We start from the raw sequence: 72,089 nt of genomic DNA, 5'->3' as shown, positions 1-72,089 counted from the left end.
GCCGTCGGGAAGGGATGTACGGAACTCCTTGGCCGTCATGGTGTCTTGCACGAGCTCCACTGGACCCATGGATTTCCACGTGAATGTTTCCCAAAAGACAATGGAGACGCCGCACCTCGTCTCCGTCCTGCAGTACAGGTATCAAGGTGCTGCTCCCCTGGGAGAAGACGGATTCGCACCCTCCCATTGGCATGATGGAGGAGGTATCAAACCATGCAACGCTCTCCCACTGTGCCACGGTCCAGCACTGATGGTCGCGTATCCATTTTAGTCGGTATATTATGAAAACTGGGTGACGTGAAATACAGTTTCTGACTTGAAATGTCCAGAAAAATAAAATACTATTATACTCAGAAGAAAAATATCTGAAATTACCTACAATGTAAATTAATTTGCTTGCTTAGCACACTACCTGATAATTTTGACTACGAACTGTTTTCTCACTGAATGTACGTGAGATCTGTCGCGAAATAAAAGTAACTTATCTCACACTCGACATGCTGTTTTGTGACTGGTCTACTGACGTTCTTGAAAACAAATAGAACTCAGGAGACGCAGCAGCTAAAGAATAAACTAACCACTAAAATGTTTGTTTTTTGCTTGTCAGAAACAATCTCTGGCTTCGTGTAGCGTGAGGTGCAATGCACACACGACATGTTAAAAACTTTATTAAGAATGATGAAGGATATTTCAGTTCAAAGAAAGACGTTCTTGAAAAATTAAGACCTGCCGGTTTTCGGAAAGGATTGTATAACATAAGAAGACCCTAACAATTACGAAATTTTCTCAATACAGAAATTACAGACGTTGCAACCAATTGCGTTATTTGTAACATAATGAAAACAAAGAACTCAAATTAATACTAATCATTAATGTTATTAGTTTTCTGAGGGACAAATATTTCCTTTAATTAATAGTTCTGACAAACGAACGTTTCATTTTTGTGCATGCGTTGGTTACCTTGACAATTTCCTCCAAAAAATCTTCGCTGTCAAGAGAATTAATAAGATACATTTAGAAACAGGCTTTCATTTCCGTAATAAAGTATTCCAGATAATGTCTCCCAGATTCACAAATATCAAACCGCCTTCTCAAAGTGCTCGTTACTGTGCCTAAATAAGAATGCCCCATCGCTAGACAACAGAGAGGCGAGTAAGCGAACCACAGATAAACTTAAACACAGAGTCAAGGATATTATTCAGTTCTCATGCGGCGCGCTCATTTCTCTTTGTCCCAGTACAGTGAACGTGAATTATTTACAACGGCAGGAAAAATACGAAAACTTTACAATACTTCCAACACATCTCACACCACCTAACTTATTACTGCATTGTCAATCACTAACCCAAGCAGCACTATTGTTGTCGGGGAATTTGGAACTGAGCGGAAACCTAATAACATGTGGTGTCCGATAAGGTTCCATCTTAGTGCCCTTACGTTTTCTTGTGTATATTAACGACATTTACTAGCAATATTACCAGATGATAGTTCGTTTTGTGCGCAGATGATACAAATATTGCAATAAATAGCGCATCAAGCATAGTTTTAGAAGGCTCAGTCGATTAAATTTTCATAGACATTAGTAAATGGTTCACAGCCAATTTTTTATCACTAAACTCTCAAAAGACATACCCTACGCGCAGTTCAAAATTTATAAGAGGTTCTCTTCCAGTACATCTCTAAAATATAAGGACATATAGATAGAAGAGGTTGACAGTGACAAATCTTGACATTACAACTTAAAATTCAATTGGGAGGAGCATCCAACAGAAGTGCTGAAGCGCCTTAACTGTAATCGTCTAACAACAGTGACATATTCTGCGTTGACTGTAAACTAATGTTGTGGTCGTATATTGTTTATAGAATGGCGCGCCCTAATGCCAAAATGAATTTTATTTGCATCCACCTTTCCTTGCTTTGATTCGTTTTTCCTACCGATATACAAACTCAGTCTACGCTGTCTAAAAACACAATACCCCATAAACCGCTTTAAAGTGCGTGTCAGAGTGTATTTTATATTTTACTACCTCTTGCTTTATTTAGAGGAATGCAAGTAGGTGAATGAAAGGTAACATCATATCCGAGTAGACCCTACTTTAGGTCGCTTTTCTGTCATGATAATAATAATTCACTTACATTTATTATAAAGTGGAAAAACTTTTACATCTAAAGAGAATAACTGGTTGTTTCCCTGATCCAGCTTTCTCCAGTTTCTGTCTTACTGCACACTATTATGGTTTTCAAAATAACGTAAATTTTGTTGTTGTATCTCTAATACTATATTACAGCCTTTTTATATCAATTATGAAATTTAGTAATTTTTATATAAGTTCTGGATGTGTTATGCTCTTCACTATGGTCTTAAATCACACACATAGAATGACTAAATAAATAAATATAAATTTTCTATCTCTCCATAAAGATGAGGACAGAGGAAAGAATCCTTATATTGTTCACTGCGATATACCAGTTTCGTTTCTCTTAGTGGATTCTGTGGAAGCGATATGGAAGGTGTTAAAAATACTTGTTGATTTCCTAGTTGAATTTTTTTTCGAAACAAACATTCCCAAAATATTGGTCGCCTTACTTAACATTTCAGATCTACGGTATTTTCAGTATTTCTGTCGAACAAGCCTACAATGGTCGCACATTAAGGAAATATCTGATTATGTTCACATCCCTCAGTCCAACTGTGACTTCCTTACATCAATGTGGACGAATATTGGCACCCTTCCGTGAAAAATGCTCCCCAAGGCCATGTCCAACGATGGTAGAATTCCTTCTTTAATGACCCAGATGTCGACAGGGCAAACTGCAGCTGACATTCATCTTGAAACAAACCGATAAACCAGAAAAAAGTGATAATTCTTGCTGTCGTTCCTCGCATCTGCTCTATTTCCGCTGCTGGTATCTCTAACATGGTTTCACAAACGTGAGCAGTATTCCGATACGACGTGCATAACTATTTTATAACCGAAATATCCAGTCGGCAACTACTTTATTTATGAATTTAATGACATACTGTGCTCATTCCACTTAATATCCTGCACACTGTTCCTCACAGCTATCCGCTTTACATAAAAGACGCTAAATGAGATTTATTAATCGTTTTAACAAATCATGTTGTAACTATACTGCACTTACAATTACGTGACGAAACAAATCTTCTTTTTTTTACATTAGTAACTAGCGGTTTGTCACTGAATCTAACTGGAGGTAATCGAAATCTGAATGAATATTATAAGAAATTTTATCATATAAAATTTGCTCATGTACAATCGTGACTAAAAAAAAATTTCGACGACAAGGAGCTACGAGATTCCTCAACGAGCTGTTTGAAGGCCGCCGTGGCTCTCAAGAACGTCCGCTCGATTTAACATAAGTAGATTTCTGTTTGTGAGAAAAATATAAGCCTGTTTATGGCACCGATCCACGAACCCCAGATGACTTCAAACAGCGCATCGAGGAATTCTCTCGCTCCGTGACACCAACTACTTCACATCTCGGTACAAGTTGTTTAGAACACGCGTGCAGTTGTGCATTCAGGAAAATGGGCATTCGTTTGAACAACTCATTTAAATGAACATTTCGCCTCAGAACACTCACCTGAACGCAGCTGAATGTGTATAGCATGTTGCATTCACTCTTAAAACTTTGAAAGTTTCTAGCACCCATTCTAAAATTGATAGAAATTTTATTTAAACTGATTTGTACACAGTTGGTTTAAATACATCTGCTACATCTGAGAGAAAAGTAATATCACAATTTAAAAAATTATAATGCTACGAATTAACTAAATAAACTATTTAAAGAAAATCACTGCAGGTGGTGTTGAGAAGTTTATTGAGCAAGCTATTGGTTTCAGCCTGTACACTAATCTGACTATTGTCAAGTGGTTCTGAAAACTGCCCCAAATATGAGAGATACATAAATATTGTATATAATAGAAGATAAAAAACAAAGCTTGCACTTGTACAGTCTAGGTATAGACAGTGTATAAAACGTACATTGTACTGCAGAGGAGCAACCTCAAAGGATAACAAAAGTACAAGTAACGTAGATTTAAAAGTTATGTGCTGAATGACACTGTGAGAAAAACCGGGGGTATGAAACTGTACAATTCTGTACATTAAAATTATGACATGCTTAAGAGGATTTATGTCCTAACAAATTCTAAGCCTCCAAATTACGAGGGTCATTCAATAATTAGAGACAATTGGTCTGGAGAAAAAAGCGCTTATTTTTATGAAACAATACTTTTTCTACTTTTCAACATAATCCCCTTGAACATTTATGCACTTGTTCCAACGGGCTACAAGATTTTTTATTCCGGCTGCAAAGAGCTTTTTACCTTGCTGTTTGAACCTATTTCCCACTAACTTTTTCACGTCCTCGTTGTCCTGGGACCTCTTCCCAATTAATGCCTCCTTCAGTGCACCAAACAAATGGAAATCACTAGCTGCCAAATCAGGACTGTAAGGGGGATGAAGCAGTACTTCCCAGCCCATTTTGTCGATGGGTTAACGGGTTAGTTGAGCCGTATGAGGACGTGCGTTGTCTTGCTGGAGAATCACACCTCTCCTCTGAGATCCGCGACGACTCTCTCTCATGGCTGACTTTACCTTGTTTAAAAAGCAAATCCGAGTAGTATTGGCTATTCATCATACGCTGCTCTTCGAGATAATCACAAAAAACTGGACTTTCAGTATCCCATAACACCGTCAATATGTCTTTTCTTGTGACTGCTTGGGTTTTGAGTTTTTTCTTGACAGGTGAGCTGGTGTGCTTCCACTCCATGCTTTGTCTTTTAGATTCTGGCTCATAATAGTGAACCCAAGTTTCATCACAAGTAAGAAATTTTGTTGTGGAAGTGCTCACCTTCTCTTTCATAACGTTCCTTAACCTTGTTTCCTTGTGTAGCCGCGTGAACTTCTTTAGGAACTATCTTGCATGTTTTGCGGACTTCACCTTGTTACAGATAATGTTATGAACTGTACCAGTACTAACCTGAACCTTATGAGCTAACATTTCCACAGTCACAAGGCGGTCAGCACGAATAATGTCATCTTTCGACTTTCAAGTGAGGGACCTGAAACTGGAACTGGTCGGTCGGAACGGTATTCGCCAGTCACTGAGTCGCGACCATTTTCGAACTGCTCTACTCGTAAAAATTTGCACCATTCGTACAATCTTCACCACAGACTTAAGACATTCTACAGTACATATACGCTGGTTTCTCGCTTTCAGAAAAAAAACCAGAACGTTGTTCAACTAATGTGGACGTTTCAAGAGGACTCGACATCTTGAAATGTATTTTTGAAGTTTTAAACATCAGCTGATCAGGGTTCATCCCAGTGATGCCAAATTAAAGCCATAAAAGTACCAAACTTGCACTGATAACAGTCTTTTTCCCAGACCAATTTGTCTCTTTAATTATTGAATGACTACAAAGATTATGCGAAAGAACTTAATCTCCTTGTAGCAGCAGTTTACCGTAGTTCGCTGGAGCAAAGAAGGGTACCTAGCGACTGGAAAAAAAGCACAGGCCATTCCCGTTTTCAAGAAGGGTCGTAGGACAGATGGTCATAATTATAAAGCTATATTGTTGTCGTCGATCTGTTGTAAAATTATAGAACATATTTTATACTCAAGAATTGCCTCTATAAAAAATCAACATGGATTCCATAAACAGAGATCTTGCGAAACTCATCTCGCTCTGTTCCTCCACGAGATCCACAAAACTGTACATATCGGCGCTCATGCCATGATCCTGGACTTCAGGAAGGCGTTTGACACCGTCGCGGACTGCCATTTAGTGGAAAAATACGATCTTACCGAGTATCGGACCGGATTTGTTACGGGCTTCAAGACTGCCTTGCAGACAGGACTCAACACTTCGCTCTTAACGTAACAAAATCGACAGATGTAGAGGTAATATCTAGAGTAACCTAAGGACGTTTGGTGGGACAGTTATTGTTTACAATGTATATAAATGGTATAGTATAAATCGTCGGAAGCTCCTGAAGACTGTTTACAGATGATACGGTTGTCTATAAGAAAGCAGTAACGCCAGAAGACAGTATCGACTTCCAGAATGTCCTACAGAGTACTGATGAATGGTGCAGGCTCTCGCTGTTGACTCTGAACGCAAATAAACGCAGCGTACTGCACATACATAGGAAAAGATATCCACTGCTGCACAACCACTGTTGATGACAAACTGCTAGAAGCAGTATGTGCCGTAAAATATCTAGGAGTAGCTATCTAGAGCGACCACATAACACAAATAGCAGGAAAATCAGATGCCAGACTGAGATTCATAGGAAAAATCGAAAGGAAATATAACTCATTCACGAAGGAAGTGGCTTACAATTCCATTGTTCGGCCGATTCTTGAATATTCTTCATCTGTCTGGAATCCTTACCAGGTAGGACTAATCGAAGAGGCAGAGAAGATCCAGCGGAGAGCGCCGCGTTTCGTCACGGCATCGTTTACCCGGCGCTTGAGGATTAACAAAGAAACTAAACAAAGTCGAATGGCAGAGTTACAATAGAGGCGATGAGCATCACGGAGAGCTTTACTATTGAAATTTCGAGATAGTGCTTCGTAGGAAGAGTAGAAATGACTTACCGACAATCATTTTTTCCTGCGCGCCACTTCCCAATGGAAGAGGAAGAGGGGATCAGTTAGCGTTACCAGATATACCTTGCATCACACGCTCTTACATGGTTGGAGGAGTATGGAGTGTATGTAGACCTAAAGGGTTAAAATAATTTTTACATTTAATAAAAGCGTAAAAAAGTTGCACTGGATAGTACATTCAAGTTGAATGCAAAATTACGTCCTCTAAGCGTGAAAAAGATGAACCACAGGTAACTGTAGAGTCCGTCAGCGTTCCTCGCACGGACTACTTACGGAGTATGTCTAGGAACGTCTTGTTACAGTTACTAAATTGTGGCTTAACATGAGAGAAAATTCTCAATTAAGGAGTGGCACAAGTCAGAGAAACTGCCGTTTCTAACGCCTCGAATCTACAGTGACAGGATCGTTTATTCAGTAAAGCCAGTACAGTTAGCAGATGTATGATAGATGGCAGCGAAGCCAACAAACACAATGCCGAACAAATATGTGGCACAGTATGGGATGTGCAGCTCTCGGCTTCGCTGTCGTAGGCTGCATGTAAGAAATCTTTTTTAAGTTTCGGCCTTAACCGTGAGGCGATCGTTGGGCGGTGACGTTGAGGCCGGTAAGAGCAGGCCAGGGTTGCAGGGTGCAGGGTGGCGCTCTATTCCTGCCATCGCCTTCCCCGCAGTCTGAAGGGGCTGTTAGCGAGAGACCCTTCTCCCCTTGGGCTAAACTTAGTCCACAAAGTAAGAAACCAGGCACGGAGATGGAAGCGAGGAGTTGGCCACTCGCCGAGAAGTCTGTCTAACTTTACGACCTGTTGCCGCAGCGTTACACTTGCTTCAGAGAAATTATCTCTTCACTGCCAGACGCGCTAACAATCCGAAGGCAGAAAAAACGGACGGTATGGATTATTAAATAAAATTCCAATACACATTTCAAATACCGTAAAGACCGATCCTATTGCATTTTAAAGTTGGTATTCTTCCGACTATTTCGATGTTGTGCTTCATCTTCCTGTTTTGTGCTAATTTTTCATCTCTACGTAACAGTCACATGCAACATTCTGCATCATCTATTATAACTGAGGCGTGGCGAGCTGGAGCCAGTCTTATTTTGTTCATGTATCAATGAGATCGACTGTGGTTGAGGTACGCTAAATTTGCTCTTCGCGTGTCTTATCTTGCGGCTTCGCGGGCGAAGCGAGTTGGTTGTTAGCCTTCGACGGGGGAGACGAGTGTCAGTGGCTGCTGAAAGAGTGTGATGACCGTTACACGTTGTGGTGTGAAATTGGTCGGACGTTTTGTCGACATGGGCAGCTTGGAGATACAAGTTCTGTGACTTCGCTGGGAACAAAACCTGAAGGGAAGAGGTGAACTGTGGAACCCGCTCCCTCGTATTGTGTACCCCATATGGAGTAAGTCGTCGTAATTGTTTGTTCACCGACGCACTCAGAGATTTCAAACTTTATTGTTATTATTATGGGAGACTTCCTTGGCCTAGATAAATGGTGGCCGTTATTTGAAAATTTTCTCAGAAGATTTTTGTGTCTCTTGCAATCAAATGATTTTATGTTGCTGTTTTTAAAGCCTGTCCTCTATTACTACAGTTGTCCATGTGTGAGTCAAAGGTTCTGCCCAGTGTTTCTATGTTTCAGAGTTATTGGAATGTCTTTGTGATTCGGGCAGAAACTTTTAATTGTACCAGCGCCTTGGCGGGGAGTGAAATGTCATCCGAGGTCTAGTCCTGGCAGTGTTTAAGAACCTGGCCACTACCGAAGTTGGTCACATTTCCCCTTCTAAAGTTTAGTATTTATCTTCCTTCCGTCAAGGCGGGTTAAGCTGGTACATACATATTTTGTATGAAACCTGTTTCTTAAATATTACGGACTGGCAACCGGCTAACCTTAAACTAAATAGCATCTGCTGAGTTCCTTGTGCAGCTTTTTCTAGTAATTTTTACTAACACGTCTGATTAAGTAAACATTTATTTTTTTAAGATCAGTGTCTCTGTTGTAGCTTTTTAATTAAGTGATTCTATCATGTTATGTAATGCATCTTAGTTTGGCACTAGTGCTCAACTGTTATTAAGTCACCCTTCACCTGTAATTGTTTCATTACATCTAGTTTGAGGGAAGTCCTATATGGGAGTTTGAAGTTCTCAGGTTTGTCAGTAACCCCCTTTTCTTAATTTTGAATTGTTTTTTAGAGTACTGAGTACGTTGGGTTTCTAATTGTATTTGCAAAGTTTTATCTAGTGGCTCGTCCACAATTTGTAATTCTCAAATTATTTTTTTAAGGCGTAATGCCAATAAAGTGTCTTAGTTATAAAGTGTGACTACCCGTCGTGATTCCATCCCGCTTCCTCTTTTATGGTGTTTAAGATACGCTGTGCAAGTGTGGTACGACTAAGGAATCACGTATCAAGAATACTGAATTATTGGTCTGCCTCTCCTATTTTTCCCTCCTATTGCCCCTTCCACCGCCAAGTTAAATGTTCATGGAAGCCGTAGCAAATGACGCACAAACTTGTACCGTCTGATTAGGTTCGTCCACAGACTTCTTTCCTCACCTTTCCTTTTTCATTATTTCTCCAACTCGTACTTAACACATTCACTTAGTTTTCAAATCGTTCAATAGTATAACACCTCTAATGCTTCTAATTTCTTTTTCACTGAATTTCAGGTGGTCTAAGTACCACTTCCCTACAATTCTGCATGCCAGACGTACTCTTTCAGAAGCTACTGACTCAAAGGCACATCAATTTCTGATACCAGTAGAGTTCTTTTATTAGTCATTATTTAAAGGTCTGGTAGCCGTCATGTTAGCAGATAAAATTTATAGTATTTCGGGTGTGACTATAACGGAAACGACTGTTTTTTAATATAAAAGCCCAAACATATGTCATTATATTTTTGCCATCCTCAGTGTGTACTTTTATTCAATTTTGTGAAACGTAAACGTATTTTAACTAATAATAATTCTAATGTAATTAGGCCTAAAAACACTGTTTGTCTCTCCTTATTACCTACATTTTTCTATATTGCGGGTTCCGTAGGATCCCCTTTTCATTACTGTAGCTATATTGGCAGCTTGTCATCTGCCATCAAATTATGTTACTGTGAGTTTGGATGGAGAATTGACAAATCACTTCACCGATAAGCGAAATTTTGTTGCATGAAAAAAATTTGCTGCTACAGTTTGCGGTTACTTGCAGTTAGTTTAGAAACATCCGTTGGCATCTGCCTTTCTTCTGTTGTGAAAATGCACACACAAACACAATAGATGTTTTTGTGGAATTTCACTCGCAAGTTACGCTTTCTCACTTCGCAAAACACAGTGTTTATACTGCTGCTGTGTGTCCAGTCACTGTGGATGTTCACTTGTTTTCGTATCAGTTTGGTGCCAAGTGAGAAACTTGGCTTTCTCTCTCTCTCTCTCTCTCTCTCTCTCTCTCTCTCTTTTTCTTCAAGTGGTCCAAATGGCTCTGAGCACTATGAGACTTAAATCTGAGGTCGTAAGTACCCTAGACTTAGAACTACGTAAAACTAACTAACCTAAGGACATCACACACATCCATGCCCGAGGCAGGATTCGAACCTGCGACCGTAGCAGCCGCGTGGTTCCTGACTGAAGCGCCTAGAACCGCTCGGCCACAGCGGCCGGCTTCTGGAACAATAATTGTCACACGGTAGTCTGATCACCGTTTCTGAACGTGACTGGCGTCTAAAACATTCATGGACCCCCTAACGGGGAAACGTAATGGAATTGTTTTTTAGTCTCCTTAAACACTAAAATTTAGTATTCGTAGTTTTTTTATCACCTGTACATCATACCGGTGATTCGCAACTGAAATGGATATTACTGGAACAGTGGATATAGTTTCATGAATTGAATATGTAATTTGTTCAAATGGTTCAAATGGCTCTGAGCACTATGGGACTTAACATCTATGGTCATCAGTCCCCTAGAACTTAGAACTACTTAAACCTAACTAACCTAAGGACATCACACAACACCCAGTCATCACGTGTAATTTGTTGTTCGTTTGTGCAGCAAAGTGGTGGCCCACCGTGAACTCCAGGTATAAGTGGAAAACTAGCTGTTATATGTTGTTGTATCTGCACAAATTTAAATGAAATATTAGTACTGACTTATAAACAGCAGTCTAGGCTATAGGTGATAAACGACAAGGTGATAAGGAGAGTGCTGTTCATTTTCAGCTCTACACGAGACTTTTGCGGTGAAGAAATTAATTGCCTATGAAGTTCCTACGAGTATCAATAAAAGTTTCAGTACAGCACTGCAGCTGTTGACAAAAAATTCTGTGGAATTTATCTTATTAAATGGAGCTGCCGACACTGGGATTTAACTAATGATGGTTTGAACCTCCAGTTCTTGAGCGTACCATCAATAAAATGATTGTGACTCAGGTGACACGTTCATCAAACGGGGGCCTAATACCCAACATCCCCGATGATGCACCACGGATAAGTGTTTAAAACTCTATCTGTGGCCCAGCGTGTTCATCTGACTATGTACTGTACGAAACTCATCCTGCTGTAAATGTTTAAAGTCAGAGAGCAAACATATTTTACATGGAGTAAATATTTCTGTCCACCACGTAACATTCATTGCACTGCATATTGGTAAATTAATCATAACATTTCAACGTCACCACTCAAAATTCCCAGTCTTTGAACAAACTTGTAGCGTATTCTGAAAATTGAGAGGGTCCCCACGAAAAAACGAGTGATTATAGGGCAATGCAACTTCGTGGAAATATTTGTAAGGTCATGCGGAAAAGAAGTAACGAATTCGCTATTGAAAGACAAATATTTTAATTTCCACCTAAGAGGGTAACATTTGTTAATTGCGTACCATGTCTTTCCAGGTCACAAGTATTCCTCAATGTGACGACCATCTGCATCCACAACAAGCTGGGAATTTGTACGGACACCAATTCACAATTGTTCGCAACACTCTTCGACCGGTGGACCATGCAGTGTTCAGCTATCGTGACAGAGGTCGCGCACTGCTTGAATATAGCACGTTTTGTGTTGCATTTTCAGCCATTCCAAAACAAACTTCTTCAAAAATTTGTAGCGCAATTGACCGTCATCCTCTCCCAGGAGCAATTCCCAAATCGCCAGCTAATTCTAACTTCCGAATCATCTTCTTCAACCACAGTGCGCAATTAGGACCCCTGCGGGTTCCTTCAGTGCGTCAATACTTGTGAAGAACAGCACTACTGTTTCTGTTGTTTGGATAAAGTAGCTTTACGAGGAAAGCCCGGCTCATATTGTCCAGACTCACGTTGGCTGTCAACAACCGTAATGCACACTCATACTTGTGCTTCAGTCCTAGGCCGCCGTATCAGTACAGACGCCTGACGGCAACTCATGACGCTAACACCATTAACAACGCAAAATGCGCAGCGCTCAGTCTGAACATCATTCCTATAAAACTGGGTACCCATATGGTACACAAACTGCGCAAGAGAATTAAAGGATTACTTTTTCTAAACCACATTGCGGCGCTGAAGTTGGAAATTTCGCTCAAAGCTACATTCCCCTGTAATGGTGTAAAAGTGCGGCGCCCTGCGACGTCACCCTTGGGGGCGGTTACGCTTCAGACAGCAAAGTGTCGACACATGTGAAAAAAAGGCCACAGATCAGATGTTCACCTCTGTTGTAAGGTGGATTACTGATGCCACATTGGTCGACCGGTGTGGCCGAGTGGTTCTAGGCGCTTCAGTCTGGAACCACGCGACCGCTACGGTCGCAGGTTCGAATCCTGCCTCGGACATGGATGTGTGTGCTGTCCTTAGGTTAGTTAGGTTTAAGTGGTTCTAAGTTCTAGGAGACTGGTGACCTCAGATGTTAAGTCCCATAGTGCTCAGAGCCATTTGAACCATTTGATGCCACATTGGCAACAAATTTCACCATAATTCTCCAAAACGCCGCCGTGGACGTGTCACATGATGAGAAGGTTGCCACATCCCCTCTTACCCATCTTTCACCCCATCTTTTGACGTCTCTGCAATGGAGGTCAGAACCGCGACACCCAGCCTTGAAATCTTATAGTTGGCCGAGGAAAACATTTCAGACACACCACTGCTAAAAATCGACACTTAAAGGCCTCAGGGCATAAATGAAACCACCCCTTTCCCCGAGGCGTTGATTCCCACGCCTTCTGGGGGTCGAAAACGACAGATCGCAGTGCGATCATCACCGTTGAACGTTGGAGTATTATGTGAAAAGTACTTCAACTATCACGGGATTCTGACCATCTAACGTGCCAGTTGGACAGAATTTGGCACGATGTACCTCAGGAGGACAATCCACAACTCTGTAAATCAACACCAAGCCGAATAACTACTTGCATAAGCGCCAGAGGTGGACCAATGCGTTAAGGACTTGCTCAATTTGTGAAGCTCTTACTCTTAAATAAATCATTCAATTTTACTGAAACTGTAATCACTTGTTTTTCTTCACTTGTACGTCAGACCTACCGATTTCTGTCCCATTCGGATAATTCCTTCGTGGCGCGCCGTGGTTTTTCGGTTTACGATCTATTTTGAACAAAGTTAAATGATGAGTCGTGCTTCGGTTGCTCAGATGGTAGAGCACTTGCCCGCGAAAGGCAAAGGTCCCGAGTTCGAGTCTCGGTCGGGCACACAGTTTTAATCTGTCAGGAAGTTTCATATCAGCGCACACTCCGCTGCAGAGTGAAAAAATCTCATTCTGGAAACATCCCCCAGGCTGTGGCTAAGCCATGTCTCCGCTATATCCTTTCTTTCAGGAGTGCTAGTTCTGCAAGGTTCGCAGGAGAGCTTCTGTAAAGTTTGGAAGGTAGGAGACGAGATACTGGCAGAAGTAAAGCTGTGAGTACCGGGCGTGAGTCGTGCTTCGGTAGCTTAGATGGTAGAGCACTTGCCCGCGAAAGGCAAAGGTCCCGAGTTCGAGTCTCGGTCGGGCACACAGTTTTAATCTGCCAGGAAGTTTCAAAGTTAAATGATGATTGTAGAAAAAACTAAACTTGCTCTAGGACCCGAGGCAATTCCTTGAAGAATTATACGATCTTGTTTTATTCGACAGAAATCTTCCTGAATGAACCATATAGCGTGCATTTCCTATGAGGACGGCTGCCTGCGTTTAAGAAGAAAGCTGAGGTCGTAATTATCTGAAGAGGGCAGGACAAGGAGCCAATGATACCCCCAGTCCTACAGGCCTAGTTGCCTTAGTACGTTCTGGGTAATATGTTCAAGAAATCATTATACAAAAGACTGCCAGACCATAGAATACTGCGCAGTATGAGCCCTCACCATTACGTATTTAGCCGCGCGGGATTAGCCGAGCGGTCTGAGGCGCTGCAGTCATGTACTGTGCGGTTGGTCCCGGCGGAGATTCGAGTCCTCCCTCGGGCATGGGTGTGTGTGTTTGTACTTAGGATAATTTAGGTTAAGTAGTGTGTAAGCTTAGGGACTGATGCCCTTAGCCGTTAAGTCTCATAAGACTTCACACACATTTGAACATTACGTTTATAGCCGGCCGCTGTGGTCGAGCGGTTCAGATGTAAAGTCCCTTAGTGCTTACAGCCATTTGAACCATTATGTATTTAGGGGAGATGTAATAAAAAACCTGATGTCGCCTGCCACGGCACCCATCTCATAATGGTGAGAATTATTATCGGCGATTTCGACAGGCTTTCGTGGTCTTCGTTCTTTAGTCGCCTGTGAGTGTTAACGGGGATAGAAGAGTAATATTTAAGAGAATATTGCGAGGATAGACAAAAATTCTTAATGTCCGCAGAACTTAACAGAAGATAGGTCTTCACGAAAGGCTATCCCCGGTGGTCAATATGTGGTCCAAAGTTTTGGGTTGTAGCCCTGGATAAGATACTACATACGTTACATGAGAATGGAAGCATAAGTGAGCTGGAAATATTGGCAGATTACATTATATTAATTGTGCGTGAAGACTCGAGAAGAAGTGTGGTAAGATAGGTGTAATGTTGCGACTCATGGAATCCGAGGGCGATGTCAACGCATTAAACTCAGACCTGTGCCTCAGTGGGAAACTTACTCTTTGCTGAAAGGTAACCTGCCTAGCAATCCAAAAATAACATTACGTGACACAACGACTATACAAAACGTAGTGCCGACGTATCTAGGTTTATATCTAAATGAACGCCTTGCCTACACACATCGTATTGAGAAGGCAGGCAGAAAAGAAAAAGTAATGCACGAGGTGTCACAAAACAAAATCGACTTTCCTTGAAGGCAGAGTATGCCAACATTATTCATGATACCTGCTGTGGCGTACGGTTAGAATTTGAGAGGAAGTAGGCTGTAGCTTGTAAAGCCCATTAAAACACACACATGATGCTATTGAGGTTAAGAGCTGCCTATTCTAAAACACAGACCGATGCATTGCTTGATCATTCCGCAATACGCGAGTTTGAAGCTGGAAATCAGGGAAAGAGGAGCCCTGTATTTGCTGAAGAATTGCGATTAAACGGAAGTACAGTGCGTACCTGGAAATGAGTTCAATACAAAGAAAGAAAAGCAAAAAGTTATGTTAAAACTAGGAATCGATCCCTGACATCAAATCAGATTAAGACTGACAAGTTAAACTCCTTAATCTGTCTGATTATTAACAGACGGGTCATGGCCTATATGCAGCGTACCTGTATGAAATCAAAATCACACTTGTAGCGGTTGTGCCAGTATGGGTACTACCTTGCACACGGTGTGGCTGGCTATGTGCACTCTACGCAAAAACGTGTCACCCATTTGACACGCGTAGTTGTTGCATCCCAAACCAGCACTGAGGAGTGAACCAACCTGCAGCCAATTGGACGATACTGCAGCCGCAGTGGTTTATTAGTTCCGCATATACACTACCCCACACTGCACTCCGACCATGCCGCACCATTTGGCTCAAACTATCTAGTCTCTAGGTTGGGGCGGATCTAAAATCCTTTCGGACAGAAAACTAAACGTATAAAAAGAGAGTGACTCGTTGTCTGAACTGTCTACACATAATCAGACACACTAGGCCTTCACGTATATGTTTGGGACATATTGTCCAGAAATAAAGTAGGAACAGCTCTAGTCCTTCAGATTCGACTGAGGTTTTCCGTAAAGTATCCCTAACTGCAAGTCAAATGGAGGAATTGTTGTTGAAGACCTCATCTGTTCCACTGCAAGATTGCCTGGTAAATGGTGGAACAGAGCCACCACACAATACTGGGCCGGGCTAAGACTGGCAGTCTGTCCTTAGGGGTAGAGTACGAAAAGTATTAAAAAAGAAAAAAATAAAGATTCCCTTAAGTTCCACAACCAGAAGGTTCGGACACCGGTCAGCTCACACGACACTATAATATTTTTCGTCGAATATCGGAGTAGATGTTCAAATGCGTGTGAAATCTTATGGGACTTAACTGCTAAGGTCATCAGTCCCTAAGCTTACACACTACTTAACCTAAAAGTATCCTAAGGACAAACACACACACCCATGCACGAGGGAGGACTCGAACCTCCGCTGGGACCAGCCGCACAGTATATGACTGCACGCCTGAGACCACTCGGCTAACCCCGCGCGGCTCGGAGTAGATGATCTTGGAAACAATTCCAGCAGGCCCACCCATAGTACGTCGTTCCGGTTTCACATACAACCTGAGATTTTTCATTGTGACATGAGTTGGACTTTACAAGGAAGTTATGGGCAACATGTTACCAGACTTTTGCCAAACCTTAAAAATTTGAATAGCGCGCAGAACGAAAAGTGGGAAGAAACGACAAGGATATAATGCTCAGTCGACGTCGAAGTCATCAGTGACAGAACAAGCTCTGTCTCGACAAGAATCGCCATGGTGTGGGGAATGAGCAGAAAGCTTAAATTTGCACAGCAGAATCTTAACATCTGCACCACGTCTCTCCATTAAAAAAGACGACTGGCTCACTTGCCAAAACATACTGCAGAGAAATGAAAGCGTTTGTCTAGCGAGGCAGGAAATACTTCACTTGCGTACAAAGATTCAGAGAAACGCTGTTGACAGTATAAATGGGTAGACCGTTCGCAATGTGTTGAAATAAAACCAAAAGCGTCTCCTGTAAGAAAACAGAGGTGAGCAGACGTAAAGAGTAACTCAACCGAGAATTTTAACCCACCAAGATAGAAGTGCAAATTAAAATTCTTTTATGTATACCTGAGAAGTAAGTCATCATTGTAGCAGATAAAGGATATAGGATTACTTCTTAATTTCGTACCTGTATTTGCGTTTAAACGAATGAGTCTCTATTTAAATAGATTAATTATATTGTATAAGTGTAATCACCAAAGAAAAATGCAAGACAAGTACCTTCAAAGAAAGTTTTTTGAGAGTGATGACAGTTATTTGTGTTGAGATAAATTATCCGACAAAGAAAGGAACGAAAAAAGTACAAACGTCCAAAGAATGTTAGGTACATGCAGTGCCTGACAAAGGCTTTACACTCAGACGAGTGCCAAGCTTTGCATTTCTTGAAACGTAAAAAAATCTTTTAGCGTCAGACTACGTTGTTAATGAGCCTCAGTTGAAGTCGACTATACTAAATAAATTTCTTGAGATAATTGTGCAGGAACGTGAAGGTCCCTCACGTTAGGTAATACTTCACATAAATTGTTGGTTCTTATTCGTTGGTAGGATACTACATAGCGTAACTTTCTGTAAGAAGTAGGTTGTTTAAAAATAGCTTTACAATTCCGTTACAGATCTTTTGGAGGATATCCAAAGCAGGTTACAGTAACAGAGGAGATCCAGCACATACACTGTGGGATAGAGGGAGACATTAGTCTGTTCTTTGGAAAAGTGTCAAAAGACGGGATGTAGGTTCAAATGGTTCAAATGGCTCTGAGCACTGTGGGACTTAACATCTTAGGTCATCAGTCCCCTAGAACTTAGAACTACTTAAACCTAACTAACCTAAGGACATCACACACATCCATGCCCGAGGCAGGATTCGAACCTGCGACCGTAGCAGTCCCGCGGTTCCGGACTGCAGCGCCTAGAACCGGGATGTAGGTGATAGGATTGCAGTTATGTGGGAAAAGTATGGATGGGAACCTTCACTTGGTATGGAAAGGAGTGGTAAAGTTATAGGACATAACATGGACAGATCTCAGGAATGATACCACGGTTTGAGAGGGAAGGCTGTTGAACTCACCCCAACAAATGACACTGTAGAGATGTAAATCAGGAAGAACTGGTGGCAGAGGCTTAGTAGTAGGACAGGGTTCTCAAGCATGGGAGATAGAATGTTCTGGGATTAGATTTTTTGGTAAACATATATTCGTCAGGGTATTACGTGTGGGAGAATTGGAACTTTATCAGTTGGTACAAAATCGAGTGAGAAAGTATAAAAGGTTAAGAAAAGAGAAGCGTAGTTCATGACGTACAGTGCTTCACAGGTAAAGGTATGTCTAGGACCACAGGTTTTTTTTTCTTTATTGAATTTCGTTCCCCCCCATGGGGGGGGGGGGCGGGGGGCGGGCTGGCAGCAGTTTAATACGCTGTTCATTATGTTCATTAGTCTACAGAATTGAGAACTGCAGGCTAGAATGTGAGGGGTCAATCCACTGCGCATTTTTCTCGGTGTGAGAGTAAAACGTTTTGCGGTGTCGAATGCGCTTAATTTTATATTGAGAGTGAGTTTTACTCTATTCTGTTGAAAATTATTAGTCAGACCCACGACGAAGAAATAAAAAAGAGAGCCAGTCCGTAATAACCGCATTAAAGCAACGCGGGAGCTGTTAAGAGTGAGCTAAAGGCACGTCAGCCGCTAGTTCGGCCTTCTGCCGCCAGGTGTCTCTTGATGCCGGCGCCGCGACAGCCGGCCGCTATTGGCGCACGAGCGCTCCGCAGAACACACAGGTTAGCAGCTGCGGCCGCCGCGAACCAAAATAAACGGCGCACGTGGGGGGACCACTTGCCGGCTGGCACCCTCTTCCTCCTCACCTCTCAGGAGGGACGCCCAGGAAGGAGCGCTGCGGGCCCTCAGGGTGCCGAAATAACCTGTCCAGCGCGGGGCTGTGTTTACAATCGCCCCCTTCAGCATCGGGCGGGGCTGCAGCTTCGCTAACGTGACGTCATGTTGTGCAACTGGTTTGTGCAAAAATGCGGCTTCCAATCTAACGGCCTACGCATAATACTAATCAAGACGAACTGCAGCTTCGATGTCCTCAGGTGATGTCATGTGACTTGTGCCTCCAAAATAAAACTTTTATCCATTATTAATGTGGAACACTGCCACTGTGGCCCCCATAAATAACTGCAACCTGTCGCCTTTTGTGATGCTTAAATTTTTTATTTACCGTGACCGGTTTCGAATCATTAGGCGATTCGCCATGAGATTGTACACATTTTCAATGAATTTCTGGAGCACTGTAAGGTTTGTGCAGCTGTGACAAGATAGATGAACGAAATAATTTAGCAATGAACGTGGCGAGAATTATTTGCACCATAAGATCGACTTTAAGGCATTGCTTATACTTCTTAGCGTCCATATATTTATTCCTGGTGCACACATTACTTTTAAAAACACGAACTTATGTTTTTCCAGTTAGGTTTAAATATACACCTCTACACAAGCTCTGATGCGCCTCGGCAGCTGCGTGGTCACCGCGGTTGACCATGCCGGGACGGTAGCTCAGCGCGTTCGGTCAGAGGGTTAGCTGCCTTCTGTAATAAAAAAACTGAGTTAATCGATCATCAACGAACTTAAACGGATGTCTTACGACGTCCGCCCCGAGCTAATGGAACGAACTTAAGCGAACACAATGAGATTAAAAAAAACCGCTAACTTAAGGGCCCAAGATCGATTCCTGCCAGGGTCGGAGATTTTCTCCCCTTGGATACTGGATGTTGCGTTGTCCTTAAAATCTTATCTTCATAACTGGCATTCCACTACTGGCTGGACGGCCAGGTCCCGAAAACCAATAATTAAAAAACACACACGCACAAACTATGTGACAGCCAGCAACGCTCATGTGCTGTACAGAATGCAAACATACCAAAGAGCTCGTACAAAGAATTTGCGTTGGAGCAGAAATTTTCTTTGGTTAACACTCGCCTTATAGAAATTGCATACAAATTGGTTTATGTTTCATGCAATTCATTATTTTAAAAGTAATACGCGCTGTTTACAAAGTCTGTCAAACTACGCTGATCAGGGCTTTGGTGATTGCATATTTAGGTTTTTTTCACAGTTTTGAAGGTGTTTTTACAGAAACAAAGGTCAGTAGAGTAATAAACCGAATAAGTCATCGTTACATTATTTCTCTGTAATGAGCCGCCAGAGACTGCGGCTTCCTCATTACTCCTAAAATATTCCTGAACAATTTCTGTAACTTCAGGTTACCTTCCTATGAAAGTTAGGTAACTGGTTTCGAGTTCGCCGGCAGCTATTCCTTCTGAAACTGTAACCATTTGTTTCTCTGAACGTGTACATCGCAGCTACCGATTTCCGCTCCATGCGGATAATACCTGCGTAGTGCATCCTTTTTTTCGCAGCTGTTGTGATTATTTGTACCTTAGTGTGTCCACTTCAGTTTGTTAGTTTCTTTCTCCCCTCTGCGTCTAACACTCGTCACACAAGCACATCACATACCTCAACTTTTGTGCCCGGTCGTAATTGCACCACTGAATGGTCGACGCCTGTCAGTTCAAACTAACCCTCCACACTTCCAACACATGACCTACCGCCCAGGGGAAAATAAGCATTAATGGTTTGCTCTTGCCACGTTTACTTGTAGGTACTAACCAGCTGAAAAACATACTACTCCCAACAGCTATAATTAAAAAAGTCTGCAAATAAATACAGATGGAATGTTGTTCAATACACTGCCCTCAGTCAACAACAAAACGCACTGTCTATACGTCGTGGCATTGGAAGTAGTCAAGAATGAGCTGTACAAGTGTTTCCTAAACAATCCATTTTATAGATAAATTGCTGTGCCCCAGTCTCCTGCCGGCCGTTGTGGACGAGCGGTTCTAGGCGCTTCAGTCCGGAACCGCGCTGCTGCTACGGTCGCAGGTTCGAATCCTGCCTCGGGCATGGATGTGTGTGATGTCCTTAGGTTAGTTAGGTTTAAGTAGTTTCTAAGTCTAGGGGACTGATGACCTCAGATGTTAAGTCCCACAGTGCTTAGAGCCATTTTTTGAACCCAGTCTCCTACCGATGAGACCTATGAGTTATAGCCTGATACATTCCTTACTATCACTCATCATTTCCTGCCCACCCATATGTGATAGGTCTGTCCGGTATTGTTGTTGCCAGTTTCCAAAAAAAATGTTTGTGAGATCGTATGGGACTTAACTGCTAAGGTCATCAGTCCCTAAGCTTACACACTATTTAACCTAAATTATCCTAAGGACAAACACACACACCCATGCCCGAGGGAGGGTTCGAAACTCCGCCGGGACCAGCCGCACAGTCCAATTTCTAGCTGCAGGGGTAAAGGGACTATGATTGGCCTGAAGATGGACCAGAGTATACTTAGTGCTCTTAAATGCGACTGGAGACGACTGGGCTCATTTTAAGGGGATGGGGGAGGAGTAATTTGTCAATAACGGCTGGTGTTTTCTCACACCCACTGCTCAGAAATTTCTGAAAGCCGTACCAGGTTGCAGAACCTTACAGAGATGCTCTGTTAGCGGGAGCACGAAATGGCCAGTGAGAACCCCTACATTCTGCTCCAGATTCGGATTGGCTAGTAGGCCAGAATGCAGAATAATTCCGTAGGATGATTAGGAGAGCATAAGGGAGCAATGGACAGGAATAGGGGAAAGAAATACAGTAGAAGAAGAATGGGTAGCTCTGGGGGATGAAGTAGTGAAGGCAGCAGAGGATCAAGTAGGTAAAAAGACGAGGGCTAGTAGAAATCCTTGGGTAACAGAAGAAATATTGAATTTAATTGATGAAAGGAGAAAATATAAAAATGCAGTAAATGAAGCAGGCAAAATAGGAATACAAACGTCTCAAAAATGAGATCGCCAGGAAGTGCAAAATGGTTAAGCAGGCATGGCTAGAGGACAAATGTAAGGATGTAGAGGCTTATCTCACTAGGGGTAAGATAGATACTGGCAACAGGAAAATTAAAGAGACCTTTGGAGAAAAGAGAGCCACTTGTACGAATATCAAGTGCTCAGATGGAAACCCAGTTCTAAGCAAAGAAGGGAAAGCAGGAAGATGGAAGGAGTATATAGAGGGTCTATACAAGGGCGATGTACTTGAGGACAATATTATGGAAATGGAAGAGGATGTAAATGAAGATGAAATGGGAGATACGATACTGCGTGAAGAGTCTGACAGAGCACTGAAAGACCTGAGTCGAAACAAGGCCCCGGGAGTAGACAACATTCCATTAGAACTACTGACGGCCTTGGGAGAACCAGTCCTGACAAAACTCTACCATCTGGTGAGCAAGATGTATGAGACAGGCGAAATACCCTCAGACTTCAAGAAGAATATAATAATTCCAATCCCAAAGAAAGCAGGTGTTGACAGATGTGAAAATTACCGAACCATCAGTTTAATGAGTCACAGCTGCAAAATACTAGCGCGAATTCTTTGCAGACGAATGGAAAAACTGGTAGAAGCCGACCTCGGGGAAGATCAGTTTGGATTCCGTAGAAATGTTGGAAAACGTGAGGCAATACTGACCCTACGACTTATCTGATAAAATAGATTAAGGAAAGGCAAACCTACGTTTCTAGCATTTGTAGACTTAGAGAAAGCTTTTGACAATGTTGACTGGAATACTCTCTTTCAAATTCTGAAGGTGGCAGAGGTAAAACACAGGGAGCGAAAGGCTATTTATAATTTGTACAGAAACCAGATGGCAGTTATAAGAGTTGAGGGGCGTGAAAGGGAAGCAGTGGTTGGGAAGGGAGTGAGACAGGATTTTAGCCTCTCCCTGATGTTATTCAATCTGTATATTGAGCAAGCAGTAACGGAAACAAAAGAAAAATTCCGAGTAGGTATTAAAATCCATGGAGAAGAAATAAAAACTTTGAGGTTCGCCGATGGCATTGTAATTCTGTCAGAGACAGCAAAGGACTTTGAAGAGCAGTTGAACGGAATGGACAGTGTCTTGAAAGGAGGATATAAGATGAACATCAACCAAAGAAAAACGAGGATAATGGAATGTAGTCTAATTAAGTCGAGTGATGCTGAGGGAATTAGATTAGGAAATGAGACACTTAAAGTAGTAAAGGAGTTTTGCTATTTGGGGAGCAAAATAACTGATGATGGTAGAAGTAGAGAGGATATAAAATGTAGACTGGCAATGGCAAGGAAATCGTTTCTGAAGAAGAGAAATTTGTTAACATCGAGTATAGATTTAAGTGTCATGAAGTCGTTTCTGAAAGTATTTGTATGGAGTGTAGCCATGTATGGAAGTGAAACATGGACAATAAATAGTTTAGACAAGAAAAGAATAGAAGCTTTCGAAATGTGGTGCTACAGAAGAATGTTGAAGATTAGACGGGTAATCACGTAACTAATGAGGAGGTATTGAATAGGATTGGGGGAGAAGAGAAGTTTGTGGCACAACTTGACTAGAAGAAGGGATCGGTTGGTAGGACATGTCCTGAGGCATCAAGGGATCACCAATTTAGCATTGGAGGGCAGCGTGGAGGGTAAGAATCGTAGAGGGAGACCAAGAGATGAATACACTAAGCAGATTCAAAAGGATGTAGGTTGCAGTAGGTACTGGGAGATGAAAGAGCTTGCACAGGATAGAGTAGCATGGAGAGCTGCATCAAACCAGTATCAGAACTGAAGACCACTACAACAACAACAACATGATTAGGAGCTCAGTGAAATCGAGCAGTCGGTCTGCACCCCCTTGTAGGGTTGAGGTGGTAATCAGCGCCGCAGTTTACGGTTTAACGTGACTCGAGAGTCTGGCGTTAGTGATCCTTCGTGATAAAGGACGTTACTTTTCCGGTACGGAAACCTTACAGAGCATTCGCAAGTGCGTTCTTGGGGGCGCGCGTCGAATTCTGCTTAGGCGGTTTTCTGTTTTTCTGACAGTTGTAGCGGATTAGCGACCGTGGTCTCAGAGTAGAGGGTGGAACAACTAGCATGCTGGAAGTGGTGTTGGATAAAAGTAACGAACTCAAAAAAAAAAAAGGTTCAAATGGCTCTGATCACTATGGGACTTAACATCTGTGGTCATCAGTCCCCTAGAACTTAGAACTACTTAAACCTAACTAACCTAAGGACATCACACACATCCATGCCCGAGGTAGGATTCGAACCTGCGACCGTAGCAGTCGCGCGGTTCCGGACTGAGGGCCTAGAACGCTAGACCACCGCGGCCGGCCGTTGCACATTTCCACCACGACTACCTCTCCCTTGACAGACTCTCAGTAGTTTTAATGTATGAGACTACTTTTTCGTTACATCAAAGACAAGTTTTTGTTACATTCGTCCTCTTGTGCTCAGCAACTGCTAATTTTTCTAACCCACGATTCTTTTCTGACGTTGCTGCGCAGCACGACATTAAATAATTGCGGGTTGATTGACCGACATAGTTCCCTCCGCTCTTACAAGAGAATGTAAATTCCAGGGTCCCAGAGGTCAAGTCACGTTGGACACGAATGGGAAAATGAATCGCCCTTGGTCCTATCGATTGACCTCCCCCATCAGTTTCCTGAAACGATTGAGAGTAGCCCCCAAAAACCAAAACAGTGATGAAAGTATGAGAATCTGGGCCACACCTTCTGGCAAGTCCAAGGGTATAACCATTGTTGTTGCTCGCCGAGTAGATACGTGAAGATTATGTCGATGCTTCTGAGAATAGCAAAATAACTTTTTTGATAAAGTGGCACACTCAGTCGATCTGGCGTCCGTGCTAACTGATAATCCTACGAAATTGCATTTCCTACGTGTCCACGTGGGTAGCTTTCATCAAGTGTCACGTCCAACTTCATTGAATACATGTCTTATTAGTGCTCGGTAACGTTAGTGCAGTCCTCCAAAATTGCCGTTTTTTACCAGTAACGCCCTCAGATCCGGAACGCATTTCTATTGTGGGACTGCGCGCCAGTGTTAGCAGTCTTCCCGAAGCGTATCCACATGGATCAGAAGCCCTTTTTTTGTAAGGTGACCAGTATCTCCGCAGCGGAATGCGAATATCGAGCTGACGTTAACAAGCTATTTAACGAGGACATTAGCTAAACTGTGAGCGCACGCCGCCCTCAATAGCAGATCGGACGCCGATTGTGAAGTAAAGCACCTTGCGGACAGAGCGGAACCGGTTTGGTTGCGAGATTCCTCGCCAGGGCGCGCCAGTGTCCGCTGCCGTGGCCGCGCGTGCGCGCTGAGTCCGACGGACAAAAGACTGCCGTCGCTCAGATGTTCGCCTGAGCAGTCAATTAAACCGTTACACGGGCGGCTCTGTTTTCTGGTGTGAAACAAATAATTACCGTGTAGAAGTTAAGGTACAATTGCAGATTGTTGAAGAGTAGTACGCAGGCTATTGTCGTTTCTACGCGGTTTCATTTCTACAATGCAATCAACTTGTAAATAATTATTATTTTTTTTTCTGAGTCCCGAACAAACCCCGTGTGTAGCGTACTCGCTACATAGAGCTGCTATGTTTTAAAAAAAATTTTCCACGCAATACAATGGAATTACAATAATCATTTCGAAGACAGCAACTCAGCTCGCATAGAGATGCAGTTTCCGATAGAGAAACGAACCAGATCCCAACCCAATGCGCGTTCTGTGTACGAGGGCAGAAATCGCACCACGGGAGAGGAAGGAAGACGGCTCGCCCGCTTTTGGCTATTCTCCTTTAGAAATCACACTTATTTTCAGTTTGTCGATCGCTCTTCTTATTATTTCCAGATTACGGGATTCAGGCGGTGTCGCCTATCTGCAGACCATTCTCGTAGTTGCCGGGTGACCATTCTTAATGGAGATGTTACCAGTTTCGCTGTCACTTATATCGTTTAAGTGAGACTGATCATGTTTCTTTTAAGACCGGTCTGTCTATAACAACGTGAATGATATGAAGATAGGCGACACTACCCGAAATATTGACAAAACAGCGACCGCCAAACTGAAAATAAATGATTTTCTAGAATTAAGGAGCTTGGATCACTCGATACTGACAACAAAGTCCAGTTTTGAGATTCTGACTTGAGTTTTCGGTACATTCCTAAAACCACTTCAGGTCAATACTGGAGTCGTTTCTGATGAACAAGGCAAGAATGAATCGTCAGCCTGTCCTACAAACGATGACTTCTGAAGAGTCATTTCGACAACGCACAGCTGTTTCGTTTACTTGCACATTCACTTACTTATCATATCAGTTTGTAGACCAACAACATGATCTCAATGATCGAGTTTCATGTTTCGAAAGCTTTACTGTTGCATCCAGGTGTTAAAGGCGCTGCAGTCTGGAACCGCTACGGTCGCAGGTTCGAATCCTGCCTCGGGCATGGATGTTTGTGATGTCCTTAGGTTAGTTAGGTTTAACTAGTTCTAAGTTCTAGGGGACTAATGACCTCAGCAGTTGGGTCCCATAGTGCTCAGAGCCAATTGAACCATTTTTTTGCATCCACGATCACTGTTCAGCCATCGAATTACTCGATGAACGACAGCAAAAAAACTGTATTAGAAAAGAAAAATAACTCAAAAGTTATTACAATTTCGGGGAAAAGACGGAGTCTGCTGGACTCTCATCCTGAATGTATGGAGTATGAGCTAACAACTATCAATCCCTCATGCGCAGTTTTTCGGTTACAGTTTCGACGTTTAGGCGATGCTGTCATGGAGAACAAGTGGCCCAGACATTTTTTTGTTCGTTTTTACTTGAATCCACTATAACAAAATGCTGCTGCAATTGTTCTAGGCGGAACTCTGTGTGTCATAATGATCTCTGGCGATAATAGCTTAGTCGATATTTGATCCAGCTTTTATTCTATTTATTCTTTACCTGGACCTCCCCACTCGTTGAACTGTGATAAAAAGATACCGGATCTAATTCTACTGTGCACAAATTTTGCACTGCATGCGTCTGTTGACGTAATCGATCACTCTGATTCTGGATCGTTCTGAGTAGTCACACGACCACAACAAAAACATCAGCTAGAAACTGTAATATGGCTAGCTGTTAAATCGCACTAAACTCCACTGAACACGGAAAATTTTACCACCAAAGGTTTTGATAGTGACTCACGACCTCTAATCTGTTGAAGTTGTAGTACCAAGGATCCGTGCAAGCTCCATCAGTTCAAGGTCGTTACTTAAAGATGGAGGATACTCGTGCTATGGCTGAAATAAAGATTTTCATACGATTCTAGCTACTATACTTCTTCACGCGTTCATAAAACTCTTAAAAACTGTAACACTCCGCCGGTAATTGTGACCGAGCGGTTCTAGGCGCTTCAGTCCGGAACCGCGCTGCTGCTACGGTCGCAGGTTTTAATCCTGCCTCGGGCATGGTTGTGTGTGATGTCCTTAGGCTACTTAGGTTTAAGTAGTTGTAAGTTCTAGGGGACTGATGACCTCAGATGTTAAGTCCCATAGTGCTCAGAGCAATTTGAACCATTTTTTTTTTTTTTTTTTGGTAACACTCAAACCAGAACTCGTGTGCAAATAAAAATAAATTTCTGTCAACATTGTGACGAATGGGCTACTTTTTTAAATCGTACTGTGATGTAATAAGCGACTAGTTTACTTCTTTCGCTGCGTTTAATAATCGACGAGATTGTAAATGTACAGTTTTAGGGCAGAAATAAAAATAATCTGCTTCTTAAGTGCTGGACGAGATTGTAAATGTACAGTTTTAGGGCAGAAATAAAAATAATCTGCTTCTTAAGTGCTGCCTGCAAACCAAATGGATAGGCAGCTGCTCTGAAAACCTTTAGATAGATATTTTCAGTCAAATCCGACAAGTTATTAGACGTTTCTGGAGCCACTTTCTTTAGTTTATGTTGGATGGGAGTCTAATATAGCACTGTCATCAGTTTAATAGATGTATACAAAATCCATCGTAACTTGACAATAGAAAGTGGGGTAAGTGAACACCAACAAACATGTGAAATTAGCAAAGTAATGTAAAAATTGAAACGTTAATGAAGAGGGCGATTCGATGAGTTTTGAGCATGCATGAAACCTCTGTTGCAGAGGGAATTTCAGTATATCTCTACCAGCAAAGCTGTTTGCCGCGAAGCTTCACCAATAACGCATCGCACGCTATTCAGTGGAACAATCACATCTGGACTATCTCTTCAGGCGACGTAACCATCTCACACCAAGTTTCGGGAATGTTTACATGTCACACAGCCAGTATTGGTACAATGCTCAATTCCCTGCATTACGCACTCATTGAATATCTTATTTTTGAGTAACACGTAATGTAATTTAGACACCTCAACCACCCGTTTCGAAAAGTTGATATTAAAGGCATGCGACTGTTTTGGAAGCAATGCTGTCTCATTTACGTGTCCACTACGCACTGCTTGGCGCAAGATACTCGTACCAGTATTAACGAGCTTCGGCCCTACGATTGATTCCATTCGCACTTCGAGCGTGGAAAAATTAGTATACGCATCCGTATAGGAGCTTACCTCCAATGTCGAATTCTCATGACACGTAAGTGAGGTACAAGATTGTGCTAGCAGAAGAGCACAGTCTCACTCGATATAATGATTTTCTAAATTTCCGTAGCAGGAGTTCTCGAAAACAATGTCACCTTTCTACCAAAGATTACCATTTAAGTCCCCCGCGAACCTACGTTACACTTTCATATGGGCTATACAGACCTATGACTATCCTCGCAGCGCGCCCCTGAATTCGTTCGATATCTGATCGTACCAAACTGATAAAGCCTCCAAACTCTGCGGCAACACTAACACAATGCATTTCACAGACTTGTTCCAACAATTACGTCTTCCGAACTACTGATTTTGCGTGCTCGCTCCGTTTCATAATGATTTTTACATATCTAACGCTTTGAGTACCAGTGCTTTCTGCCTATTACTTTAAAGTACAGATGGTTTTAGCATTAATCACAGATGCTGTTGCGAGACAGAAACACTCTGGCACAATGATGTACTTTCATGAATGTAGTAAATAGTAGTAGTCACTTACAGAGCCCAAACCAATAGTCGGCACGGAGATATGCTACGTGGTTGTTGGAGATCGTTACTTACGGTTTTTTTGTAGGCATATTACGGATATCATTCACAGTGAAAGTAAGTATATCTAAAGTTATTGAAGCGTAAATTTGAGTTTGTACTTCGGATTTTATGAGTGCTATCAAAATGAAGACACTGGGAAAGTATGTAATTTAATTTATTAAATTTTAGGCCAATTTTTGCTTCTTATTTAGGCCTATAATTTGTTTTAGGCATTATAAGTTCATGTAAGCTTCAAGATGTGGAACTGTGTCTACGAAAAATGCGAATTTGCTTTAAAACGTACAACACGAAATGATGAGTGGTTGTAAACTGTATGTTCTAGCGGTTCCAGTGCGAAATCACTCCGCAAAACAATTAACTGTTTACCTTTCTGCCAGTTTATTCTTGTATTTGTTGCTTACTGTTGTAGTAAAGGTTAATTTTCTGCAAAATTTTAAAATTATGTCTTTCAAGGTGAAACAACCTCCTTGAAGCCATTGAGGGTTCACTTTGTGCATGTTTCTTCTTGTATTCGTTGCTTTCTTTCGTGAAGAATTTTAAAATTTTGTTTTGATGTTGTTGTGATTCAGGTGGTAAGTGATGTGACGTGCTTCATTTATTCGTCACTAATCTTGTAATCGGCACTATTAGGTTCTTTTTCTTTGTTTTATGCATTTATCCACATGCAAAAATAGCTGCCATTCATTTAGAGTAAGTCTCTCTGCATTTGCTTACGCTCGTCTAACAAATATGAGAAGGGGTAAAGTTTATCGTAGCACTTTTTTTAAAATTTTGCGAGGAGGTAAGCTTGAGTGTCGTGTGGAAAAATCATTACGAGAAAACATCAGCTGAGGAATTATATGAGTTATGGCTATGTGTGTGTATGTGTGTGTGTGTGTGTGTGTGTGTGTGTGCATAAAGGAAAATATTAACTCCGATGAAATCCGAAATCTATAACGACGAAGACCCAGCCTCGTGAAATTTAATGACCTTCGGTAGAGAACCAGGACAATGACCTCGTAGGAGAGAGGCGTGCTTTCAGCTGCTACCTACGTGATTTATCCCGTGAGGCAGTACTTACATCTCCCAGAAGCGCGGTGCTTTGCACTAATATTCACCAGGAAATGTGAATGCTAAGGTGTTTACATGAGATATACAGATTAGGCTGAATCGGATACGATTTTGTTTGGTGTTGTTTCGAAACATTAGTTTCGTTTAATACTGTTTTTGCTCGTCTAGTAGACTATTGTTCCACAATAGAACACTAGCTGTGGTAGAAGACTAATCCAATAGTGATTCAGTATTAGGTAAGTAAAATTAATTAAAATGTCTTAAGTATCTTCGCAGGTGAACAACTATTTACCAGAATAATAGGTAACGTTCTTGAATACTTTTAATTTTTCTCTAATTCTCACAAAATTACTTTCTGAATGTTTTAGTTACAAATTCTGAATATGCAGCTCATTTATCATTTTGATCTCACACAAACATACAGGCTTAGGAACAGGATTTATATTCCTGGTAGTATGTAGAACTGAATATTGTGTCTTCCCATGAAATTTTGTTTAGCTCTTCTCCGACAAGAATTTAATAATGTGTAGTTAGATGGAATTTACAGCATAAAAAGCAGACCATATTACCTTTTACTAAGGCCAGTTCGAATTTCTCCTATTATCATGTTTGGATTTGTTGATTCCTGTGATCTGTGGTTACACAAATTGTTCAGTCCATCAAAGAAATGTTCTTGACACATACCAGCACCTATTGCGTTTTTGTTGAACTAGCATAAATCAAATTTTCTGGTGACTTATGGAAACTTCACACCATTAATGAGTGGTAGATTTAGGACACCTTTCATTTTCTTCTAAATGTGACTTCTTGCAATGTCCTTTTCATATGGCCCTCAAACTAATACTAGTGAGAAGATATAAGTTTGTGAGTAAATTTTTTTTTCCTACACCGCTTTTGCAAAGAGTCCAGACATTTGACAAGAATGTAATGAGGAAACTGCTTAATGTTAAGAAGACTGGCGTTTCTTAAATTCCACATAATTATCACACTGTATAGTCATTATCACCGTTCTTATAAATGGATTACATACTATAGAAATTGTAATTTTTACTACCTGGCATGAGAAATAAATGCATACATAACAATGTAAGTGTCCGCACAGAAAGGCCAGTTTAAATAAAAGATTTTGCAATTTGATCTTTCTTTCACTTGGTAACCAGTATTCCTTGTGATTATTAGAATATGATTTATTATGTCTTGATAATTTCGCATCTGTGTGTTTGATCTGTAAAATGCTAAATGCGGCTTTAAATATGTAAAATCTTCTGCTTGATATATTATACCACGATACTTATCAATACTGGAAGGCTTTTCCCTGTGCTTTAGTTTTAGCAGTCGCTAGCCGTTACATCACACTGAAGCAAACCTCACGGCGAAGGCAGCCTACAGAAACTATGACCTTACTTTTCAAGACGAAAGAGAATGAAATGAGTCCACTAACATGAAACTGTGTTCATTCAGCCCTCACCAACACACGATTAACGCACGCAGTTATTCTCTACGGTGTAGAGGAATCACTGCTAAGTCAGAAGATATAAATGTTTCAAAATTGTCGAAAATGTGTTGCAGTTTACCAATACACAAAGTGACTAATTTAGCTTGTCTAAGATACTCCACGGCCGCGTTTGAGAGGAACCATTATTTTACTGCGCGCATGAAGCGAAAGCCGAGTGGGAAACGACCCGAAGAGGAGAGTGTTACTAAAGTGTGAAACACAGCGATGGAGCAATGGCGGGCGTTACATTACAGTTTTTATAGCAGCTCCGCGAAAATTAAAAACGTGACCGGTCCAACACGACGGCTGTTAATTGAACCAACGGAGGGATTAGCCAATGGTCTGCATTTAATTATTGCAATAAAAGTATACGGCTGTTCGCCGTGCTGGGACACCTGTCGGAGCGCTGAAGTCGCCCCCGGAGTATAAATCGAATGCAATTAGCGCACGCTGGCATCGTTGCATCTGGTACGCCTACGAGTCTGTCAGAGGTGATGGCACTCCTTTTTAATGACCAAGTCTTTGTTCTTCTTGAGGGCTGGCTAAATCGGGGAAAGTGGAAAGAGGAACGGAAAATTGTATGGTACAAGTAAGTAAACGTTAAGAAATGTTTAAAAACATATTTATTACAATCGTATAAAATATCTGTTTTATAATATAAATCTGTATGAATGATACAAAATAGATGCCAATGGCACTCCACAAAAAGGGCTATTCAACTTTTCATAACACTTTATAAAAGACACAGCTCTCCTTTTTTAATTAATACGAAAGTTCCTTTCGCCCTTCATGACTAGCTTTATAATGGCATGCTCCACCGCGAATAATGCGGCGGGCATAACCTCGTCAATAATAACATTACTTTTAAATACAAAAGACAGATTAAAACACCAAGAACGAGAAATGGCGTCAGAAAGGTATAATACAAAAGGACTATATACATAGGGACGTGCAAGTTGGCAGTTTTGTGCTAGTGAAGGAAGAGTACGAAGAAAAGATCACCAAAAAAAAATATATATATATGTATAAAAATTATAATTCCTTACAAAATAATGACTTACAACAATTGCAATGGCATCATCGTACGTGGAAAATAAAAGAACGCCGGACAGAATGGTTGTGCAATTAAAAGTAATAGATTTAGCGGAAAGAAGTTGCAGGCGTCAGCAGTTAGGCCGCTTAATCGTTTGTACTCTGTCTCGGTCGACAAAAAAAAAAGCACCAATCCGTTTGTCAAAATAAGAAATAGAGAATTACAAAAGATCAGTCTTTTTTGGAATAAGTTTACTTCCTTTATTTTTTTTAAGATTTTTTCGTTAGTAAACAAAGGGAGGATACTGCGCGAAAGCCAGCACGGGTGCGCACACGACAGGAAGAACGATTATTAGTGGCGCGTGGGCGGGGTGTGCTCTAGTCCGCAGCGGGCGTTTCGCTCTGCTGAGACAATGCGTCATCAGCAGCAACGTCTGGGAGTAACCCACGCGTCGCGCCTGGCTGGCTGGCAGTCTATCGGTGGGGCAGTAGGAATAGGCGAGGCAACAGGGCGTGCGGTACCAGTAGTGGTGACGAAGAGGGAGAAGAGCACGTGCACTGGCAGATCCCTCAGTCACGCGTTCGACGCTACGCACAAGCCACGTGCAAACGACAGAGAAAGAGGAATAAAAAAATAAATACATCGTGGAATGTCGACTGTGGAAGAGATACAATAAGCTACTGTTTTTCTCCCGAAGACAAAGAGCTCGGTGGGCGGTGGGAAACTGTAGTTTATAAAAAAAAAAGTCGATTATAAAATAGATCACCAAATCTCGGTGAAGGCAGTATATGTATAAAAGTTCAGAGTTTCCTCTCTGATATGTATACTCTTAAAGGCACTTCGTACGTGATATAAGCTCCGGTGGAAGACCTTGGAGTTACAGAAATTGAGATTCCTGGAAACGATAAAATGGCGCCGCAACGCCAGATATGTATAACAAATGTAGGGCAGGCAAGGCACCAGTTACGTAAATCGACACACTCCCCACGGAGTTTTCGTTAAAGGTCATCTTAATAATACGATCGTTTAGAACGAGTTATGCGCCTGGGCGGTCGGTTTTCTGAGGACAGAAAGTGACTGACTACCGCCGAGGCATCCGGACACGTTCTAAGCGCATACAGGCAGTTTTTCACATGTTTACACCGTTTAAACGACATATGCTGTCAAGAAATGGGCATACATGGAGTGACAGGTGCATTTATCACGCTACATTAACCATCTTTATGTGGCAGAACGCCGGCGCTGCGGCTCAAAACACTGAAACACGGTCCGTAATTCAACCACTCTGCTCCCTGGAGCTCGTAAAGTAGATCACCATCGTCCACTTGCTTCGTGTGCGCCAAGTCCTTCAGAATTTAATAGGCAGGGAATGTTGCCGTGTAGGTGCATGGAGTTGGTGAAACTTTGGCTCTTTCTGGGACTCCAGCAACAAATTTTCCTCTGGCTGAAGCAGGTGTCCAGGATTGGTAAACAAATGGGAAATGGGCTCAACAAATGGGAAATGGGCTCAACAAATGGGAAATGGGCTCAACAAATGGGAAATGGGCTACAGCTGAACGAAATGCAGTGGAGTGATGGGCGCATCAGACAACCGTAATGGAAATCGGTGGTTTACACATTTTATCTTAATGTTTATCAGATAGACGATCTTCGCAGAATTTCAGGACTTGGCGACAAAGTTTTTAAGAGATGGGAGATGCAACATTTGTTGGTATCCATGTAACTAGTGGAGCATTGCCCTGTGATGATGGTTCTGATGGCTGGAGATGGTGTACCAGTTCTCCCTCCTGTAACTGGTGCGGAAGCGGTCGGCCGTGGAGCGTCTGTTCACCTCGGGGCTCGCAAACCACTGGAGGCGAAACAGCGGACAGGAAGACGCGCGTTCGCGTCCGACGAGCGCAGAGTGCGTCTGTCGGCTAGTGGTAGCCGGCGGCGACGGCTGTGGCGCTGTTGACGCGCTCGTCGAGGTGCATCGCGGGGGCGGGCGGGGGCGGAGACTGGCTCGCGGGCGACGTGGGGCCGGCGCCGCCGCCCACGCCGGGCCCGGCGCCGGGGCAGCCGCTGTCGGCGTGCTTGGACAGCAGCGACATGCGCGAGAACGTCTTGCCGCAGAGCGCGCACGAGTACTTCTTGACGTCGGAGTGCGTCTGCAGGTGCGCGCGCAGGTTGGAGCGGTCGGCGAAGGCGCGCGAGCAGTGCTGGCACGAGAAGGGCTTCTCGCCGGTGTGCGTGCGGATGTGTCCCTGCAGCAGCCACGGCCGCGAGAACGCCTTGCCGCACATGCTGCACTTGCACGGCAGCGTGTGCGTGCGGATGTGCATCTTGAGCGCGCCCAGCGACACGTACACCTGCGCACAACAGAAGGCACCGCGTTAGGAACCACGAGCATTCGAGCAAATGTCTGACTACACACTCTAGCTTATTTATGCATCTTTCTAATCGTTCAGACTGTAAAAATGTCCATTCTAGAGCCATACTGTGACTGTTCTCTTATCGAATATGAATAATTGGGGAAAAGACAGACTGCTAATTACTGTAAAGAAGACACCTTCCCAGGCACAATTAAGAGGAACTAACGCAAAAGTTTTCGGCCACAGCCTTCGTCAGTAAAAGAAACACCACTCATTCACACAAGCAAGCACATCTCGCGCACACATGGCTGCCAACACCAGCAGCTCGGACCAGAACGCCATTCTTATGTGTAAGTATCTTAACAGGGCCTGCCTGCCTGCAACTTAACGTGTCGCCTTTACGGTAAAGACCAACCTGTATTTTCCTACATTGTTGATATTCCAGCCTAGAGTTTCCATTGATTTTTCTCTTAAAGGAGAATGATGTGTGTTCTTTTACTAATTCTCTTCTACTCAGCTACCTTCATCTTCAAGTGAAGAAGAATTACAGGAGCTGTTGGATGGAATGAACAGTGAAGAAGCATTGATGGAAATAAAAGCAAGGTTCAAGAATGGCGTTAAAATTCAGGGTGAAAGGATAACAGCGTTCCAATTCGCTGACGGCATTGCAATCCTCAGTGAAGGTGAAGAAGAATTACAGGAGCTGTTGGATGGAATGAACAGCCTAATGAGTACAGGATATGGATTGAGAGTAAATCGAAGATTGACGAAACTAATGAGAAGTAGTAGATATGAGAACAGCGAGAAGCGTAACACCGAAATTGGGCATCACGAAGTAGGCGAAGTAAAGGAATTCTCCTGTCTAGGCAGCAAAATAACCCATGACGCACGGGGCAAGGAGGACATAAAAAGCAGACTAGCACTGGCAAAAAGGGCATTCCTGGCCAAGTGTACTAGAATCAAACATAGGCCTTAATTTGAGGAAGACATTTCTGAGAATATATGTTTAGATCAGGGCACTGTATGGTAGTGAAACAGGGACTATGGCAGACCTGGAACAGAAGAAAAAGGGCATTCCTGGCCAAGAGAAGTCTACTAGTATCACACATAGGCCTTAATTTGAGGAAGAAATTTCTGATAATAGATGTTCAGAGCACGACACTGTATGGTAGTGAAACATGGAATATGGGAAACCTAGGGCAGAAGAGAAACGAGTCATTTGAGACGTCGTGCTACAGAAGAAATTTGAAAATCAGGTGGACTGATAACGTCAGGAATGAGGAGATTTCCCGAAGAATAGCGTGTTACACTTCACGTTTCAAAACGTACAATTCAATTACAACACTGTGCGACATGATTATTGTGTAGAGTAAGACATTACATCTGCAACGTAAGAGGCGAACTGATTTTCTATTGCGTCTGGATCTCGCGGCATATACATGTTCAAATGGTTCAAATGGCTCTGAGCACTATGGGACTCAACTGCTGTGGTCATAAGTCCCCTAGAACTTAGAACTACTAGGGAAGGGGTATCTGAAAAACACTGGCAAGAAGAAAGGACATGATAGGGCATGTGTTAAAGGCATCAGGGAATAACTGCCATGGAACTGTAAAGAGTCGTAGAGGGTAAAAACTGCAGAGGAAGACAGAGACATCCAGCAATTAACTGATGACGTAGGTTGCAATTGCTGCTCTGAGATGGAAAAGTTGGCACAGGTGAAGAATTCGTGGCGGTCCGCATGAAGCGAATCGTAAGACTGATGACAAAAGAAAGTGGAGTGTGACACAGTGTTGGCTATCAACAGCCGTATACAGTGAAGAATGAACTCGCAAATTGCGATTATGGTTCTGCATCAGCTGTGGAATATTTCGGAACAAATGAAAATTTGTGCCTCCCCGGCACTCCTGTTTGTCGCGAGCTATCGTCTAAACCACTTTCCCTACAGGAACAGCTCAAATCTCCGTATATCCTGTGTCTTCACTACCTTGTACTCGCACTACACTACCGCGAACATGCGGAAGCACAATCGCAATTTGCGAGTTCATTCTTATTTGAATACGGCTGTTGATCGGTGCGGAAATCACGGCAATACTGTGCGAGCACAAGGGAATGAAGACACGAAGACAAATGGAGATCTGGGTCTCTGCTGGGGGCCTGCTCGGCTAACCGAGGGTAAGGCGACCGCTCGCGGCAAGCGGGAAATCCAGGTTCGAGTCCCGGTCCGACACAAATTTTCATTTGTTCTGAAATATTCCAGAACTGATGCGGAACCATAATCGCAGTTTGCGAGTTCATTCTTCACTGTTTTAATTTATCAGCTACTGATTCCGAAGCAACCACGGTGCTAAAGTGCCTGATGACGAAGCTAGAGTAGCTTCGAAATGAAATCGATAACAAATGAAACGCTGAACACTACTGAGTAGAAGAAAAAGAGCCTCTATACTTCAAAACTAAATGCTTCGCAACTGATATCCCCAACTATTTTTTAAAAAATTTTTGTGACTGATCGAAATTTGTTGACACCTTGCTGACATTTCATTTATGCGACACAAGTGGAAGTAACTCATCACGCTGTCCTATCAATACCTGCACCATTTTCCATAGGAGTCCATCGTATGTGGGACGGAATAAAAAATGCCATCATCAGCAACTGCTTTTATTCCGGTATCATTGTTAATGATGGTTCTCCAGCAAAACTTGGTTCGTCACACACACCCCTTATTATGCCCTATTACCACTGTGTAAAGAACAGCTATCTGCCATCGAAACAAAATTATATTTCATAGAATGTTCGAGGAAAAAAGCCATTTACGGCGGAGAAGAAAAGACGTCCCTCGAGCTCACTTACAGCGACGATATAGGCTATTCGTGCTCCCATGTTTGTGCCTTAACTTCTATCTCTTGAAACATGTTGCATAAACAAAATTTAAGCAAGGTGACATCTACTTTGACTGGCAACGGTTATTAAAAAATGCGCTGCTCACATAATTATAGTACATCGACAGCAACTTGGGACTGGTACTTGGGACGCGTGTGTAACCCAACTGGTTCCTCTGTAGCACATCTGTCTCAGCAGGAACGGTGAATATTGAGAGATATAATAGGAACGATCATTCGAAGCAAAAACGTATAGCGAACATGGGCTCTGCAGTGAGAACTTGTTCAGTAGAAGAGACGTGTTTCAAAGCAGCGAAGATGCTGTTAAGTTATGCATTTTAGAGCTCCTGTTTACTGGCCTTTTTTTGTCGTTTTGGTCCGTACTGCCGTCTCTCAAAATATGGAGAGCAAACGGCTTGCAGTAGGACAGATCTGTTTAACACTATCGAAGTGCTCATAGTTCTTCAGGTATGCATTTCATTACTGGACTTTTTTTTTTGCTTCGAATGATAGTTCCTGAGACATCGATGAATGTTGACCATAGTCAGGTCACAATCAGCAAGCTACGCTGCCTCAATGCGCAAGCAAGTAGGCCGTTTCTTCTTGACAAAGCAACCCCAGGAATACAAAGATCTTATCTGACAACGTAGATAACGAGAAGGTTCCGGGTCAGTGACTCACGATATTAATGAATGCAGACAGACATTAAAACAGTACGAACATTTTTTTCAGGCGACAGTTAACATAATGTAAATAATTGGAAAATGCATGACGCAATTGTCTTGTAACGCTTAAGTATTACTACCATTTTCAGTCACTGACATCCTCACTGTAGAAAAATTACAATCACATGTCATAAACGAAGACTTGATCATAGTCAAAACGTATAAAATAGTGAACATAAGTTCCCACTACTACAGCAGCACAGCTCCATCAATAACAAGCAAGGGTGCACTGCATGCCGATTATCAAGTCAAGTTGCTTTAGCAGTAGAAAGTTGTGCTATTATTTTAGAAATTTTGACTTTGTTCAACTTATTCTTCGTGTATGAAGACAAGTATCACGTGTGATCCAGGACAGAAAGAATGTCAGCATTGGTCGTAATGCCATCTTTCTTCTTTGTGGCAATGCAGATCTTGAGTTCAACAGAAAGGGCAGCTATCGTCAGTACTTTAAACTTAGTCATGTAAACTGGACGTAATTATAATGACACATTCCATTTAACTCAGGCATGTATGAGTTAGATCGGAATGTGTCGTTAATTATATTCAGTATACACGACTACGTATAATGCGCTGATGAAGCTGCACTGTCGGATGAAATCTAGATCTGCAATGCAATAAAGAAGACAGATGACATTACGACCGATACTGACCTTTCTGTCCTGGATTACATCACGGCCGTGAGGTACAATAGTTTCCATTGATCAAATATGGTAGGACATGTGGTGTTGTGACTGTAATGTTTTACCGTGAGGATGGCCAATGACCGAAAGCGGTCGTAATTAATATTACAAGGCACCATTGTATCACAACATTTTTGCAGGCGACTAAAACAGTGGGTAGGATGGGAAAGAAACTGACCTTTTCGCAGAACTTGCAGCTGAAGGACTTCTTGACGGCCTGCGCGCCGGAGGCGGCGCTGCAGTGGAACTGGCGGTGCTTGGCGAGCCCCGAGTAGGTGGAGTAGGCCTTGCCGCAGTCGGGGCACTCGTAGCGGCCGCCGGCGCCCGCCGCCTCCTTGGGGGCGCGGCTCTTCTTGCTGCCGCTGCCCGCCCCCGAGCTTCCGCCCCCGCTGGAGCTGCTGGCGCTGCTCACGCTGCCCGGCGAGCTGAGGTCCTCGGGCGACGGCGGCTGCTGGAAACTGCTGGAGGACGAGGTGGGCGACAGGCCGGCGGGGCCCGCGTACGGCAGGAACAGCTTGGGAGGCGGCGCCACCACCGCCACCGGCGAAAACACGTGCGGCGCGGGGCCCGGGGGCGGCGCCGGAGGCGACACGGGCGCGAACGGCAGCGGCGCGTACGGCTGCGAGTGGTGGTGCTGGGCGTGGTGGTGCGAGTGGTGGTGGTGATGGTGGTGCGCCGCGGGGTGGAAGAGCGCGTGGTCGGCGGGGTGCGGCGGGTACCAGCCCACGTAGGGCGGTGGCGCCTGCTGGTAGTGGTGCCACGGCTGCAGGTAGTCGGCGTGAGACGGCGTCGCCGCGGTGTTGAGGCTCAGCGGCTCCAGGGGGCCACCCTTGCTCGCCAGGAAGTGGTGGCCGGCCACCGGCGTCGGCTGGTGCACGGCGGAGCTGCACGGCGGCGTCGGCGGCGGCGTCGACGCCTTGGAGGCGGCCGCGGCGGCGGCGGAGGCGGCCGAGATGAGCGCCACGGCGGCGGGCGGCGTCAGCGGCTTGGGGCAGTGCACCGTGTGCGTGGGCGGCGGGGGCGGCGGCTGGGGCTGCGGCTGGGGCGGACCCGTCGAAGACGCAGCCGCGGAGCTGACGCTCAGGTCCTGTGGCTTCGTGCTGAGGTTCTCGGGCTCCGAGTTGTCCTCATCTGCGAAACGGAAACAAACACGTATTGTAATACACAAACGTAGACGGCCCGAAATGGTCACTTCAAAAATGTCTAGCCGAGTCGGCTCTTCACCTCATAGTTGCAGTGGGCCGAGCACGGCAACTTCGAGCGCCTACTGCACCCTACCACGTTGCGCAATTTTGTAAACGTCACTGTAGCAACGCCTCAGTGTTGCCGGAGCGCTAGCGACAGCTATTATTGCTTTCGCCTGCAGCCGTTTGCCCTTCGTCGATGAGAGCTGGCAACAACTTAGGTCGACTCGACTGCAGTTAGTCCATAGTGTAGAGAGTTATATAAATTTGTATCGAGCGGTGACATCCCTTATACTTTCTAAACTGTAAAGCCAAACAATCGACATAGAAGCGTTCCTGTAAAAACAAAACCGGTGGTATAAGGTCTTAAACATTTTCCTTTCGAAAACGAATTCCTCAATAAAATTCAGTGATATAAGCTTCGTAAAAGTTTCTTCACATTTTTACAACTTTTGAAGTTGGGAGATTTCATCCTTGCAACTGATTAACGAACATATACAGGGTGTTCCAGAAATGTTGCGACAAATTTCGAGGAGCTGTAGAGGGCGCCTTGAGGATAAGAATCAGTGTCTGGATCCGTCATCCAAAGGCGCTAAGTAGCTCCGAAATTACAGGCATCGGCACTGCCGCTAGGCCACCGCTTTGGCAGCAAATGTGACTTCCTACAATGACGGGCCGGAGGCGGTACGTCTCGCAATGCTGTTAGTTATTCAGTGGCCGCGACTGATGGCCACGATCGCCAATGGAGATGATGAAGCTAGCTGGTGCGTGGGCAGGCCTCTTCTCCCGCGAATGCAATGCTCTGTTGGCTTGGTGGAAGGCGGCTTCGGACATGTGTTTCCATCTGCAGTCTATTTTTCTCCTGTTTTTCCAAAAACACTGGATACTTTAGAGGATCTCAGGATAGAAACAAACTGGAAGTAGGGAACCCATGTCTGAAACCGACATCCATCGAGGCAACAGAGCATCGCCTTCATAGGAGGCAAAGCCTTGGTACGCCAGCAATTAGGTTCATCTTCTCTACTGACGATCGTGGCTATCGGTCGCGACCACTGAATAACAAACGACATTGCGAGACGTTCCGTGTACAATGCGTCAGCGTACAAAGTCATGTTTGCTGCCGAAGGGATGACATGGTAGGTGCCGACGACTGTAACTTTTGTCATTCCATGAAGTTTTGCCTCCTCGACTTGTTCCTCTAGGCACCCCAACAATCTGCCGCAACACTTCTAGGGCACGCTGCATACTTGTGCCTAACACCGAGTTCAATGCAGATAGAATATTAGCTCCGTTGGACAGGACAGATCAGCGAAAGCACAAAAAGTATAAAATACAATGCGGGAAAATGTGTTAGGGAACGGACAATTCGCATAATTCATAATCTTGTACTCTCTCACATTGACACTTAAAAACCTTCACGGCAGCCCCAACGAACTAAACATCGCGCTGGAAGGTTTCTGTCGCCTAAAATGTATAACTCCTGACTGAAATACTCTGTATTCCCTGCAAAGAACTGCTGATTTGACCTTGTGCAGCAGAAAATGAATTTGAAAGGAGGACTTTAGCCAAGTCTTTATCGTCTATTGGAACGGCACAAGTGAAGATAAGCAGGACTACCTGAGGTACTAATTCAACAGACCTAGAGGTGCTTGCGTTCATGTCTTCGCCTGGGCTTATAAAACAGGGATTTCACGAACCTCGTCTCAAACACTCGTCCCAATGCCAGCGCACTTCCATCGAAAATGGAAAAACCTCTGCCCTGCTGCACTATATTTGAACACAGATTGTGGTCTGATTCTCATGTTTTCGAAATCGAAGCAAAGTAGAAACCACGAAACTTAAAACTGTACGCCTGCCTGCCTTTCGCAATAGATTCTGCACGTAGTTACGGAGCACAAGATGGTCTTTCCTTCTAGAATAACAATTTTTTTGTTGAAAAGAGAGGCACTGAGACTACGCTTTCATCTGTCGTCTGTGAACTCCCCAGTATAACAATAAGGCGTCTTCAGACTTACACAACTGCAGTTGTTCAACTCTTTGTCTGTGGAATGTATTAAAATTAAGTACCACTTCTCAGTCAAACACCCCCCCCCCCCCCCCTCAGCTTGAGTGGTGACGCAACGGAACCCAAGCCCTGGGTCGGAAGCGCGAGCAGGTACAAAGGCACTTAGCGAAACGGCCGGTGAAAGCCGCCGGATTTTTTCCCCCTTTTACTCCGCCGCTGACACGCGGGACGGCCGGGCGTAATGTAGTCGTTTGCGCAAACGCAATCAGGCGGTGATCTCGGCCGACTACTCCAAATATGATTTGCCGCCGAGGCGCTGGCTCGGAAAAGAGAAAACCCCGGTTTGCCTCTTGACGCCTCGTAGACTACGCCGCAGATGGGGCGCCGGGCGCGGGCGGAAACTTTCCAGAGAACAAGTTCCCGCCGGGAGACACTACAATATGTTCAGCTTCTCGAGGCGCCGTCACTGGCTACTGCGACGCGGAAACCGTGTGGAAAGGCGTGAAAGAGTTTTGACTCCTCCGGTATTGTGAAAGAGAAACAGCTGGCGCCATTTAAAGCTTTCATCGCGTGTGTGCTGACCGGCTACAACGATGTCTGTGGAAAGGTCACACCGGATCAGCTTTCGACCAGACAATGACACTTAATCCTCGTAATCATTAGGTCGATATGACCAGGAAGACTTCTTAAATACAGACACTGAATATCAGACAAGATATTGAACATGCTGCACAGTGCACCTCTTTCAACACAGGACCTATTGCAAACGTTTTCAAAAAATTGTTAACTGCTTCACTGCAACAGTGAAGCTTCTATTTTCGTGTCGAGCTATTTATGATCCGTTGTCGACCAAAAATCGCACGTCAGCTCAATGTAGAGTTGATAAACCAGTATTTCGTTAGTAGACAAAAGTCACACACTTTCGTGCATTACACCGCGGAAGATGGCGAATGAAAATTAAAGCTTTTTTTTACTTTATTTTTTTTTAATTTCCGCCATTTGACTGTCAATCGTTCATTTATTTTACACAGTCATGACTTCGGCTTTGTAGTCATTCTGAAACGCATGTTGAAACGTGTCTGCGGCATGTCAGACGCGTTTTAACCTTTCAACATGCACTTGATACTTACTATAAAGCCGAAATCATGACTGTGTAACATAAACGATCAACTGACAATCAAATGGTGGTAATTTATTTCAAAAAACCCTATATGACTGTGGTCCTCAACGAAGGAAAGACCACGAAAATTAAATTCTTGATCACTTATTTATGATTGCTGAGTACAATCACGGAATCCATTCACCATACACCCACTTATTCTTGAACACTGTCTACTGTTGCCAACAAAGAGTTATACTTTAGGCCACGTGTTTCAGTTCAGTGATAAAATTACACATAGGTTGGAAGAAACTGCCACGCAGGCAATAACATTTCGACCCACAGGCGTCCCGAACTCCTTAGAACTATTCCGTCGACATATTGTTTTTTCTTTTTACTATAAAAGGTCGTGAATAGTTACGTTATTTCACGAACAAGAAACGGAATGTAGTGCCACACGGGCATACACTTTACACAGCCTTCAAGGCGTTTTAGCCAGGACAGCTGATGTTAAATACACGGAACTGTGCAAATGGAGGAAGCCTGATGTTTGAAGCTCGTATAATTGTGTGCTCCGACTTTTGGGAACAACTGAAAAGTCATTGTTTTGAGTTATCAATATCCGTGAGGCAATTAACAATAGAAAGTTTCTCAACAGCTTTCTCCTAAATAGTATGAGATTTTACGCTGTGTTAGATTATTAACCATGCTTTTGCCACCGTAGAAATAACAGTCCAGTGCAACAAGTCGGCGATGGTGCGAACAGTGTTAGAGGAGATAACGCTTGTGAGTCGAGAGAGATTAGAACAGCGTCCGTTTAAACGGTTCAGCCGTTCAGGTTGGCAACAGAGCAAACATACCGTAATTGTTTGCACGACCGTACTATTGTTATCCCTTAGCAGCATCACTGATCTCGCGAAACTACCCTGAATTAATGAGTGCGCGTTGTATTTCTTTTCATCACCACGACAGTCAGTTTTGCTCCGATAATTGTTAGTAGCAGCGCACATTGCCGTAGTACTGGCACACGAAAGAAATATATGTGTTTCACAATCATAGAGGTTATATTGTTCTCGCAAATGTTGCGCTGCCAACATGTCCGCATGGAACAAACGTAAACCATCAAAGTGGCAGAGCGTAATCGGAGGAGTGACATTATTGCAGAATTTAAAAATAAAATCATTTCACGCGCAGCGATAACTCATTTTTGAGCTTAACCGTGCAGCGTCAGGTAACACCACAAACATACAAATCAATAACTCCAATACACATTCCTGTTACAGTTGTTTCGAGGCAAAAAGTGTCATAGCTGGCAAAGAAAACAGCAACGCTTATGCCGTGTCATGGTGAAATCCGAATGTACGAAAAGCGAAACAGAATGAAACTTCGATAAATAAAAAAATGTGAGTCAAGAATACGAAAATCAATTCTGTGAAAGATAGGAAAAACTGAAAGGCAACAACACACTTCTACAGGCTAAGCACTAATCGGCTAAAAAGACAAAGCTGGAAATGCTCAGTCCAGACAGCATATCGCACACAGTCAAGAATAGCGAAACAGCATCTTTAATTTATGTCACTGAAAAATACGTGTAAAGTGCTTGAACGAAAAATGTGATGGAATTCACTGCCAAGAAGACTTCCCTGAAATGTAAAGAAATCTTATAAGTTTTATAGAATTAACTCTTTACGTCAAGTTTCCCGAAGGAATGCATTTATGAGTTAAGTCTACGTCTCTGTTCTTACCGGGGTGCGATATGTACTTCAGAATCTAGTACGGTTGTTGAAAACGACTGAAATTTTTTCCCCGCGTCGTGGAAACTACAGCGCACTTAAGTGAAGGAGGAAATGACGCAATCTGTAAACTACGTTAGATGGTCTCAACGCTCAATATAATGAAAGAACGTAACGAAAGAAATGAGCAGCGAAATAGTGTAGGTTGGTTCAAAAGGCTCTGAGCACTATGGGACTTTTCAGGTCATCAGTCCCCTAGAACTTAGAACTACTTAAACCTAACTAACCTAAGGACATCACACATCCATGCCCGAGGCAGGATTCGAACCTGCGACCGTAGCGGTCGCGCGGAATATTGTACGAAATTAAGAAATACGCGAAAAGGCAAAGTAATTGCTACGAGTTAATGCGAAACAGTTCCGATTTTTGTTATAGAATAGCTAACTCAAGGTATCAAATATTTTAATTTAAAAGTAACTTGCCCTTTACCACATTACTCAAAATATTATCGTTGAACTACTCCCAGTAAGTGGGCCTTTTTTCATAAGGTCCTCACGAGATAACTGAGGGCCGCCGTCGGTTATACCGACGAATCTCAACTCCCCAGAAAGATGGAGCCTCCGCCGTAATTGTTGGCTGATAGAGAAAGGAGTGGGAGCCATCGAGTTGGGGGACTTATCCCTCGACGCACGGGGGCGGTATGCGACTCGTACAGAGCCGACGGGCGGAGAAGTGTTGCTAAGGCCGTAATGACGCCCGGCGACCGGGGTCAGGCGCCGGCGACGTGTGCGGTCTCTGGGGGCGTCGATCGCGTCCCGGGCGCGGCGTTTTCACGCATCTTAGCGCGCCGACGCCGACGGGCCGCGGAGAGGTCAGTTGGCCACGTGCGCCCGCCAGCCTGCCTATTACGACCACCGAAGTTAATGTCTTCTTCAGAGCCCAACACGAAATTACACGGCGCACGCGTAATCTCCGGCGCGGCCAGCAACCCGATTGATTGTCCGGAAAGCGAAATTATCTCCACGCTCGCTTCTCTTAACTGTCGTACGAACGAATACTCTAAAGGATGATGGCTTAATGCATGCCTTATCCGCAGCGAGCAGTTTAGCTTACTGCTTAATTGAGACCCTCGCCGCCTGCCACAAATAGAGTAGAACGCCCTGCGGACTTGCACTGTACGTTCGAACACAGTAAGTGCAGTACTTATTAAAAACGCCCTCTCCCGGAGTTTGTGTATCGAAGCTAAACTGTTTCAAAGGCTTAGGTCCAATTACTGTTGCAAGCATGAGATACAATTTTACCTCGTTTGTTCGTGGAACACATCCATTCATAGAAAGAATAGGAAAAAGCTACTGAGTTTAATTTCCACAGAGAAAAGTAGCGCTCCAATTAGACACACGCACTCCTTATATGTTACTGAATTACAGGAGTCGAATGTTAAACTGTTCGAACTATGTCCTCACCAAGCAATTCCACAACTGCTGTAGTATTCCCTCTGTGGACGACACTATTCATGTCTCACTTAGCCCTGAACTTTCTGTCGACGTTACATTAGTAATAAAGAAAAAGCAAAATTGTACTAGAAATTTTACAATTGGCGGCATGAATGTCGTGATTAAGGCTACATAATAACAAGCCAACTACCGTATTCCCGATACCACATTATCTTAGGTCAGAAAAGAACGCGCTGCAGGAACCAAACTTTTACAGCCAACGAACAGAGCAGGAATATCATGTTATTTGCAAAAAAGTACAAAGACGACAGATCACGAAACCTTGACAGTTTAATATCCAAATGTCAACAGAAAAATCCGCTGTCATCTAACATCTCGAGAGTAGAGATGGCAAATGGCACTTTGAACGCCATCTGAAGCTTACAGAAATGGCAAGGCAGGCAGGATTAAAGAACGGGCTACTTTAAGCTACTGATAAAAACATTCGATACGATTTTGCAGTGCTGTGTTGTTCAGAAGTACGACGCAAGGCATGCATGCCCGAAGGAACAAGTACTGCGGTGACTAAAGCCGATAAGACAGACATTATATGTATTCGCCGTTGCGTACACCATCAGCTGAAAACTGCTACGACGAGTTCCGGCCTGGCATACATTTTCATTGCCGTCATTCCTTTATACATATAATGGTTGTCCATATTTGCAACGGCGAATACACTTAATGTGTAAAAGAAATGTTTTCCGCGATTTGTCACGAGAAGCACTGCGTGATCGAAAATAAGGTAGCGAGTAGGCCTACGTACGCTTTATCTTCTTAAGATATACCACAACTGATCGTCTGGGCTATGTCCTTCGTAAACTATAGCGACAGGGAAAGAAATGAATGAAATAAACATAGAGTAAATCTGGTAACGGGGAAACAGCTGTTAATACTGTCAGAAGCATACCGTAGCAACATCCAGGAATGAGAGGACTTTGACAGTTACATCGTAGTAAGAGCTCAGCGATTCAACAATGATACATCTTTGCGGCTCCAAGGCCAAAGAACTTTCGTGTATCAGAATCGCAGAAGGCTTTGAGGAAAACATGTCCGGCAGCTCCCGACCTAGGCCAACAGTCACTTGTTGCGTTCATCAGCACGCTACGCTACGCTAGGACACGTAACGAAGTGAGTGGCGAAATGCAAGAAGTTACAAATCTGAAACCTATTAGACGCGGAAAGGGGTCAAGCGAAAGAGAACACTAATGCTGCAAAAGATATTGACGGCAGAACACAGCTGAGGGCAAGAATTACGTGCAGCGGTCGTGTGCGAACTAATCCGGAGTTGCACGCTGCGAGCGCGGATGGTCTGGCGAGGCTATTTTTACGCCGTATCCGGGAGCAGAGCAGTGATCGAGGTCACGACAACAATTCCGCCGCCGGCCGCTGCTGGCAACAGTAGCCGCCCGCGCCAGGCTGCAGGTGCCGCAGCCGCGGCGTGATTCAACGGTGAAAGTGCGCACGCGTGCGGCGTCGGCTGCTGCACATCTGTGCCCTTATGCGACGCCCCTCACCGTCCACTAATCGCGAGCTCACGAGAGTCCACACCACCCGCGCGGCGAGAATACGTCAATTGAACTTTGCCGATTTCAGCGTAGCTGCCAACGCAGTCTCAATATGGATTATCGTGACTGAGCTCGAGCACCAGATGTTCCACGCGCAGCAAACGAGAACGGGAGGGGGAAGTGTAAGTAGATACGAATTATCAACAACAATCAAGACTGTACTTCCTAAAAAATGAACTGTGAACTCTTGAGAGTGCTGTGGTACAGGATCATGAATTATTTGCGGATGTTAATCCTTTTGATAACTGTGCCAAAGTACCAGAAGATGATGCCGTAAAAAGGTAAGCAACAAACACGGCCGAGTGCAAAATTTGTAGGTGAACGACTTCTCTGCTTCATAACGAAATCGTTCTCAGCTGAAGTCTCCAGGCGAACAAGAAGCAGTCGATATCATATCGCGAAAAGCGAGCAATAAGAAATAATACGAGCTACGATCAGGAATGTGAGATATAACTTTTATAATACACTGTTGTCTATGAAGTAACCTAATAGGCCAAAATTTACGGGAATATCAAATTGTATATGTACGGAACTTCATAATTTTCACTAGGGAAGACAGCACTGTGCTCTTACTTGTAGAAACAGGGATCGACAGATCAAATAATTACTATTTTTTTGCTGTTTTGAAGCCCATAGAAATTATACTGTCACTTAGCCCGGACTGAGAAATTATACGACGCTACTGTGCGCGTTTGCTCGTAATAGACCCACAGTAGTAGGAGGCTGTCGCAAATACGTCATGCGACACAGTCCACAGTGGAGAAGTAAAGCGAGATGACGCAGAAGCGAATATAGGCAAGACAAGAGAGATCCGATGAGAAGAGCAACTGCGCCAGCGAAGGCAACGCACCTTTTTCCTCCTTGATCATGAAGTCATGCACGGGCCTCTTCTTCAGCGGGCAGTGGCTGTAGTTCTTCTTCTTGATGAGGAAGGACCGCGGCATCGTGGCACACGATACGGAGCGGTCCAGCCGGGTCACGTCCATAAGCACCAGGGCGCACTGCACACGTAAATCACACTCGTCGCTGTCACGTACTATGCTGCGTAACACACTCGCGCGCGCGGTCGGTGGGATACTGACAAGAACTGGTGTCTCCCTCCTCAACACGTCCTACCGACTCGCCGGTCGCTCCTCGAATGACTAAAGCTCCGCGAGGCGCTCAGTCCAAATACTCCGGCCGCTAGCTGCCAGCACGTGCAGGGTTGCGGCAGCCAACAGGCGTGCGTGACGTCACGGCCGGCCGGCCAACGACTGCCCGTCGCGCGCGCAGCGGCCAATCGCCGGCGCCGGGGGCGTGGCCCGCAGGTGGTCCTCCGGGCGGCGCGTGGGGGTACCGGAAACGGCTGGCGGCGCGCGTGTCGGCTCGGCCTGCGTGCTATATGGTGCAACGGTCGGCAGCTGGCCCGCACAGCAGCACGGGAAGGGGGGGGGGGGGGGACGTGGACCGCAAGGGGCTGGAGGGAGGGGAAGTGGCCGCCCCGACAACACATCCCGTTACCTGCATTAATGGACTGTGAATTTTCGGACCGCGGACCATAATCTTGTGATCGTGACCGCTGTTAATAACTTCGTTGACCATTTTACTGCCTTTTTCAGAAATCGGACACACTCTGCTGTTGTAGCGCTGTGTTTTTTTACCTCGTAAACAGTGATTGGGTGTTAACGGGCGTTTTTACTGTCAGCTCGCCGGAAGTTCCGCTTGCCTCCTGATCTACCGCGCCGACGTCTTTTTCGGAGAAACAAACGTTACCGCACGTGTTATGTCAGCGCTAAGCTGTTTTACAAGCTTAACTTCCTTCTAGACTTATCTTTCTGAAATACGTAGTTGCTAGTCGCCATGTAACGACACACGCTCCGTACTGATTTTAATACTTCAGGTAATTACCTTCCTGAGCAGCCAGCACAGATATCAGCATTCTCATGCTGTACAATTATAGTTTCTCTGAGATCACCTTCCCCGTAGTGTAATAAGTAGTGTTGTTTCAAAAAGATTCTTCAGATTTCACAGACTATGTCTTTTATACGAGTGAAAATAGAGACTTGTAAACTTTAAGTCACTCATACGATACCATTTTATTTTTTTTTCAGAACAATCATCAGTTTTTACAATGTTAAATCTTCTACGTGCATGCACATAGAACGTTGAGATATTTTTAACAACTGCGTACAGAATCAGAATTTTTATTCGCCTTTCACAAATGTGCAATGTGCTCTCCATCGCAGGCATTTCAAGCATCCACGCCGTAGTCGACTTAGTACCATACGTTTGCGTGCACGTCTGCTCAAATAGTTCAAATGGCTCTAAGCCCTATGGATCTTAACATCTGAGGACATCAATCCCCTCGACTTAGAACTACTTAAACCTAACTAACCTAAGGATATCACACCATCCATGCCCGAGGCAGGATTCGAACCTGCGACCGTAGCAGCAGGGCTGCACGTCTCCATTCAGTGCCGTTGCTACGCAGCGTCGTAGTTCACCCAGACTTGTTGGAAACGCAGGCATGTTGACTAAGTGTTTCAAATCCCAACCTCCTCCTTCCCCGAAAAAGGAAAAAGACATGCATATGCCGCGAGATCCAGACGCAATGCAAAATCAGTTCGCCTCTTACGTTGCAGATGTAATGTCTTACTCTACACAATAATCATGTCGCACAGTGTTGTAATTGAATTGTACGTTTTGGAACGTGGAGTGTAACACGCTATTGTTGCTACGTTATCGCATCAGGAAGCGACGAACGTCGGGTAACGAATGACCGTGCGAGCGCGGAGCTCCGCGAGGGAGACATCTACCTACAGAACATAAACCGGTAACTTAAAACTGGCGCCGAGGTAAGCTTTTAGTTTCGACACCGAAGTCAAAATTCATCCGAATAATGCAGAAAAATATTGTTGTGAAATACGATGACCTTTTTACAAAATACCCTCTACAGCAGCATTCCGATCGCAAGCATATGCGAACCCAAGGGCTGATAAGCCTCCCATTATCAGCCCTTAACCATTACTAAAAGTGAACGTCACAGTAAATTCCGAAACTGATTAGGTTATGCGCACATAAGAACTGATTCCTTATTCTGCGGCCGGCCGAAGTGACCGTGCGGTTGTGGGCGCTACAGTCTGGAACCGAGCGACCGCTACGGTCGCAGGTTCGAATCCTGCCTCGGGCATGGATGTGTGTGATGCCCTTAGGTTAGTTAGGTTTAATTAGTTCTAAGTTCTAGGCGACTGATGACCTCAGAAGTTGAGTCGCATAGTGCTCAGAGCCATTTTTGGACCTTATTCTGCAACTTGCGTTTTGTGTTCAAGTGCTACCAAAGAAGTCTCTTTCCTTGAGATGGGTAGTGTACGTGTTTCTTTGGTTTACAGTACAGATGATTGCCATTATTATTTGAGAACTTTGACCAGCATATGAGGTGTAATGCTTAGCGTCATCGACCTGCGAGATAGGAAGCCAAGCTATATCTGCTTTGAACAATGGTGACGTATTAACGACCGTTTGCCTGGACTGCCTGAAACTGGTTTTTAGACATTTTTCCATACTTTGCTATGCTAATACCGATTACCACCTCTGACTCAGAAACTCGGTACACAAACAAATAAGAAAACTCTCTTTCGTTAATTTCATGCTTCGTCGTTCCTCAGGTTTGATACTGTTGTTTATCATCCTTCAAGCTTCGAAGGTGTGTAGAACTAGAGCCGCAGAGGCAGAGTAATTAGTGATGCAATTTGCTTTGGTAATTTTAATAATAGTGCAACGTGTCTACTTCCAATGTTGTACATTGATTTTCACCGTCCTCATACACACTATGAAAGTACTTCTGGGAGCTCTACCATTTTCCTCTATTATGTTTCATAGGCGGAAAATGCGTTAAAACAACTGAAGGTACGTCTTCCATACGAACTCTGAATTTCCGTCTCTGGATCGTTCCGCAAGGTGCTTGTGGGTGGAAGTAATATGTTGCCCGACTCCTGTTAGGACGTACATACCCTGAATTTTAATACTTCTCCGCGGGGCAAAGCGCTTGTCTGCTACGGAGCTTGATGAGAAATCTCCGTAGCACTAGCGCCTTCACATTTTTTATGTATATATAAATGGACCCGTCACGAAACTCAGGGATCTTCTTTGTATTTTTCCTATCTGCCTCATAAGTCCAATCTGGTAAGGGTCCCTAACAGACGAGAAATACTCATGTATCTGTCGAAGCTACCTCTTTTATGGGTGAGTTACATTTCCTTAGGATTTTTGCAGTGATTCTTAGGCTCGCATCTGCATTCCCACAACAATTCCGGACAGCTATTCCTATGTGTTTTACGCATGGTACGGTTCCCAGTGATGTATTCATGCTCAGTACTTTATATTTATTTACGTTCAAGGCCAAGTGCGAGTCCCTCCACCAAGTGTCTATCCTTTTCAGGTTTTCCTGATTTTCGCTACTGTCTCTTTGGTGTTGCACCTTTCAGTTCGCAGACAGCTCATTGGAAATTGAACAGTTCCCGTTAGAGTACTTTTTGTATCGTGAACATTATCAACGTTATTTCTTTCGGAAATTAGTTTAATGTGAAACTCTTTCAGTATATATACATATATTTACTATCAAAAACAGTCTTGATCACAGTTTATTTATTCCAGTGACCGGTTTCGACCACCACTGTGTTCAAATTCAGACCAATGAGTAAAAACCTCCTTCTGGTGGTAAATTTACCACCAGAAGGAAGTTCTTACTCATTGGTCTTAAGTTGACCACAGAAGTGGTCGAAACCGGTCACCCGAATAAATAAATTGTGATCAAGACTGTTTTTGATAGTAAATATTTGTAACAACATTGATTACTGTTCATTCCCACAATGTATTCAAAAATAATCTTTCAGTATAGTTTGACGAGGGAAGTTACTAGAAATTTATTACTTCCGATACATTACTCCTCCAAATTGTAGTCGCTTGTAGTTAACAATGTAACTACCCAGACGTTTATTTCAACACAACGGGGCTTAGCATCGTTTGGTGTCACAGGAGTTGGTATGTCTTCCTGTGGCCCTAGAACTGGCTCAAAGCTACTGTTACGGTAGGGAGGGGTGTCGCCGTTTGACGAGGAATCCGTGGCGCGGTACAAGTTGACTTTTTCACGTACACAAAGCATTGCCAGAGGGGGGAAGTCACGACAGGCAGTTGATACTTTCCTAGCCCCAGTGAAGTGGTAAAGAAAGGTGTGGATACCTTGGAGAAACGGAGAGTACTGTATGCTGATTCAGACACACTTTGTACCCCAGATGCCACCCTGGGGCGTCAAACGGAAGCTGCTTTGTGTACCGGTATTGTGAAATCATCTTTTGTGTTCCACTCATGGGAGACAAGCCGACCCTAGAAGAACGAGTATCCGTGCGTCATTCCTGTCGCGCCAAGTGAGTAGCAAAGGAGAGGGAGGGCATGCTGTACAGTTACTCGACACTTCCAGCTTCACCTACCACACAGTCTAACGTGGACTTCGACCTGGATAAGTAGCGTAGGTTATTAAATATTGGCTGCTCACTCGACACTCAAATTTAGGTTTTTCCGCGGTTGTCCTAAATCGATAGAGGAGGGTACCGTTATGGCTCCTTTGAAATTACTCCTTAGTTTCTAATGACAAAGACGTCGACGGGATACTACCTAACTTTTCCGGTGAACATGCACAGATGTATATCATCTCCTGAGACGATCCACATCTTTGGTTTAGCGTAAGTGTCAGTCACCTATCACTTTTAGAAGTGAGCAGTAAATGCTATATTTTCATTTCCACTATACACAACTTCTGATTCCCTCTTCCACCTCTCTTTCACCCCCCCCCCCCCCCTCCTCACCCACAAACACGTCCAGTAGCAGTAAAAGGAAGACGTGCTTCAGACAACTCTTTACCATCTCCGTTGATCCATTATGGACCGTGGGACGACGGCTGGCATGAACTTCTTGATGCAATAATTTACCAACAGCCGTATGTATTGTAGAAATTTATTTTATTTTATGAACTTCTATGTGCTACCAGTTTCGGCATCATATTGATGCCATCTTCAGGCCCCACTCGTCATAGTCGTAAAATCACTATACACGGAAGGAGCCATTGCAGGACGAATTGATTCACGGATCCAGTTATATGGCTCCTTCCGTGTATAGTGATTTTACGACTATGACGAGTGGGGCCTGAAGATGGCATCAATATAATGCCGAAACTGGTAGCACATAGAAGTTCATAAAATTAAATAAATTTCTACAATACATACGGCTGTTGGTAAATTATTGCATCAAGAAACTCTTTACCATCGTCAGTTGTTACAATCACTGAGGCACCGTATAATCTACATCTACATTCTTCAAGGAACCTTACGGTGAGTGGTGGAGGGTACTTCTCGTAGCATTATCATTGCTCGCAGTTTATTAAGGGTGTGCGGGGAGTACGATTGCCGGCAAGCCTCCGCATGAGCTCGCATTCCTGAAACCATTTTGCGAGATTTATGTGGGAAAAGTAATTTGCTGCCTCGCCTTCGTCGAAATCACACCATTGGAAAAAAAATGGTTCAAATGGCTCTGGGCACTATGGGACTTAACATCTGTGGTCATCAGTCCCCTAGAACTTAGAACTACTTACACCTAACTAACCTAAGGACATCACACACATCCTTGCCCGAGGCAGGATTCGAACCTACGACCATAGCGGTCACGCGGTTCCAGACTGAAGCGCCTAGAACCGCACGGCCACACCGGCCGGCGCACACCACTGGAATTTTAGCATTAAACCTCGCCATGATTAACAAAGCCTCTTGTAGTGTCTGAGAGTAAAGCTCTCCCGCTTAGTTTACGAATTCATGATGAAACACACCTTTAACTATATTGAGAGATGCCGCTGTATAACTGTACTTTTCACGTAATTACCCGACAATATAACCCTTACTGTGGCACCATTAGACAGATTAATATTCCTTACCCTACACCATCCATCCGAAATCCGTTCACCTACACCACAGATAGCGACTGCGCTCAGAAGATATCGTTAGGCAGAATACAGCTTGCTATTGTTGGCAGTAACGTTCTCATTATCAATTATTGATTCACTGAAACCATCGCTGAGTTTCAACGGGAATAACCCTTTTACTCATGGAAACACTAAGGAATTCATTTTCAACTTTTCGCGGCGTAATGAGTAGGAAACAACATTATCGGAAAGGATTTTATCAATCACAATTGATCTCTATTAGCAGAGGAATGTTTTTCTTTCCAAAAAAAGTAATAACGTCGGACGTATCCTGCCGTGGGTGACAGTTACAGAACTACATGAAAAAGAACGTAAGTTAGTTAGTTTAGGATAACATAATGTTGCAAGGCTGTTCTCTGTGTCCACACATGTAATCCGTCTTATTCTGTCAGTGTCCATTACATCTGACGACCTTTTATTCTGGGATAATTTACATCATTGTACCATTGGATTGTATAACAAACGACCCTGCTCACACAAATTATGACACTGTGTCCCGTCGTTTAGCATTTGTTCACTAGGCAGTGTATCTTGTCCCGACCTGAAGATGGTTTGTAGATAAGTCGAAACTAGTAATCAGTAAAATTTAATTGCAACATTGACTAATAAGGATTTTTTTTATTCACAGCTTTTACCGTCGATAAGCCCTATAAAGACAAAACAGGGCAACAGTTCAAAATCGACAAGTGAGGACTCACAGGAAAATACTGCACCGAGGACGCGTATTTACACACCACCGCCGCCCCAGAGGTCCTCCAATGTCAGGGAGGGCTGCTGGCCGGGTTGACTATTTCGCGAGCTCTCATGTATCTCCTGAAAACCTTTTAAACACTCCGGACACGAGCAGACCGTAATAACTATCACTGGTCAGTTCTTTGTGCCGCTGACAGCACTTAGCTCCTAGGCAGCCGACCAGAAAACACTTTGCAAGAATTAGGGAACGATCAGGTCACCAACTCCGGGATGGACGAAGCCCAAATCCACCAGGTGCAAGTCGGGGACTCTTTCTTCCATAACAGACAAAGATTATTTGCGAGGGCGGTTTGAAAAGTCTGGCAAATTTCCGTGAAACAATGGAACATCTTGTCCGACTTCGTGGTTAGTTGACTTGTTTATTCCAATGGCGTATAAAGAATTTCAACAATTTACAGTGAACAGTTCGTTGCTGCCAGCCGTCTTAGTTGGTCAGTGTGTTGACTGCGACTGAAAATGGAGAAAACCGAGTTCCGTGCTGTTTTTGAACATTTTCGTTTAGAGGGCTGGACTGTCGCACAAAACAAAATGTAATGGGAATAAATTTACGCGGACTCTGCAGCATCATTGAACATAATTTACTTCTGGGTTAATGAATTGAAACGCGCTCTGACAGGCACTGAAGACGAAGCGCTCTCCGGCCGTCACCACAAAGGAAACCATCGACAAAATCAAAACCGCCGAATAAAAATTCATGAGATTGCAGATCTGTAGGCATCTCAACTCAGCGAGTGCATAATATGTTGCACGGAGAAATGGCTATGAAGAAGCTGTGTGCGATGTGGATACCGCGATTGCTCACAGTGGACCAAAAGCGCAACTGGCACAACATTACAACACCATATGTGGTGATATTCAAGTATGACGGAGATGCTTCTGGAGCACAAATGTGAATCCCTGCAGTGAAGGAGACGTTCTTTTCTAGGAACACTGCAGAGAAAATTTAGATATCCAGCATTTGATACTGTGTGCTGAACGACTCTATTGCTGCCATCGCAGATTCCGCGTAAGGACCACCAAGACAAGATGAGAGAAATTGTGGCTCATAAGGAGACACACAGCCAGTCCCATTTCTCTCGCTCTGTTTGCGAGTGGAACCGAAAGGAAGTGACTAATTGTGGTACAGCATACCCTCCGCCCGCACCGTACGATGCTTACGGGGTATGTTTGTAGATGTAGATGTTCCTGTGATCATCCATACGACAATGCTCGTTGCGCCCACTTTCTGCTTGGTATTTATGCAACATTCCTTATACGTCAGCGCTCCCTCCAGACATTTAGGGGCTGTACAGCGTTCCAGCAGAGTTTATTTCCAGGTAATCTGTAGGCTTTTAGTGACCTCCTTGTTCTTCAGGTGAAATCCTCACGTCTGCGACTTTAGTTTTGGCTTCAGCTGGTGTGTCATGTGGTAGGTGGACAGGTGACAGCTTTCGCGCGCTACTTTCAAAGTCTTTTCCCTGACCTGCGATGGCGCGTGGTCATCTGGTTTAATGAAGCTTTGAGTTTCTTCCGGTAGGAGCTGGTCATCTATAGATATCGACTAAAGCTCTTGCCAGCACAGCATGCTTCCTTGAGACCCCCCCATTCTTCTGTCTCGTCCACCTGATCCTTAGTCCTCGAGACTCTGCGAAGAGACTTCCGTTCTGGAGAAAGTTCCCGTTGGTCTGGGTGAAAACATAGTCATTTCTGACGTAGTAGATCTCCCTAAGCAGAAGAGGATGGTTAATTCTGTCGTAAGCTGCTGCCGCTTCCTCTGTAATCTGCCTTTCAAAGCTGTCTGCTATATGCTGAGTCACTTTCAGTATTTGGAAGGAGCAGTTCTTTCCTTCTCTGGCCAGCTTGTTGTAGGAGCATTCTAGATCAAACAGCCAATGACACGATCCAATAATGTCTTCCAGAACGATATCTTACATTGTCACAAGTCTCTACAGGCAGACAAAAAATCAGAAACTGCGTTGTTTTATTGGCTTGTCTCTGAACTTTACTATGAGTCATATGTGACAGTTTCGCGATATCCCCATGAGTTCTTCGTGGTGCTACTGTTTTTTATTCAGCGCTGTATATCTCAGCAAGGGACGATAACTAAATCACGATTCATGTAACGAACGCCCGCATCTCGTGGTCGTGCGGTAGCGTTCTCGCTTCCCACGCCCGGGTTCCCGGGTTCGATTCCCGGCGGGGTCAGGGATTTTCTCTGCCTCGTGATGGCTGGGTGTTGTGTGCTGTCCTTAGGTTAGTTAGGTTTAAGTAGTTCTAAGTTCTAGGGGACTTATGACCACAGCAGTTGAGTCCCATAGTGCTCAGAGCCATGTAACGAACTGAGTTAAATTGACTCAAACCTACATTCTTGAAACTTATGAGACACGAACATTGTTCATTATTACGTGTAGTGTCTATCGATAACGCCTTTATATGAGGTAATCCTGAAATACGGGGCCTGGTAAGACGACAAAGATTTTCGAACCGAGTTCTGTGAATAGAATACCGTTATCGCAATCTCGTCACTTGCCTCGTTAAATTAAGTACAACCAACCTCTGTTGTTGAGCAGAAGTCCAAATAAATGTGGCTCTATTGTAGTGATATCTGCGAACTGTATACTGTGAAATAGTGTTCACAGTCTCGCTACATCATTTTGAACCAGTTTATACGGAAGTGGCCAAGAAATAATTAGTGAAGCGTTGAGAGTGAAGATCGCCAGTACATGAATTCTGCAAATAGTTTAAAGAATGCTCCTGGCAGCACCACTGAATCATGAGAACAATTATGAGAGTAAAATTTTAATCGATTCGTGACGGATTAGATTGAAAGCTGACTCGAGAAATATCACATAGACATGGAAAAGCATCCGAATCACACGAGGCCACGGCATCAGGGAACGTAGCGGAGCTCAGGTATGTGTGGTGGTTCCTCGGCCGACATTTCGCAGCCGGTCCCCACCAGGACTCGGGGATTTCCCGTACTTAAGCAGAGAGTCAGATAGAGACTGCCTGAAGTGGACCCGCAAGCTAGGGCTTCCAGACACTTGCGAACGGAGACACGTGCTACCCCGGACATTTGCTATTTTACCTCCTCCGAAGGGTTGGATACCCCTGTCTCCTCCTCCATCCCCTGCCCCTGGAATTCCCCTGGATGGTGTCCAGACATTTGCGGTTTTACCTGCTGTGCGGGGATAACGCCACGCTGGTCGAAACACAAATCCTTACGCCCACTTTACTTCCGAGATTCCGGTAGTACACCATCAGTATGGGAGTTATTATAATGACCAGGGGCAGGCCTTCTGACCAACCGTGAAGCGAAAAAATCTAGAGAAGTTGTTGTTACACGGGAATGATTACGCCAAAAATTGGATCATTGCAAGGGAAGGACGCATTCAAAGAACGCATAAGCGCTTAATGCATCAGAACATCTCTGTGGGCCACCTGATGTAGCTCTGGAAGTGAAGAAGCAACTGTAGAGGGCGAATGGAAGAGCTGGAGAAGAATCTATGCAGTTACCCGAGATGAACGTGGATGAAGTGGGGAATCTTCATAATAAAGGTTATGACTTTGTTACAGTGATGCCTAATTCAGAACCTATTAAGAAGGCCTAATGTCTCATCGGAGTCAAGCGTGGGGGAACCAACAAGAGGAAAGAACTCTTATGAAACAAATCTTCATGAAGATCTCTTACAAATGAGACAGCAGTTTTCTCCTAGAAGACGATAGATTGTATTAAAGGATAATAATTTTCAGTAGAACCAAGGAAAGAAATCTTTAAAAAGTTTCTTCATTTTTCTTAATGGATGGAACATTTAATAGGTGCAGCACAACGGTTTTCACTAATCTAACATACACGCAGTTGGCCCGATAGACGAAACAAACATTATTCCTGCTGTATTTGCACTGTTCCCAAATAAGATGAAAGGCACATATCTCCAGCTGTTTCGCCTGATTAACCAAGCAGTTCAGTGGTATCGCAGAGGAGTGAACGTCGATTTTGAGGCTGCTGCTATATCGGCCCTTCGTCAGGTTTTCCCCTCAAGTGAAATAAGTTAATGTTATTTCCTTATGAAGAATAATATATGGAGAAGAAGATCGCGGTCTAACTGAGGATTCCCATAAGAACGAAGATTTAAGACTTCACGTCAGCACGTGTGCAGCGCTGGTATTTGTAAAACCGTAGGACGGAAGTAACTGATGGTTTGAGTTCCATGCACAAGATACTGACAACGAAAGGCTTTCTCAGTTTTTTGACTACTTTGTGGACAATCGGCTGTAGAATGAGGATATCCACATGGCAACGTGAAATTGCTACGGAAAATGGCACCGAACGAAGAATGCTGTTGAATAGTGGCACAACAAAATAAATAATAGTATTGGAAAACCTCACCCTAGAATAATCTATTTGGTGGAGTGCTTGAAGAAGGAAGCGGAGCTCGTAAACTGCATGTACATGACGCTGGAGATGAATCTTGAAGGGAAGAAGAGGAGACCGAAGGTGACGGCAGGATACATAGAAATGTATAAAAATATGAGGAGACTGGCAGCATTATGTCCTGCTTCAAAGCCATTGCCCGTACTCAAAACTGGACTAAAATGTCTTAAAAATAATGCATTAAAACCTATTAAGACTACTGAATACTCGCAGATTATTTAGTTAAAAATATGGACTATATTGAACCAGCATTTTCGGCGGTAATATTAAGTATATAAATAAGTATATAAATAAAGTATACTGTCATACTTGTATAAAAATGGCAAATGATATTTTATCGTTTTTACAGTCCAAAGCCGGTGTGAAGTGTGATGGGAATCACCTCTGTTAGTTGTAAAATAATTTTTATGGCCTCACAACAGTATCCCTAAATAGTTTAATGATGGAACTAACTGGTCACAGTTAGGTTCACTAACGTTTCATCAATAACTTGACGAAGCAAACATTAAACATCACTCATATGACCCTCCCGTCACCAGCTGCATCTAACTTTTTTCAACTGTAAATTCCCATTTAGTGGCCATACTCTCTTTCTCTGTTTTGAACGTTGTCACACTACACTTTATTATGGAAATTTTGGCCGCGAGGGATACAGAATTTAGTAAGTAAATTAACATGGGATATGTTGTTCTTCTTTACCGGCCGGGGTGGCCGAGCGGTTCTAGGCGCTACAGTCTGGAACCGCGCCCGTTACGGTCGCAGGTTCGAATCCTGCCTCGGCCATGGATGTGTGTGATGTCCTTAGGTTAGTTAGGTTTAAGTAGTTCTAAGTTCTCGGAGACTGATGACCTCAGATGTTAAGTTCCATAGTGCTCAGAGCCATTTGAACCATTTTTTGTTCTTCTTTACAACTATTCACATACCCATTTCTTCTTTCCTTACTATGTTTTGGACTGTCAGTCATAGTAATTAAAATGCCGCAAACACTGCGTTCAAAATGGTAAGCGAACATTTGCATTCTTTTTACAGTGTTGCTTTGCTGTTCCTCCCATGGTGATGGCCTCTTTCTGTCGCAGTCAATAAGTATAGAAAAAAGCTACAGTACAGACGGATGGAGAATGGGATTTCATTTATGCTTGGAAGAACTAATTCATATCGACATAGTCAATGGTATTGTTCTCGTTTCTCAAAAGTTTTAAATGCTTCTACTACCATACGTCGAAAAGATGCTTTATATTCCGCTGCAATGGAACGGTAACTGGAAATACACTGAAGAGCCAAAGAAACTGCTACGCCTGCCGAATATCGTGTAGAATCCCCTCGAGCACCCAGAAAAGCTGTGGCATAGATTCAACTAATGTCTGAAGCAGTACTGGAGGGAACTGACGTCATGAATCCTGCAGGGCTGTCCATAAATCCGTAAGAGGTCGAGGGGATGGAGATCTGAACAACATGTTGCAAGGCATATGCTCAATAATGTTCATGTCTGGGAGTTTGGTGTAAGTGTTTAAACTCAGAAGAGTGTTTCGGGAGCCACTCTGTAGCAATTCTGAAGTGTGGAGTGTCGCATTGTCCTGCTGGAATTGCCCACGTCCGTCGGAATGCACAATGGACATGAATGGATGTAGTTGATCAGATAGGATGCTTACGTACGTGTCATCTGGCAGAGACGTATCAGGGGTCCTTTACTACTCCAACTGCACACGCCCCACACTATTACAGAGACTCCACCAGCCTGAACAGACCCCTGCTGTACACGCAGGGTCCATTGATTCATGAGGTTGTGTCCATACCCACTGAAGTCCATCCGCTCGATACAATTTGAAACAAGACGCTTCCGACCAAGCAACATGTTTCCAGTCATTGACAGCCCAACGTGGTGTTGACGGGCCTAGGTAATGCGTAAAGCTTTGTGCAGTCATCAAGGGTACAAGAGTGGGCCTTCGGCTCCGAAAGCCCGTACCGATGACGTTTCTCAGAATGGTTCGTACGCTGACACTTGTTGATGGCCCAGCATTGAAATCTGCAGCAATTCGCCGAAGGGTTGAACTTCCGTCACTTTGAACGATTCTCTTCAGTTAGCCCCGTTCTGGCAGGATCTCTTCCCTGCAGCAGCGGTGTCGGAGATTTGATGTTTTACCGGATTCCTGATATTCACGGTACACTCGTGGAATGGTCGGACGGGAAAATCCTCACTTCATCGCTATCTCGGACATGCTGCGTCCCATCGCTCGAGCGCCGTCTAAAAGACCACTTTCTAACTCACTTAAATCTTGATATCCTGCCATTGTAGCTGCAGTTACTGATTTAACACTTGTCTTATATAGGCGTTGCCGACCGCAGCGCCGTACTCTACCTGTTTATATATCTCTGTATTTGAGTCGCATGCCTATACCAGTTTATTTGTCCTGCGACTGCTACATCTAAAATCCATTTATATAGTGCTGCGTTATTATTAATTATATCAGCATTTGCCTTTGGCAATATGATTTCTAGAAGCCAAGATGTCGAAAAAGGAGGCCCCTTACCTACCGGCTGTGTCAGGCGAGATGTGGAGACGGCGGCTCAAAAGCGGACACCACGAGCACAAGGAAGGGCCTCCCTTGTCTGAGGGATGGCTGCTCAAACCTCTTGGCGAAGGCAGTGGCGCAGATGTCCTGCAAACTCTGCCGTCCGCGATCGCAACTGTCCGGCATCATAAGCGAGTGCAGCTGCATCCCAAAGTTTAAACAGACCTTTATTAATGGTCTGAAACATGTTCGTTAAAGATTGACCATCCATCGACGACGTCAATGTAGCTCCTGAAACTTCAGAGCAGAAAACTACACTAAATATGCTAATGCCCCAATCAACTGCACTAGTACTGTTAATGAAAGACTCAAACTAAGAATCCTAATAACCTGGATAAATATATGTGCCAACGTACTCCATGCAATTTCCTGATATCAAATTCAAGCCAAATACGGACCGTACTGGCTACTTGCTGTGCTTCGAACGAACAGTGCATTTACTTAACTATTGTTATCAACTTTGGAAAACTTTCCCTCTGAAGAGCAAAATGCGCTGTTTTGAAAATGTTTGCCTTGTTTCAAGCACGACTCACGTCTCACCCTCACAGCTTACGTTCTGTAAGTGGCTCTCTCGCATTCTCCTCCCTACCCGGAAGTTCTCCTGATACTACTACGCTGGACCAACGCGCCTCGTAGAACTTCCAGGGGTTGTAGAGTGAAACTACTGTTAACGTTAATTTGGTCATAAAGCCGCTGAGTACGAGATATTTGTACGGTTTGTCTGTGCAAAGCACTGCAGTTATTCACGTTCTCACACTTTAGTCAAAAGAATGCCATATTCGCAGTGCACGACATACCACCTCCTAGTTTATTATCTCTAGCCAGTAATCAGCTGAAAATGCAAACAGCTGTTTCTGGATACCAGAGATCATACATAAATTACTGAATTTTCTAGAAGTACGGTATTTAATTGCAAGTAATGAATGAGACATTACTACAACATATGTACCGTATTTTGTCCCCCGCGGGAATTCTGCAGACCCTTCTACACAAAACTCTGTAGGGGCTGGCCGCTGTGGCCGAGCGGTTCTAGCCGCTTCAGTCTGGAACCGCGCTGCAGCTGCGGTCGCAGGTTCGAATCCTGCCTCAGGCATGGATGTGTGTGATGTTCTTAGGGTAGTTAGGTTTAAGTAGTTCTAAGTTCTAGGGGACTGATGACCCCAGATGTTAAGTCCCATAGTGCTCAGAGCCATTTTTTTTTTTTTTTTTTCAAAGGCGCTCGGGGAACTTAATATAGGAGTTGCTGGAAGCAGACGCTTCTTTCACAAAACTATTTTTTGGGTAAATTTAGAGAACGTGTACCATCTCTAGTATATACATCTATACTCTGGAAATCCTATGCGGTAGAGCCCTTTTTGTTGTATCATATGCTGAGATCTCTTGCTGTTCCACTCATATGTGGAACATGGGAAATGTGACACCTCGTAGCCCAGCGAGGGCGCTGTTATTTTCCTAATTTTAATTGCGCTATTAAGGGTAAAATACTGGGAGCGAAAGGCCATTTACAATTTGCACAGAAACCAGATGGCAGTTACAAGAGTCTAGGGGCATGAAAGGGAAGCAGTGGTTGGGAAGGGAGTGAAAAAGGGTTGTAGCCTCTCCCCGATGATATTCAATCTGTATATTGAGCAAGCAGTAAAGGAAACAAAAGAAAAATTCGGAGCAGGAATTAAAATCCATGGAGGAGAAATAAAAACTTTGAAGTTCGCCGATGACATTGTAATTCTGTCAAAGACAGCAAAGGTCCTGGAAGAGCTGCTGAACGGAATGGACAGTGTCTTGAAAGGAGGATATAAGATGAACATCAACAGAAGCAAAACGAGGATAATGGAATACAGTCGAATTAAATCGGGTGTTGCTGAGGGAATTAGATTAGGAAATGAGACACTTAAAGTAGTAAAAGAGTTTTGCTATTTGGGGAGCAAAATAACCGATGATGATCGAAGTAGAGAGGATATAAAATGTAGACTGACAATGGCAAGGAAAGCGTTTCTGAAGAAGAGAAATTTGTTAACATCGAGTATAGATTTTACTGTCAGGAAGCCTTTTCTGAAAGTATTTGTATGGAGTGTATCCATGTATGGAAGTGGAACATGAACGATAAATAGTTTGGACAAGAAGAGAATAGAAGCTTTCGAAATGTGGTGCTACAGAAGAATGCTGAAAATTAGGTGGGTAAATCACACTATTAATGAGGAGGTACTGAATAGAATTGGGGAGAAGAGAAATTTGTGGCACAAATTGACTAGAAGAAGGTATCGATTGGTAGGACATATTCTGAGGCATCAAGGGATCACCAGTTTAGTGTTGGAGGGCAGTGCAGAGGGTAAAAATCATAGAGGGAGACCAAGAGATGAATATACTAAACAGATTCAGAAGGATGTAGGATGCAGTAGTTCCTGGGAGATGAAGAAGGTTGCACAGGATAGAATAGCATGGAGAGCTGCATCAAACCAGTCTCAGGACTGAAGACCACAACAACAACAAATTGCGCTATATGTGCGTGACTGGTGTGTAGCGACTGAAAAATATTCCTCGCCTCCGTCCAGGAGGCCTAACGATGTTGCAGAGATCGAGACGCTTACGGAATCATATAGAAAGTCGTCTCTTTTTTGCGAATGGAATCGAGAGAGGCTTAATGGTCGTACGAAGCATCCTCCGCCACGTACTGTACAGTCAGTAGCTTGCCTTGTGTGTGTACGCGTGCAAAAAAACGCGCGCGGGCGCGCGCGCTTTTGTGTGTGTGTGTGTGTGTGTGTGTGTGTGTGTGTGTGTGTGTGGTAAGCGGAAGGTGCGTCTTATTATCCTGGAAAGTCGATACGTCCTTCAATTACTGATTTGCCTCTAAATTACAATATTTGCAACCTTCTCATTGTCACCAGCACTCTTTGGACGAAGTAACAATCCAATAAAAGGAGGTTTACTGGATATTACGCCATAATAGTGGTTCTTTTGTAGTACATATAGCGTAACTATTGTAGCAAGCAAGGCTTCTCTGTCGTTATCTCACTGCTGAAATCAAAATCTTGGCGTAGTATGCTCGACCTTCCTTGGTGAGCGTCGCCGTAGCATTTAGCTGTGTAATTTGCTAGACGGTGACGAACTATGCACGTGGCCTTGATTCTCCCCACATGTTGAGCTCAACGCTTGTTGGAAGTATCTTGAGCTGTTGGTGGACTTTGCACAGGTTGTGCCATTAGCCGAACATTGCCATCACCGTCCCGTGACGCTTAGTCATAGGTCGTTAAGAGGGTCGTCCGCCGAAAAGCTGTCCTGCCAGACAAATCCCTTTACCTGAGTCCTTCCGCTAACTTGCTTATCGGAGACTGCAATTTGTCGGTTGTTCCCAGAACCTATAACCTTGCACTTTTCATTCGAAAACATACGACCCTCGCTTAGTCTGCTGAGCCGTCCTGATCCACAACTGAATCGTAGTAATTCGGTATGATGTGCTAATATCAAGTATAAAAGATTGTAGTTATACGTCCTGATGACTACCCTCCATACACGGCACGCTTACTCACTGTTCGTCAACACGAGCCCCCACCAAGAGCGGGTGCGAACTTGCTTATCAGCTGCGTGGGATTGCGACACCGCTGGCCACTTGCTGAAGTACAGTTATTTCGTGCCCTTAAGGCAGACTCTACGGGTTGTGGACTGCGGCATGGTTCCTTTTATTACAGCTTCGCTAACAAATATAAAGCAATGTCCTGGGTATCCATCAATGAAACCCAAAGGTTCTCTTACCTAGTTATTCAGATGTGTACCGATGTTAATACTAATAAATGTCGCCCCCCGGGGTTCCAAATAAATATCGGACATTTACTATTGTTTTTGCTAAGCAGGGTATAAAGTTGCAAAAAAGGGCACACTGCTTCTTTGATGGAATTTACTTTTTCCAAAAAAAAAAAAAAGGAAAACCAATAACAATATACGAAAACACTGTCAGATACGAGTGCACAAGCCGTGATCTGCTTCGCACTCAGCGCTAACGTGTTTCACAAATTACACATGTAATGCTGCATAATTAATGTACATAGAAATTCGCTTGCCCCAGAAGGAGCTTTACAGTTGTTCTACGTTTTTCATTCGAAATGATTGTTCACAGCTAATTTACCAGCTGATGTATACGACGTCTGTAACATCTGTCGAATCACTCTTCCTTCTGCTGAAGTCTTGAGCTCACAGCTCTCGAAGGAGGATTTAGTAAATTTTTAAGATTAATCTGTCATCAGAATTAGTGACCCGTAGCTCCTGCTAGAAAATTTGTGCCTGTTACAGTCTTTCGCAATTTTAACTCGAGAGGTCACAATCTCGATTTAACAAAAAGGCGCTAAAAAAAAAAAATAGCACAAGGCAGTCTGAATTGATGTACAGACAAGGTTCTCAGTCGCGCTATTTTCTCTTATTCAGTACCAGGCCGTTTGTTACCGCTTTTACATATGCAAAGTCAGAATACTGTGTTTTTCTAAATTTGATGGCTCTACGTAGAGATTTAAAACATTTGCGTCTCGTTGCAGTTCTTTCTCTCAAAAGTAACCGAGGAATAGGTCAAGACATCAAGAAATCTTCCACTAAATTAGAGCGGGTTTTGTTGTCGCTATTTCTAGGACTGACACTGGTGAAAGCGTTCGTCTTTGTGCCGGATTCTCTTGGTTTCGTGACCGAGAGACGGCTAAGAACACAGGTTGAAGCAGCTTGTTTAAAAACTTATTTCTGGCAGGCAAGTGCTTCGTGTAACTGTTTACTGTGGTATGGAAATGTTTACTATGGCGCAAAAAACTGTTACAACTATATGAACCTGTTATAAACCGTTTATAGCAGTGGAAGAAGCAGGACGTACAGTTTGAATCACTGCCATTTATTTACAACACGAAGACGTGCATTACACTTTTTAGTTATGCTTATTGTTCCACGAAATTTCTCTGACTCGCTTCGCTAGCGACGGAGTGTATAGACCCAGCTCTTTAATGCAGTATCTCTGGATGGGTTGAGTAAAGCGAATACGTGACTATCTGACATAATCCACCGACATCGGCAGCAGTCCGGGAAATACACGACTAGTTGTGAGCAAATAATGTTAGCGACTCCTACACTCCTGGAAATTTAAATAAGAACACCGTGAATTCATTGTCCCAGGAAGGGGAAACTTTATTGACACATTCCTGGGGTCTGATACATCACATGATCACACTGACAGAACCACAAGCACATAGACACAGGCAACAGAGCATGCACAATGTCGGTACTAGTACAGTGTATATCCACCTTTCGCAGCAATGCAGGCTGCTATTCTCCCATGGAGACGATCGTAGAGATGCTGGATGTAGTCCTGTGGAACGGCTTGCCATGCCATTTCCACCTGGCGCCTCAGTTGGACCAGCGTTCGTGCTGGACGTGCAGACCGCGTGAGCCGACGCTTCATCCAGTCCCAAACATGCTCAATGGGGGAAAGATCCGGAGGTCTTGCTGGCCAGGGTAATTGACTTACACCTTCTAGAGCACGTTGGGTGGCACGGGATACATGCGGACGTGCATTGTCCTGTTGGAACAGCAAGTTCCCTTGCCGGTCTAGGAATGGTAGAACGATGGGTTCGATGACGGTTTGGATGTACCGTGCACTATTCAGTGTCCCCTCGACGATCACCAGTGGTGTACGGCCAGTGTAGGAGATCGCTCCCCACACCATGATGCCGGGTGTTGGCCCTGTGTGCCTCGGTCGTATGCAGTCCTGATTGTGGCGCTCACCTGCACGGCGCCAAACACGCATACGACCATCATTGGCACCAAGGCAGAAGCGACTCTCATCGCTGAAGACGACACGTCTCCATTCGTCCCTCCATTCACGCCTGTCGCGACACCACTGGAGGCGGGCTGCACGATGTTGGGGCGTGAGCGGAAGACGGCCCAACGGTGTGCGGGACCGTAGCCCAGCTTCATGGAGACGGTTGCGAATGGTGCTCGCCGATACCCCAGGAGCAACAGTGTCCCTAATTTGCTGGGAAGTGGCGGTGCGGTCCCCTACGGCACTGCGTAGGATCCTACGGTCTTGGCGTGCATCCGTGCGTCGCTGCGGTCCGGTCCCAGGTCAACGGGCACGTGCACCTTCCGCCGACCCCTGGCGACAACATCGATTTAGTGTGGAGACCTCACGCCCCACGTATTGAGCAATTCGGCGGTACGTCCACCCGGCCTCCCGCATGCCCACTATACACCCTCGCTCAAAGTCCGTCAACTGCACATACGGTTCACGTCCACGCTGTCGCGGCATGCTACCAGTGTTAAAGACTGCGATGGAGCTCCGTATGCCACGGCAAACTGGCTGACACTGACGGCGGCGGTGCACAAATGCTGCGCAGGTAGCGCCATTCGACGGCCAACACCGCGGTTCCTGGTGTGTCCGCTGTGCCGTGCGTGTGATCATTGCTTGTACAGCTCTCTCGCAGTGTCCGGAGCAAGTATGGTGGGTCTGACACACCGGTGTCAATGTGTTCTTTTTTCCATTTCCAGGAGTGTATATTTTTCTACTGTTTGTGAGTTTATTTAATTTGTAGGTCAAACGTTGAAACTGTATCAACTAGATGCTCAACTCTCATCACTTCGTTGGGCTGAAACTGTGGAACTTAGTCATAAAGAGCATGTTGGTTCAGATGGTACATGACCGACGCGCGAGTGAAAAGACCGCGATATTGTCTTAAGTTTCGAATAGAAACGCTTAACTTAAGTACTGTGAAAACGTATGATCTTCCGTTAATATAAAGGATCAATAATAAATAAGGAAAGCACTTATTCACGAAAAACTAATCTGGAGAAACCACATAACTAGCTCCGGTTTCAGTCGCCTTAATCGTAACTGGTAGCTTTGACGACACAGAAAACAGCAAATTAACATCTACATCTACATGGATACTCTGCAAATCACATTTCAGAGCCTGGCAGAGGGTTCATCGAACCACCTTCACAATTCTCCATTATTCTAATCTCGTATAGCGCGCGGAAAGAACGAACACATACATCTTTCCGTACGAGCTCTGATTTCCCTTATTTTATCGTAGTGATCGTTCCTCCCTATGTAGGTCGGTGTCAACAAAATATTTTCGCATTCGGAGGAGAAAGTTGGTGATTGGAATTTCGTGAAAAGATTCCGTCGCAACGAAAAACGCCTTTCTTTTAATGATTTCCAGCCCAAATCCTGTATCATTTCTGTGAGACTCTCTCCCATATTTCGCGATAATGCAAAACGTGCTGCCTTTCTTTGAACATTTTATATGGACTGCGTCAGTCTCATCTGGTAAGGATCCCACACCGCGCAACAGTATTCTAAAAGAGGACGAACAAGCGTAATGTAGGCAGTCTCCTTAGTAGGTCTGTTACATTTTCTAAGTGCCCTGCCAATAAAATGCAGTCTTTGGTTAGCCTTCCCAACAACATTTTCTATGTGTTTCTTCCAATTTACGTTGTTCATAATTGTAATACCTAGGTATTTAGTTGAATTTACGGCTTTTAGATGAGACCAATTTATCGTGTAACCGAAGTTTAACGAGTTCCTTTTAGCACTCATATGGATGACCTCACACTTTTTGTTATTTAGGGTCAACTGCCACTTTTCGCACCATTCCGATATTTCTTCTAAATCGTTTTGCAGTTTCTTTTGATCTTCTGATGACTTTATTAGTCGGTAAACGACATCTTTGAATGTTTTTAATCTTTGACGTCCTAAGTGATATTCCAGAGGAGCAACTTGTCACTTTGGAACATTTCTCATTTCATAAAAGAAAATGATTTCCCGTCTGATATTCACAAACCGTACAAGCAGTTGGAATTGTTGAAGACAGCACCGGAATACAGTCATTCACTAATATAATATGTCACTCATCAACGCTGAAGGAGTGTTCTCCCTTTTGAATATCGTAACCTTCTGCGCTTTCCGGTACACCGACAAGGTGTCAGGACCTGAATCTTAACTATGCATCAAAGATTAGCCGTTGATGGCCACGGACGTAAGTAGAATTCTTTACAAGCCTGCTGCATCTACAGACTTTCCATTGCTCGGACAGTCCCCTCTATAATCGCTGGTGCTTTTTCGACGAGATCGAGAACCTTATCTAAAATAAGAATATTTGAGCCAAAGGTACTAAAAAAAATTGTCAATCCTTTGGCTGAGAAATAAGTAAATTCTTCTGTAGCTATAGAAAACGTGTAAAAATTAAGATATTTTGCATGAGCTGTCAGAATTAAGATATTTTGTATGAGCTGTCTGTGATCATCTTTTGCCGTGTCAGGTAATCTTAGGACACTGGATGCATTAGGTGTCAGCATTTCTCGCCATACCAGGGATTGTGCAGCATTGTCGAACATGATTGTTCTGGTGGTCCAGCCCCTCTTACGGTGTGGGGAGGCATAATGTTGCATAGACGTACTGTCCTCCAAATCTTGGAATAGCTGTAGTCTCTACAAATGTAGTGGGTTTTTTTTTTTTTTTTTTTTTTTTTTTTTTTTTTTTTTTTTTTTTTTTTTTTAAATTCTGAGAGGTGCTGGGGTGCGGCTGTTTGGCCCAGGTAGGGAATTGTTGAAGGAGGGGCGGAGTTCGTCTATCTTCTCTTTCGGGCACCGTTCAAAGACGTTTGTAGCCTCAACACGTTTTCTATTCCTATTCCTTGCTTGACGTGTCAATGTTGCGCTACAATATCTTCTCTTCCGATGAGTCATTCCTACGACAAAGCTTATGCAAGAGCGAACATGAAATTCAGCCTAGAACGACCATTCCAGGCCATTCCCGTCTTAGACATTAGCTCGCGTTTGGATGGCACTAAGATGTATTGGAAGTTGTCTCAAGAGGACTAAATTGTGGCTATCGACTGTGAAGCTGCTGAGGAACTCTTGTTTCTTGAACCATTCTCGTTACTTGTGTTCTGCACGTTTTTCAGGCCAGTATTTTGCGACGAATAGGTGACTGTTTTGCCTTCTTCTTGTCTTTCCCGACAGACGCTTCCTTCTCAGTTTGGGTCACCGATGCGTTGAGTGTTTGTTCATCCCAACCTGATGCAGAGAGGATAGTGTCATTGGGAACGATGTCCTCTTCTTGGACGTTATAGTCTTCATCAGAATCGTCAAACGAAGCTATGTCAAGATCTGATTCCGCTGCACCCATAACTCCGTGTTGGGTAATTCTTCAAGACCTAAAAACAAAAGGAAATTTATGGAATATTTACCACAACACACTTGT

The 72,089-nt window shown here is 43.9% G+C and overlaps 1 protein-coding gene across 1 annotated transcript; it reads right to left on the bottom strand.

The window, feature by feature from the left end:
- Positions 1–34,130: 34,130 nt before the first annotated feature.
- Positions 34,131–49,244, bottom strand: LOC126484955 (protein escargot-like). The gene is made up of 5 exons (XM_050108557.1): positions 48,971–49,244; positions 40,060–40,172; positions 39,220–39,924; positions 34,444–34,755; positions 34,131–34,256 (listed from the first exon to the last, which is right to left on the bottom strand). The coding sequence occupies exons 1-5, from the start codon at positions 49,104–49,106 to the stop codon at positions 34,131–34,133; spliced, it is 1,392 nt and encodes a 463-aa protein (XP_049964514.1). The 5' UTR covers positions 49,107–49,244.
- Between the last annotated feature and the right edge of the window lie 22,845 nt (positions 49,245–72,089).

The sequence above is a fragment of the Schistocerca serialis genome, chromosome 6, assembly GCF_023864345.2.
Source record: "Schistocerca serialis cubense isolate TAMUIC-IGC-003099 chromosome 6, iqSchSeri2.2, whole genome shotgun sequence".
NCBI lineage: Eukaryota > Metazoa > Arthropoda > Insecta > Orthoptera > Acrididae > Schistocerca > Schistocerca serialis.
This window is presented reverse-complemented; position numbering and strand designations above follow the sequence as displayed.

Coding starts and splice junctions, on each gene's coding strand:
- LOC126484955 (XM_050108557.1), bottom strand. CDS start 49,106: ATGGACGTGACCCGGCTGGACCGCTCCGTATCGTGTGCCACGATGCCG. Junction 40,173..48,970: donor CATGATCAAGGAGGAAAAAG/GTGCGTTGCCTT, acceptor TCCGTTTCGCAG/ATGAGGACAACTCGGAGCCC. Junction 39,925..40,059: donor CGCAGCCCCAGCCGCCGCCC/CCGCCGCCCACG, acceptor CCGCCGTGCAGC/TCCGCCGTGCACCAGCCGAC.